The sequence below is a fragment of the Saccharomycopsis crataegensis genome, assembly GCF_037102585.1.
Source record: "Saccharomycopsis crataegensis DNA, jcf7180000000082, whole genome shotgun sequence".
Classification (NCBI taxonomy): Eukaryota; Fungi; Ascomycota; class Saccharomycetes; order Ascoideales; family Saccharomycopsidaceae; genus Saccharomycopsis; species Saccharomycopsis crataegensis.
In genome coordinates, this window is record NW_027043827.1 from 7,675 (window position 1) to 61,426 (window position 53,752).

General features: G+C 39.6%; 2 protein-coding genes across 2 annotated transcripts; both read right to left on the bottom strand. All coding sequences in view use genetic code 12, as the record gives it.

The window, feature by feature from the left end:
* Nucleotides 1-21,242: 21,242 nt before the first annotated feature.
* DASC09_028770 (C2HC-type zinc finger protein) lies at nt 21,243-23,849 on the bottom strand (the record flags this gene model as incomplete). The annotated part of the gene is made up of 1 exon (XM_064996480.1): nt 21,243-23,849. One exon carries the CDS (start codon nt 23,847-23,849, stop codon nt 21,243-21,245), a length of 2,607 nt encoding a protein of 868 aa, XP_064852552.1.
* An 18,092-nt stretch (nt 23,850-41,941) lies between these two features.
* Nucleotides 41,942-44,115, bottom strand: DASC09_028780 (uncharacterized protein; the record flags this gene model as incomplete). The annotated part of the gene is made up of 2 exons (XM_064996481.1): nt 41,942-41,955; nt 41,979-44,115. 2 exons carry the CDS (start codon nt 44,113-44,115, stop codon nt 41,942-41,944), a joined length of 2,151 nt encoding a protein of 716 aa, XP_064852553.1.
* Between the last annotated feature and the right edge of the window lie 9,637 nt (nt 44,116-53,752).

Here is a 53,752-nt window from a genome sequence, read left to right on the forward strand (position 1 = left end):
GGGATAATAAATGACATCATGATTTTTTGTTTATCTTGATGGCTCATAATAAATTTAATGTAATCCTCCTCTGCAATATTAGATTGTTTCAATCTTGAGAATTCATTAATTAAATGGGAATTTGTATAAAATTTGAAAAACTTTTCAATGGTGTAGATTTTGACAAATTCTTGATATTTCTCTTCAACATTTTCCACTTTTTGTGTGTCAAATCCGAAAAGTGATCCCCTCATGCCCTTTTCCTTAATAGCATATTCAAGGACATCTTGGTGTTCGAACTTGATTGATTTGAGATATTTAGCCCATTTAAAAACTCTTTCGAATTTGGCTAAAACATTTTGAAAAGTGGAGGTGGTGTTCATAATCAGGGTCCCCTGTTGGGATGCGCCTTTAGAGCCCGAGGCGATTTGGGCGTAGGATCTGCTGAAAGCAGCAACTGGGGCTGGGTTAGTTTTTTTTGGGGTTTTTTGGTTTTCAGAGTTTTTTTGGGTTTTGTTGTTTTCAGTAACAAAATCAATAGAAACAGAAGGTTGTGAATCTCCTTGAGATTCAATGGTGGCTTGATTTGACATATGCATGTCGACGCTAGTGTCACCTGCACTGTCAAGATTGCGATCGCAATCAACTGGAGAAACATTAATTTCCGGGGCTGGGCGGTGGGCAATATCAACATCAGAATCAGCATTAGAGGCCTCATTTATGGTATTAGATGGGGTTGCAAAGGTTTCAGCAGTACTTAAAAAAGTATTGTCATCTTCCTCAGTGATTTCTTCGTCTGAATGTGGTTCATTTCCGTGTTTGTTTACATTGTTTTGATCGGTTGCGTTGGGATTTGCATGATCTAAGTCAACGATAATATCAGAAGAAACCAGGGTTTCTTGAGAAGGAGGATCATTTGTTGGATCAGTGGAGTAGTTGGGCTTTGGAATTCTTTTGGTATTATTAATACTCATTATAGCTTTTTGCCACTTTTTTTTTTTTTAAAGACAAAATTCAATATATTAACTAATTATATAACTATATATCTCATAAACTACCTAATGTAGTTTGAAAATGAATTTTTTTTTTTTAAAGGGTGTAAATTTTTTTTTTTTTTAAAGACAAAATTCAATATATTAATTAATTATATAACTATATATCTCATAAACTACCTAATGTAATTCCCGTGACTAACTACATCTAGTCTAGTCGCATCGTAATACAACACCTTTTGTTATATTACGATGCGACTATACTAGATGTAGTTAGTCACGGGTTAGGATTGATTTAGTAATACTCTCTGAAGAACCAGAGATCATATATTGAAAACTTTTCATAATCGACGACTATAATTATATACTAATGGTTATGAGCTTATGGTTATGAGCACGTGTATCGTTGCCTATAACCAATAGCTCAAACCATACTACAACAATTCCCCCCGTCAAGATCTTCTATTCAAACTTTGAAAGGAACGACCCAACAACGGTTTTCTACAGATAGGAATACTAGAAGAACCATAGAAGTCCTTAATGGACTCATAGAGGTTCTTCTGTAAACCCAGTGGAACACTATCCACAAAAACATCAACCGGGACCGTAAAGCAATGACCAGGACGAGCCATCCGAAAGGTAACATCAAAAGACCTAGTGTCAGGATCATATCCTAAAATACCATTAACCTCAGAAGCTCTAGCTTTAAATTCATTAACAGTCCGGGGAAGATCAATAAAAGCAGCTTCAGGCACCGAATAAGGACGTAAAAACCTCGCATTAATCACCCTTGATTTAAGGTTTAATATCGGTAAATCAATTTCAAAACTATTCTTGTTAATAACCTTGACTACTTTAAAAGGACCAAAATACACATCAGTCACTTTTTTGTATCGAGTACTATTCGTGTACGCTTCGCGATGCACAAGCACGTACTGACCAACTGTATAATCATCAAAGCTTGCTCCTGCATTGGCACTTATATTCATCCGGTGCTGATACAGGGATAATTGTTCTGAAACGGCCCAATGAATTGCCCTCAATCTCTTCCCCCACTCACTAATCAGGTGATGAGCAATATCAACAACTTGAGGTTCAGACAATTGAAGCAACGGTTGGCGACCAAAAACCGCTTGGAAAGGCGAAATACCGGTAGCCGAGTGAATAGATGAATTGATAGCAGTCTGAGCCACAGCCAAATAACTCAACCAATCACCTTTATTTTCAGAAACAAAAGTACGAAGAAGCTGTACTACCTTCTTGTTAGCGGCTTCTGCCACACCATTTCCACGAGGGTTGTTAGCAGCCGTGAGATGATACTTAAATCCCATAATCTTCGAAATATCCTTGGCAATGCTATTAGCCCAACGAATATCACGATCAGAACGAATAAAACACGGAATACCATAATACGCAAATACATTATGGAACAACACCTTAGCAACACCCATTGTATCAATCTGTTTGTTGCATCCAATAAAAATAGAAAATTTCGAAAAATCATCAACAACGGTAAGGATAGCATCACATCCTCCACATTCCGGCAATCCAGTAATCATATCAATCAGAATTCTTTGGAAAGTGAATCCTGGAGGATCAACAGCCATAATAGGATGGGAATGGTGTTGGCGTATTTTTGTTCTCAAACAAGTATCACATCCACCAACTACTGCAGTGACAATCTTCATAAGATTTCGCATATAAAACTTAGAAGATAGCCCGAGGTATAATTGAGTTATCCCAGCATGCATTCTGCCATGCTCATACTCAATTAACCTACGGGCCCGCAGCGCCCCAACAACCCGGCGCCACGGAGATTGATTGGTACGTCCAAACAATTTACCATCAATCAATTTAAAATTCTTCAAAATACCCTGACTCACATCGAGTCTATCACCATTAACATCTTCTTCATCAATTCTCGTTTCTGCGACATCGCTGGCATTATCACTTGCTTTATTATCCTTGTCCTCAATTAACCTTAAACTGTTACTAATCTCCGCAAAATACTCATCCGATTCAATCGAAGCCTTGATTTCTGCTTCAGTTAAATTAACTGCAGGGATTACCGATTCCAAAGCCCCCACATAACGAGAGAGGTAATCAGCTAACTCATTTGTTGTACCCTTGACATATTCTAACACAATATCAAACTCAGCGAGTTTAGTAATCCATCTTTTAACCCTGTCATTTTCAGCTTCCTTATTTCCTTTAAGCAACACCGACAAGGATTGGTGATCAGTCTTTACCACAATTCTATGACCAAATATCAAATGGGCCGTCTTGTCTAATAAGTAGACAACAGCTAAAAGTTCTTTATCTCTAATTGGATAATTCTTTTCGTGGATTGAAAGGCTCCGCAGGTAATAACCAACAATTTGCAGCTCATCGGACCCAGGGATCAACTGTTTCAATACCCCCCCAATTGCAATTCCTGAAGCATCAGACTCAATTACAAATACAGTAGCGGGATCAGTCGAAAGTGGAACACTTAGTACCTTGGTTTCCAACAAGGCTTGCTTCAAAGAAGCGAACCTTTTGGAAACTGTCTCCATATCCCATTCGAGATTTTTGGAGACAAATTGGTAAAGTTCAACCACTAAGTCCGAATAGCTGGCAACGAAATGACGGAAATAATTAGTGAATCCAAGAGTTTTCTGCAACTCCTTGGCATTCACAGGGGTCTTCAATTTCCGAATTACTTCCCTAGTATCATCAGGGATTTCAACTCCATCCGGACCAATTTCCCAACCAAGAAAGCGAACCTTAGAGCTCATAAAACTGCATTTCAGCCTTTTCAAAAACAACTTGTTCTCCCGACACACATCAAAAAACTGCTTGAGCAAACCCAAATGCTCTTCCCTGTTTGGCGACGCCAAGAGAACATCATCAACATAATTACGGGCAGTTGAAAGGTGTGATATTTTCTTGGCTAAGTATGATTGTAGGTGTGAAGGGGCTGATGTGAGTCCGAAGGGTAATCTCAAGTACTCGTACTTGAGCCCTTCAAACTCAAAAGCCGTGAATCTACTAGAATTCTCATCGAGGGTAAGTTGATGAAAGCCTTCCGTTAAATCCACGGTTGAGAACACCTTATTGGCCAGAAAGATCTGGATCAATTCATCGTAACTGGGAAGGTTCTGATTAAACCTTTTCAATAAAAGGTTGATTTGACGAAAATCAATAACCAAACGAATCTCCCCAGTCTTCTCCTTGACAACTAGAAAAGGTGAAGAATAAGGCGAGTTAGAGGGTTGAATAAGTTTAGAATCAACCATACGCCTAATATGATTTCTAACCTCATGCAAAAGAGCAATCTTAACCTTCGGAATATACGGGGTCGTTGGAACTTCTTCCGACATCGGTTCAAGCCTGATATTATCTGCCCCCCGAGACTCAACAACTTGATTAATCCCAAGCTTCTCCGCAAAAATATCCGCATAATCAAACAACAATTTCTCTAATCTAGGATCGTCTATCTCAACAGGATCCAGGCTAAGAGTAGCCATAGCACTAATACTTTCAATGGATTTCTCATCCAAATCGTCCACCCCCACATCTCCCACAGTAAGATTAGCAAAATCAATAAGATGGGCATATTCTCTAATGAATGGAAGCCCCACAATAACAGTAGGTGAAACAATCGGGTGCACATAACAACGGATCTTCACAACAGTATGGTTAAATGTAACAGGGATAATCACATACCTATCTACCGCATCATACTGATTAGTTGCAGTCTTGATTGTTCTTGGGCTAATCCTAGTAAGATCGGCACTATCATAACCGAGCTTAGGCAAAATAGACGGATTCACAAAACTGTAACTCGCCCCAGAATCAATAAGAGCTTTGGTAACAAACCCAGCAGGTCCCATAGTAACAGGAACCTTGAAAGCAACAACATCCTCATATGGAACTGCATGGTCCTCCTCTTGGACGCAATCCATAAGGTGAGCCAAACGAGCACCAGACCCACCACCACCACGGCGAGGGCAGTCCATGCTCTGATGTCCGTGTCCTTTACACTGGAAACAATTTCCAAGAATAAGCAACAGCCTCACCTCCTCCTGGGTGAGATTAAATTTCTTGCAGAGGGCGGCAATCTTACCACTAGACTTGCGAGGATATGAGTTTCCCCGAGAACTTGGTACTGATTGCAAAGCATCCAATTCCATTGGCATCGGACCACCTCTATCCATAGGCGAAAACGTAGACGGCATAGGGATAGTCAGAGTATGGATGGTTCTTTCAGTAAGATCATTAATACTAAGTGCATGAGAAATCACATCATCTAATTTCTCATAAATGCGTCCTGCATCTGCAATGTGCTTCTGCAAACGCGGGTCCAAGGAATCGATAAAACGATTAATTTTTGAACGTTCTGACCAATCTGGAATGTACACAACATTCGCTTGAAACTCAGCAACGTGGGACAGAAGCGCTTTTCCTTTTTGCGCAATTGTCCACAATGTTCTTTCCAAAATGTCAACCATATCAACTCTAGAAAAGTGCGCAAGCACTTGAGCCTTAAAGGCTCTATAAGAGATATCTGACGGCAAGGAGTCAGAAAAAGAAGAAAAACTTCTAAAAGTATCTTGAGCCACGTTTCTCACAATAAAACTCATCTTATACTTGTCATTCCAATTAAGTGGCATCTGGTGTTCTGCATACTGGAAGAAGTCATGCAATGCCATGGGAGTGCGGGCAAGCATCCCTGTACTAAACGGCTTTCCGTTAAACTTGACCTCCATAGGGTCTAACACGCGACCGGCCTTCTCTTTACCGTGAAGCATTTCAACGAGCTCCATGAGCAACAGACGATTAGAATCGTCCAACGGTCCACCCGGCATACTCATCTCGTTTTCTTCGCCTGAATAATTATCTTCTTCGTCTGAGCTAGGGCTTAAACCAAATACAGTCATACACTAGGATAACCAAGCTATGCTATTAAACGACAACAGAAGTTTATAATCAGTGGAGTCTGTAAAACTAAAAACCTAGTGGTGCTACCAATTGTTATATTACGATGCGACTATACTAGATGTAGTTAGTCACGGGTTAGGATTGATTTAGTAATACTCTCTGAAGAACCAGAGATCATATATTGAAAACTTTTCATAATCGACGACTATAATTATATACTAATGGTTATGAGCTTATGGTTATGAGCACGTGTATCGTTGCCTATAACCAATAGCTCAAACCATACTACAACACCTTTGTCTATTCCTCATGGCCCAATGGTCAAGGCACTTGACTACGGTGTGCGTGGGAATCAAGGGATTCCAGGTTCGAGTCCTGGTGGGGAAGATTTTTTTTTCTTTCTATTTAAATCCTGACGCGGTAAGGATGACCACAGAGATGGAAAGTGGACGTCCATCGTGTGTATTAATTAATGACCGATATGCAGGTGTCGGTTATCTGGTACGGCTGTCCGGTGGAGCTAGTAGATGTAGCCAGATTCTAACATTATTCGATTCTATACTTATTCAGCGTAACCGCCAGCACAATTTCAACTATATTCTTTCCTCTCTCACCATAGGCACCTTGGTTTCCATATAAGATGTTAGAATTCTACAGGTCTAAAAAGTACTTCAATATATATAAAGACGAAACAAACGTACTCACGTATAATACCAAACACTTTAGATAATAAAGTTAAATATAAGGACAGTAGTAAATACGAACAGCACGTAACCTAGCAACCGTAAACCAATAATGGCTGTAAATATAATCTTGATAGCAACTACTATAATATTTATTAGTAAAGATCTAATGATCTGGTTCCTAGTACAGTGTTTTCATTTTTTATTCGTACCAACCACCGGAAATGTTCATACCAGTGGCAAAAAATAATTCATACCGACCGGTATTTTTCGTACCACCGCAGTGGGATTTATTCAGACCATCTAAGAAAAATAGTTCATACTATTGCACTTCAATTATTCATACCAACAGAATATAAAATTCATACTAAATGCATAAAATTCTTATGCTTTCATTAATATTTTATCTTTGATATTATTAAACATGTTATAGGGGACCCGCACACCCAATAAAGCCCCTTTGCAATACTCATTTACCATTTCAAAGGCTCATAACCAAATTTTGGAGTGGTTTCGTCCTTCCTTAAAATTTTAAATTTTCATCAATTTGTTTTTGTCTTTATGTAATTTTTTTTTTGGTTTTTACTTTTTTTTTTTTTGGTTTGTTTTCTGTATTTTGTTTTCTAATTTTTTTTCTTCATCTTTGGTATTTGTTTTCAAAAGAGCTGCTGTTGTAAACAGAGATCAATATGTCTAGAAGCATGTCTGCAGAATCCCTTGTAACTATCAAGGGAAATATTTTCTGTGGCTTCTTTCACCCTTGGAGTTAATTGCTCCTTCTTGCTCAAGTTTGATCTTTTGACTTTACTCTTACACACTGACCAGAATTCTTCTATAGCATTCAACCCTGGAGAATAAGGAGGTAAAAACACAAGTTCCAAGCCACTCAGTGCCACTAGTAACTGAAGATCACGTCGTTTATGAATGGCAGCATTATCAAGGATCAAATATTTCATACCTTTGAGCTCCTCGTTATTTTCTATTTGCTGGATCACTGACTTTACAAAACTGTAGAAGTGATTAGCTGTAGTACCTTTACTCACTTTGTCAATGGTCGTTTCTGAATCAAGTTTTCTCTTCTTATTGGATGTAGCCACTGGAGTTCTGACCTTTAATTCAATACAACCTTTGACAGAAATTGCCCCAATGAACGAAATATTAAGCCCTCTGGTTACGGGAACAGTAAGAGCTGCTTTTTCACCTACAGCAGACCATCCATACTCACGCCGCATACTGATATTGAAACCTGCTTCGTCGATGAAAATACAGTTTTGACTAAAGTCGAGCTTGTCTTTATACTTCTCTGCCCACTCGAGTCTCTGTTTCTTCAATTCCTCCAGACTTCTTCTCAAAGCCCATTTAGAAATACGTTTGAGACTTAGCTTACAGACCTTGGTTAAAAAGTTATAGATTGTTGTAGCCTTGGCTCTTACATTGGTGAAGGCTTTCTTGAGTCTCTCCAACATAAAATCGAGAGTCACTGTAGCATCTTCCTTTATCAATTTTTGAAGGAATTCCTTATGCTCACCAGTAAGAAGGGGCTTACGACCTCTTTTCTTTGTTGGCTCCGAGATACCATTTAATTCATTAACAAGTATTTTGTTCCAATTTCTTTTCCATGTGTAAGCAGTTTGCAAAGGTATATCTTCTAATTTTGCAGCCTTGTAAGCTGACACGCCTTCTTCCATGACCAATTGCCAAAATCTTTGTTTGACAGCTTGATTAAAATACCGGTACGAACCTCTATATCTTCGTTCTTTCATTTCAATTTCCATCTCGGCATCTTCTTCTTCTTCGAAAATAGGATCAATTTCCATGATATCCATGATACCTGGTTTTCCAAAATGCTTATAGTCACTGTAACTAAAGCAAGCTTCAACTGGTGCTATTTCAGACTCTAAAGTCATTTCACTGGGTTCAGCATAGAATCTATTACCTAGGCCATCAACATACCCATCAGTTAGTAGCTTGGCTTTCAAGTCCATACTTAGTTTTGATGGTAAAATCTTATGCTTTTTTTGTAAGTAATCTGGTGATCATATAAAGACCGAATTGAATGTCAAAAGTGGGAATTCATCATCTTAAATGGAGAACAGCTCCTACCATACATTCGTTCCCATTTCTTGAAAACCGTAATCACGTGATATTATTGATATTATTATAGATATCCGGTTTTATAGAAAGTAGCACAGAATTATGGAAAAAATGAGTATAATTTGATTAAACTGAGTAGCTTAGAGGCTTATAGAGCCAGTCACATAAAAAAAAGAAAGGAATTAATATGAATTTTATAAACTGTTGGTATGAATAATTGAAGTGCAATAGTATGAACTATTTTTCTTAGATGGTCTGAATAAATCCCACTGCGGTGGTACGAAAAATACCGGTCGGTATGAATTATTTTTTGCCACTGCTATGAACATTTCCGGTGGTTGGTACAAATAAAAAATGAAAACACTGTACCACATTCAAAAAAAGTTTCAACCAGTAACCTGCCCCCACCGAGGCTCGAACTCGGGACCTTTACATTGCAGATAAATATGAGTGTAACGCGACCACCAACTGCGCCATAGGGGCTTTGGTGTTTTTTGTTATATTATGGGATCATGGTTAGGTTGAGTCCTGGTTACCATCGGTATGGTACCATACGGAACCCATGATCGGCATTACCTCATCGAGGTATCACCTTATCAAGGTATCACCTTATGTTCCACCCCTTATCTGTTAGTCCTTTATTCCGGGAAGGGGTCCAACACCCCATTATTAGTTTTAATCATTTTATTTATATAAGGATTCAACATTCCTTTAGTTTAGACCTTTATTTAGTTTAGGAAGGACAAGTCTCTTTGGATATAAAATACTGCCTGTAATCTCCACTTGATTCCAGAATCTAGTGTGCCCTTGCACACTGATTGTAACATTTGGTAGCACCACTAGGTTTAAGGACACCTCATCCTTGGTGCCCCGTGAAGCCTAGTTGGTTAACTCGGGATCTTAAGTGGAGTATGGCAGAAGAGCTTCCGGTGAATTATTGAAGTCGACGTGTGCTATCACAAGTTGACATGGAGTGATTGCTACGTTCACCGTGGGGTTAGTTGCTTACTCGACCGAATAATGGAAGTTTTACGAGCTATCAATGTTGCACAAACATGCTAAACGGGACAAAGCAATACTCTTCCGAGAATAGTCGTTCTGTGAATGGTCAGAAATAATAAGGTTTATTTATGAAACGACCTGAAGAGCGAACTAGGAGAACCCTTGAGTGGGCCATCATGTTCGGAATGTCCAAGGTGTCGTGAAAGTGATGTGCTGGAATCCGTCATAAGGTTCAGGAGCTGAAAATACCAAACCAGAGACAGGCGCACGGTTGCAGTGGCATTGGTGTATAATGCTGTTCCTGGAGAAGACGTGGGTACGGTTTCGAAGAGATCAAGCTTAAGCTTGGCTGCATTATGCTAGCGAAAGTCATGGAAGCGAAGCTACGTGTCATCTCAGTGCAACTGAGTTGAACAATTTGTCACTCACCCTTTTCTCACCACGGCATAATGGATGTACCCACCGTTGTGTTATATGAAGTATCTTTCCGACCATGACTATCTTACTTCGCTAGGTCGGATGCGATAATGCGAATATGATTACAGTTACCTCATATACCTGCAGGACTCTGTCTTGGTTACTTCGTCAGAAAAGACGTCATATGTGTTTGTCTTGATTGTGTTGAAGATTTAACGCCACGCCAGGTGACGCGAATTCCCTGACTGCTTTACATCGTTATAAGTGAACGATGAAATTATTTTTGTTTGTGACTGTTGTCACCACAGGTGCTGTGGAAGCCCTGTCTGTTTTACTTCGTTATAAGAGAACGACGTAACTATCTTTGTTTTGTGACGGTTGTCACCCCAGGTGCTGTGGATGCCCTGCTACATTACATCGTTATACGAGAACGTTGTAACTTTTGTTTTTGACTTGTCACATGAGGAACTTTGGTGGCCTTGTGTATTTTAACGGGCAAAAAGAGAACCATTGTCTGCCTCCTTCGTGACTGGATTTTGTTACCTCAGGGTCACGGTGGCCCTGCGTATTTCACACCGTTGAGGAAAACGAGTGTTTGGTTTTATGATCGATTAGGATCACGTTATAGGTGTCAAAATGACCCTGCTTATGGAGTGGTTGAGATCGGAACAAATAGCCACTAACCACTCCCACAAGACGACGACGTGTTGTTTTGTTTATATTGTTTATTTTTGATGTTTATTTTTTTTTTTTTTGCTTATTGTTAAGCCACATTTCTGAGTCAGGATCAAGAGCCGACTAGTTATGTTTGGGAAGGATTTTATCTCTCCCTTATAAAATATTGGTGATTATTGAGGAGCCTAGGTCAAGAACCATATAGTTGGAAAAGGTTACGATCTCAGAATCCTTACGCCGAAGATTGGTTTGTTTGGTGGTATAGTCATTATTTGTTAATTCCGGTATTCTAGTGCTGGAACGGAATTAATATATGGGTGACAACGGAATTGGGAGATAGAAGTCCCAAAGTTGTATCGGTTACGGAAGCTGGTAACTATGGAGCGATGAGATAATGGCATCGCTTAGAGATTGTTGAATTGAAATTATAGTAGTCACTAAAAGGTGATACGAAGCGATGACGTGGAAAGTCGCTATTTGATTTTGGATCGAAGGAATGATCCTTACAGATGTATGGAAGATTGGAGAAAGGAAACTTTTACGATGACCAAGGCAACTGGTGCCGAAGCTAGAGACGTTTAATAAATTGTGTTGTTCATGTTGCAAAGGAAGGTTCTGTCATATCGACAGTCTTACTAAATGTTGTTACGAACAATTGATTGAGATTGATGCATCCGTGGAAATTAAACGAGTGATTAAAGCCTTTCCTGTGGGGATACTCGTCTGATAAGTTGGTCTCCAGTGTTCTTGTTATTTGTGCGGTAACGGAGATCATTGGTTCTGTGGGGTGACAATGATAGTAATAAAACAACGGTTTCGTTACTTCGAAAGGCCACAGTACAACATTACCTTGACACATTGGAGCATTGGAACTTTCAACACAGAGTTTACAGGAAAGAGTTAATCTGCGGTTGATAAGGGTAAGTCCACAAGTTGTGTGAACAATGCAAACCACAGAAGGATGTATCAGTGTCAACTATTCGCGAGAACAGATTAGGAGAAAGCTATGTAAATTATCGTTTCCGGCTTGGTTGGCAACCTCCCTTGGGTCATGGGTATTTCGATAATCGAAATAGAGCTCGACCATGGAGAGTCATTACTCGGGTTGCTTGGAATCTCCAAACCGAAGAATGAAGAGTCCTATTTGATTACCATGTTACGGTGAAAAAAAAAAAAGGATAGCTGGTATCGAATCGGAATGCTAATAATTCCAAAGGGGTAATTGGAATAGCTCCGGAGTTAAGCGAGGATCGCGTATAAAGTGACAAGAAGCTGATATTGGTAACAGGATTAAGGCAGTGTCATAATCGTTGTCAAAGTTGTATAAGAGGTATACAACCCTAAGGTCGAACAGGGATTGTGCGTGAGCGATGTAATATATCGTGGAATCGCATTGGAGTGAATAAGGCCAGAAGAGTATGAACTAGGGCATGCTTTTGAACATTTCGACTGAAAGGGATAAGGTTGAGCCAAGAAGCTCTATCGTTGTCAATTGACAGGATAAGGGTTTTGATGATATATCCAGTTTTGAAAATTAAAGAATTGAAGGCTGAGAAGTGTTAACCAGATGCGGTAAATGCACTAATGAAATGAACAATGTCCTAATGAAATGAACAAGGTACTTGATTAGATACATCACACTATTGAATCACTTAGAGAGGCCAAAAAATGTATTTGATCATTGACGTTACGAAAATATTGATTGTGAACTGTATCGTTAGGAGAAAGCGAGTTAATGGAATAACTAGCAGGACGATGGATTGACCGAGTACGGACTGGAAGAGGTCACTGGAGAGAATTCCCGACATCATCCATCGATCATATTAGTTCAAGTGACTTACTTCTTACAATGGCTAAGAGTGATTAGAGCTAGGAAGCTCCGTCATAACTGCTAATTCCTGAGCTTATCTTGAACTAAAGGTATGATACCCTATTCACTGGGAACGTCGATGAGTCTTAACTACTCCTCAATGAAATGACCTTTTTATGCATCTCGTGAGAATTGGATTGGAATAAATTTGGAGAAGACCAGAGAAGAAACTAAAGAAGAGAAGAATTTGGAATTCATGGTAATTGATACGTTGGCATTGTACGTCCAGGTTAGAAGTTTTTGAAAGAAGTTAGTGATTAATTGATAAAGCTACCCATTGAATTAATGCGAGAGTTTGGGAAGCTGACCGAGCTTACCGAGCCGACAGTTATTAGGTTATAAAGATCTTGGATTTTAAAGATTTTGGAACTTGTCTAGGCAGGGTTGGAAGTACTGAAGTTAACGATGATGAGAATAATTAGCATGATTTGTGATTCCTTATTCTCTTACTTCGTCCTCATCTCAGTTGTTTCTGAAATAGTATAACTTCTGACAATTTGGCCCTTAGCAGTTTTAGTCAAGGCCGCTGTTGGTTTCTTTCGACCAAATGTGCACTGTTGTTGTTGTTCAATCACAAGCTTGGAAGACCTTGAAGAATTCTTATGAGTACTGGTACCATTGGAGAGAAATGTGTTATGAATTTATGATAAAAGATAAATGAGCAGCTAATGGTTGAATCAAGTTCAACATTTGGGATTAGTGAAAGCTCGGAATGTTGGTTTGGACTAAAAAGGAAAACATATCGAAGACCCAAATGACTTTTGATCGCGAAAAGGACTACGCCCTTGTCATATACCCAGGAAAGGCAGACCCAGTACATGTTCCCCAAAACCTGAATTCGTTTAAATTCCTTATGAGAAACGGATACAACTTCACGACGAACTTGATGACTTTATGGCTAGTAATAATGATCGAGACGACTCATTCTCCGAGGGGGAATAATGTTATATTATGGGATCATGGTTAGGTTGAGTCCTGGTTACCATCGGTATGGTACCATACGGAACCCATGATCGGCATTACCTCATCGAGGTATCACCTTATGTCCCACCGCTTATCTCTTATCCTTGTCGTATCGCCTTATGTTTAGCCTTTTATTCCCAGAACGGGTCCAACACCCCATTATTAGTTTCAATCATTTTATTTATTTAAGGATTCAACATTCCTTTAGTTTTGACCTTGATTTAGTTTAGGAAAGACAAGTCTCTTTGGATATAAAATACTGCCTGTAATCTCCACTTGATTCCAGAATCTAGTGTGCCCTTGCACACTGATTGTAACATTTTTTGTTATATTATCGGATCATGGGTGAGTTGAGTCCTGGTTACCAACGGGATGGTACCATGCGAAACCATGATCTACATTACCTCATCGAAGTATTACCTTATGTTCCATCCCTTATCTGTTAGTCTTTTATTCCGAGAACGGGTCCAACACCCCATTATTAGTTTCAATCATTTTATTTATTTAAGGATTCAACATTCCTCTTATTTTCACCTTTATTTAGTTTAGAAAAAGGATCATCTTTGTGATCACCTAATTTGAATCTTCTTGGTCGAGAACAATCATCGACAAGAAGCAGAGTGTAACATTTGGTAGCACCACTAGGTTTAAAATGAATAACGCGGAACGCGAAAAGTTGTTGTTGAACAACATGCCGGTCTACGACGGATCCGACGACCTATCATTGATTCTCTCTTGGATGGATCACTTTAAGATTATTATGCCCAAACTATCCGGATCCCGAGAGGAAAAACTTCTTTTGATTTCGGTGAAACTCCGGGGGGATGCGATGACCTGGTATGCGAAGTTTTTAGCCACGGCTGATGAAAAGTCAACCGACTCCGATCTCAGTGACATGCTCACCAGTTTCAGAGCCTACTTTTTACCTGCAAACTTCCAGCAGATGCTCCTCAATCAACTCGCAGAATTGTCCCAAACCACGTCCGTCAACGCCTACAATCGGAGCTTCGACCGTTTGGTTAATCAATTAGACAACCCAAACCCCGCCCATCTCTTGGCCACCTACATACAGGGGCTCAAGAGAGACATGAGAATTCATGTTGTCGCTAAGGAGCCCCGCGGTTTTATAGAGGCTCAACGTTATGCTGACATCCTCGATATGGCTTCTTTCGGCGCGCCCTTGGCGATGAAGGTTTTTGCTGGTACTCGGACCCAACCATCATACCGATCAAGCATGAGGGAGACCCCTCCGAAGAGGACCCGTATCAACGCATTGCCTCAATCTCAAGGACCTAGGGGTCCAAGAGGCCCAAGAAGGGTTTTGCGCTGCTACTTATGTCAGGAGGAAGGACACATGGTCCATCAGTGCTCAAAACTTCGTGATGCTCAAGCCGCTATTAAATCCGCAGACTTAAGGGACGAAGAACCTTTCCAAGATATTGCCATGGTTGAAGTGTTGAAGTTTTGTAACCCTAGTTACAGTAGTCATTACCAATAACAAATACTATCAAACTATCCTTGTTATTATTCTTATTCTTCTTAACTAACTAACTATTTAAATAACAAAATATAAACTTAAACTATGGGGAGAGGCCCCATATTTATAATAAGACCAATATATATGATTTGTAATCATACATCCATCTAGAACATTCTAGATGATTAATCATATGCACAATGACTAATTATTAGGCTGAGTCATAATCACATGCAGATTATATATTGCTCAGCCATGGTAAATAAACCGTCTTATCCGAGACTCGAACCCGGGATCTATTCAACACATTGATACCCGTGTTAACCGTTGAGCCATCTGTACAAAACCCAATATATGACTTTGGATTGTCAACTCAACATGAAGGGCCAAAAAACTGGTAAGCCGACACAACCCAGAGCCCGTTGTGTTGGCTAGTATTACCACTACTGCTGACCCTCTCAACCTACCCCTCATTACTATGAATGTTAAGGTAGGTTCAATCAATGTAACCGCCCTATTAGACTGTGGCGCAACTGCTAATTACATTAAAAAGAGCACCATGGAAAAGTTAGGACTACAAGAAATTCCGTTAAAGAGAAGTCGTCGGGTGTTTGACGCCTTTGGGAAGCCACATGAACGGTTGGCTTATTGGTCCAATGTTGACATGTGTATATCACGCAATACATGTCAGATCGATTACAACTTCAGAGGGTTCGTCACCCAGAACGTAGATCAGGAAGTCATTTTAGGACTCCCTTTTTTCATACAATTTTATCAGGAATTGTTACCATTATTTCAAGAAATTAAAGAGAACAAAAATCAAACCAATAACCTGCTTACTCTAAATCTCCTATCAGCTGAGGAGACTAACCGGCTCTTAAAGAGTAAGTCAACTGAATGTTATTTGGCTTTGGTCAAAATGGTCGCGGATGACCACGTGACTACAGAACAAGAAAAAGTTCGAACTACAAAAGAAGAAGAAATTTTTAAACAATATGCAGATGTTTTCCAATTGAAGTTACCAGAAGGAGGATCTAACTTCACTGGAGTCAAACACGAGATACATGTATTGAGCGACTCCAAGGCACCATTCAAAGCTCCATACCGACTCTCACCTCAAGATCGAGCCGAGCTTAAGACGCAGATTAATGAACTACTCCGACAAAAGTTAATATTTCCGGTTGCGTCTCCTTATGGCGCCCCAGTGCTTTTTGTTAAGAAGAAGGACGGAACGAAACGGCTCTGTGTGGATTACCGAGGCTTAAATGAGATAACTATCAAGTCAAGATTCCCACTACCAAGAATAGATGACCTACTCGACCTCATCAAGAACGCCAAAATATTTTCCAAGCTTGATTTGGTTTCCGGTTATCATCAAATCGCCATCAGCCCAGCTGATCGGCACAAAACCGCCATGGTCACGCCGTTTGGCCAATACGGTTGGAATTGCATGACGTTTGGCCTCACGAATGCTCCTGCCACGTTCCAACTGGCTATTAATGAATTACTTTTACCGCTTGAAGAATTTTGCGTCGTCTACTTAGACGACGTATTGATTTTCAGCACAAGTGAGGCCGAGCATCGTAAGCATATCGACGCTGTGATATCTACCCTCCAAAAAGCTGGTTTAATTATTAGCAAACGCAAATCAGAATTCTTTTTGGCTGAAGTCTCGTTCCTTGGTTACCAGATCGATGCCGCCGGTGTTCATGTGGAGCCTGGGAAAATTGAAGCTATCCAACGATTTACGGTATCCACCCCAGAAGAAGCTCATTCTTTTATAGGATTAGCCAGTTATTACCGCCGTTTTATTGAGCACTTTGCCGAATTAGCCCGCCCTGTCCATCAATATGTCAACGGGAAGATAGAATACAGTGACGAGGTAAAGAACGCGGTTGGCGAGTTAAAGCGGAAATTGATTTCTGCTCCGGTCCTTATGAATTTCGACAGTACCAAGCCACTCCGAGTCACAACCGACGCCTCTGGTTTTACTTTAGGCGCCGTGTTGGAACATGTGGCCCCGAATGGAAAAACAGAGGGCGTGGTGGCCTACTTTTCGAAGGGCCTTATCGGGGCCCAACTTAGGTACCCAGTCAGAGAGAAGGAACTTCTAGCCATCATTGAGTCATTGAAGAAGTGGCGTCACTACCTCGTCGCTCCATTTGAAGTGGTAACTGACCATCATTCCCTCACCTACCTCAATTCCTCCAAGAATGAAGGCAATCAAAGATTGCTCAGATGGCAAGATTTCATTGCAGACTTTAACTTTACGGTGAAATACCGTCCCGGAGTTACCAATAAAGCTGCTGATGCTTTATCGCGAATGAAAATCAATGCCATGATTATTGATTCGGTTGGTGAAGACGAATACAAGGCTGATGCTTATTTTTCCGAAGTGTGGAAGGTCCTTGACGGGGAATTGGAGTGTCCGAAAGAACTAAAATCCATTATTCAACGGTATCAGTTCGCTGAGTTGGCAGGACGCCGACAAATCATTTACCAAATGACTCCGATTGACAAACCCCGGCTTTGTGTGCCTGGAGGAAAAACCAGATACTGGTTATTGCAAGGCGTCCACACGGCCGAGGCTGCGCTTCATATGGGTACGACCAAGATGCTATATCAGTTACAGGAGAGTGGGTTCTACTGGCCTAAGATGCTTAAGACTATTGCCCTGTTTGTCAAGAAGTGTGATATTTGTACGAAGGTAAAACCCACAAATAGACGCCCGGAAGGAATGCTACAAACCCCAACGATTCCTGCCCAGAGATGGTCTAACCTTACTATGGATTTTATAACAGGTTTTACTCCGAGTCGCGGATTCGATTCAATATTCGTGGTGGTGGATAGACTTACCAAAAGAGCAGTGTTCGTGCCTCATAAGAAAACCGATGATGCCGAAGCGGTTGCTAATTTATTTATGGATTATGTTGTCCGAGACCATGGCCTTCCAATGTCCATCATTTCTGATCGAGACCCACTCTTCATCAGTCACATGTGGAAGATCCTTACCAAAATGTTAGGTGTTTCCCAGGATCTTTCCACCACTGGCCACCCCGAGACAGATGGCCAGACCGAACGACTCAACAGGGTATTGGTTCAATTGATGAGAACGTTGGCTGCTTCTCACGCGACTGAATGGTCTAAGTACTTGGGCATGGCACAGTTTGCCTACAACTCTCAGTACCAACTGGCTATTAGGACAACGCCGTTTTTTGCTGATTTGGGATATCATCCAAGATATTGGCAAATCATTCATGATATTCCATTGGCCACCGCGATTGGTGATGACTCTATGATTGGGGGGTGCGACTTTGTTCATCGCCAGGAAAGGATCTTGGAATCAATTCAAGTACAATTAGCCGATACTCAAAAGGAGACAACAGCGAAGGTGAATAGAAAACGCTCCGACGTGGAGTATATGGAAGGAGAATATGTGTTATTACACCGCCACGCGTTCAGAACAGCCCGAACTAGCAAGCAAAAGTTCTTACCGCCATTCCAAGGTCCGTATAAAATCGTCAAGGTACTAAATAACACCGCCTTCCAAATCCAAGTCTCAAGCAGGAAGATAATTACTGCCAATATACAATGGGTGAGGAAATATCACGCTATCCACATGATACTACCAGAAGTGGAAAGCGACCCGTGGTACAAGGAAAACATGATCTACATTACCTCATCGAAGTATTACCTTATGTTCCATCCCTTATCTGTTAGTCCTTTATTGCGGGAATGGGTCCAACACCCCATTATTAGTTTTAACCATTTTATTTATTTAAGGATTCAACATTCCTCTTGTTTTCACCTTTATTTAGTTTAAGAAAGGATCATCTTTGTGATCACCTAATTTGAATATTCTTGGTCGAGAACAATCATCGACAAGAAGCAGATTGTAACATTTTTTGTTATATTATTGGATCATGGTTGGGTTGAGTCCTGGTTGCCAATTTAAAAAAACACAATCCCCTATAATGAGTATTAATAATACCAAAAGAATTCCAAAGCCCAACTACTCCACTGATCCAACAAATGATCCTCCTTCTCAAGAAACCCTGGTTTCTTCTGATATTATCGTTGACTTAGATCATGCAAATCCCAACGCAACCGATCAAAACAATGTAAACAAACACGGAAATGAACCACTTTCAGACGAAGAAATCACTGAGGAAGATGACAATACTTTTTTAAGTACTGCTGAAACCTTTGCAACCCCATCTAATACCATAAATGAGGCCTCTAATGCTGATTCTGATGTTGATATTGCCCACCGCCCAGCCCCGGAAATTAATGTCTCTCCAGTTGATTGCGATCGCAATCTTGATAGTGCAGGTGACACTAGCGTCGACATGCATATGTCAAATCAAGCCACCATTGAATCTCAAGGAGATTCACAACCTTCTGTTTCTATTGATTTTGTTACTGAAAACTCTGAAAACCAAAAAAAAAAATTGAAAACAACAAAACCCAAAAAAACTCTGAAAACCAAAAAACCCCAAAAAAAACTAACCCAGCCCCAGTTGCTGCTTTCAGCAGATCCTACGCCCAAATCGCCTCGGGCTCTAAAGGCGCATCCCAACAGGGGACCCTGATTATGAACACCACCTCCACTTTTCAAAATGTTTTAGCCAAATTCGAAAGAGTTTTTAAATGGGCTAAATATCTCAAATCAATCAAGTTCGTGTTGAGTTGGCAATCCAAAGTTATGTGGTTAGTCATTGTTCATGGAACCTTCTAGAACTCATGGAACCTTCTAGAACTTATGGAACCTTCTAGAACTTATGGAACCTTCTAGAACTTATGGAACCTTCTAGAACTTATGGAACATTCTAGAGCTTATGGAACCTTCTAGAATTCTATGGAACATTCTAGAGCTTATGGAACCTTCTAGAACCCATTGAGATTAATATAAATATGGGCCATGCCCCCCATAGTCTGAGTTTGTCCTTTATATAATTTAGATAGTTAACAAGTAAAACAAGTATAACAAGGGAATAAATATTATTGAATATTAGTGTTATCAATGTCTTTTGTAACTAGAGTTACAAAACTACAACAGGTTATGAGTTCAAATGCTCTCACTTCGTTCGCTGCTGATGAGAAGTTGAAGGGTTCCGGGAACTTTTATGATTGGTTTACTTTGATCAGTGTTAAGATGAAGATGAAAGGTCTTGGTTTACATGCTTACTTGATCAATGGGGAAACCGGAACTGACGGGCTGGAAACTGCTAATGAAGTTGCCCAATTGATTGCTACTATGGATGAGATTATTTCAACAGCCATTTTCAACAGCATCTCAGGCGCTGCTTTGACTAAGGCTTCCGAATTTGATGGTACTGGTAGAAACTTGTTTATGTTTCTCAAGGATGCTTATGGTACATTGACTGTTACAAATGCTGTTGGTATTATCTCAGATTTAATTGACGCTAAGTGGTTGAAATCTAGCAACGGAAACGTTGAGAATTTCATTGATGCCTTCAATCATTTCAAGAATACTGTTGGCAAATTAGACGGAAACACTGTGTTGTGTGCGTTGTTTTTTAGCTTGGGTCAGAAAGCCGGGTTTAATGCAACTCTTTCCAGGGAAGTCATGACTGCGTATGAGTCTAGAAATGGCAGGTCTATTGGAAATGTTGATATTGGGCTTGTCCAAGATTTGACAAGAGAAATCATTGGAGATAAATCGGTTGGTTCCACCAGTGTTGAGGGTTTGGAACCTGTGTTTGCTTTTAAGAAACAGTACAAGTGCTTCAATTGTGGAAAACCCGGTCATTTCAAGAAGGATTGCAAGGCTCCTAGAAAGGAGAGAATGGGTGGTGATCTGAAGAATCCATCACCATCTTGTGTTGAAGTTTTGTAACCCTAGTTACAGTAGTCATTACCAATAACAAATACTATCAAACTATCCTTGTTATTATTCTTATTCTTCTTAACTAACTAACTATTTAAATAACAAAATATAAACTCAAACTATGGGGAGAGGCCCCATATTTATAATAAGACCAATATATATGATTTGTAATCATACATCCATCTAGAACATTCTAGATGATTAATCATATGCACAATGACTAATTATTAGGCTGAGTCATAATCACATGCAGATTATATATTGCTCAGCCATGGTAAATAAACCGTCTTATCCGAGACTCGAACCCAGGATCTATTCAACACATTGATACCCGTGTTAACCGTTGAGCCATCTGTACAAAACCCAATATATGACTTTGGATTGTCAACTCAACATCGCCTGATGATTCACTTCTAGGCATTGGGTCTGGGAAGACTGGATCTGGAGAAGCTTGTTTAGCACCAACCTGTTCAGGAGTAGTTTGACCATCGGATTTTGAAGCAGTAGCATCACTCATATCAACATCAAACGGCTCAGCTTGGTCTTCTTCTTCAACAGAGGACTCATCCCCCCCTGAAAATGAACTATCTTGAGTAACATTTTCAAGGTTTTCATCAAAAGCAGCAATAGAGTCAACTGACATATCACGATCAGGAACATGTACACCTCCTGAAGCACCACTAACACCGCCAACGCGGCCACCTCCTCCGCCAACAAACATGCCACCACCACTACCACCACCGCCGAGCGCGGCCTGACCATTCTTCAAAGGATAAACTAATGGCATAAAACGGAAAGCACTGGATCTAACCACTCTACCATCTTTTAAGAGTGCAAAAACTATTTTAGTTGTTTTGCTATATCCCAAAAACACACCAGCTTCTTCTTGGATAGGATCAAACTTGCTTTGTCTGTGATAATCTTTGATAAAGACACGACATCCAAAAGGAGCTTTGACTTGGAATTCCTTTTTCTGTTCTCTGAGCAACTCATAGGGGGACCTCCCGCCATTTAATGGTAGATAATTGTGGACAAACACCGCATGGCTAAGGGCAAAGTTCCAATACGAAATGTCTACGCCCGAAGCCTTAAGGATAGAAAACATTTTTTCTTGTAAAATACCATTCAATCGCTCAGCTCCACCATTCTGATGAGACGAATGTGGGGCTGTCGGTTCGAAATCAATGAAATTTCTACCACTCGATGGGCTACCATCCAACCAGTTCTTAATTGCATTGGTATCAAACTCATTGTCTGCACGGAACATGACAATGTTTTTGTTTGAATCAGCTTGTTTAAGGAAATTATGGAACATTCCTAAACACTCAATGGTCTTGGCTGACACTTCAGCTCTTGATTTAAGCACCCTGTGAGCAACAAACTTAGAGGCCCTGTCTGACACAATAAGGGCATAAGCTTTGTTTATCGGACCTATAACATCAGCCTGAATCATCTCACCAACGTTGTACTTTCGCACAGCTGGTTTACCGCCCGGCTTGGTGACTTTGGACATACACGTTTCACAACTGGTCAAAACATACTTAATATCAGCTTCTAAAACACCACGGCCCTTCAATAACTCTTTCATGGTTCTCAACTTCGCATGATTGTTACTTTCATGCACTTCTTTGATAGCCTTTAAGCCCTCGTAACTTTCGACATTAAAGGCCATCTCTTCGGCGGAATCAGCTTTAACGCTTAATTCCCAGAACGGTCCAACTCTTGGAAAGTTCAAAACAACATTACCATTTTTACGGTTGACAATAGAACCATTATGCTTGCTAAGCAACACGTCGAATCCACTATCCACAATCTTCGGGATTGAAAGTAGATTCCGTGGCAAGCCATCCATTAACTTGATACCGTTAACGGACAATTTTTGAGACAACAAATCACCTTGTTGTTTCACGGTACTTAAACCGTTGACACCTAACACCTTGGTATCATCGCGACGGACATTGGCCAACTTTATCTTCATATTTGCAAGATGACAGGTGGACCCACTATCCAACGTAAATCTCACTGCGGCATCTGTTTTACACGCACCTACAGTAGAAAACGCTTTCTTGCGACCATAGTTAGGTTTAACACTGGATATACCAGTTCCAGGACCAGGCTTGGTTTCAACCAACCAAGCCTCCTCTGAAGAGTGGTTCTCTTCAGCATCAAACACCGTTTGCAGATAGAAAGCTCTAGCATCCGGTTTTCTCTCGTAAAACTTAGAGAGCCCTGGCTTGTGGTTAGGACAATCCCTAGCGATATGTCCCTTCTTACCACAGTTCCAGCAAGTCCAGTTCTTTCTCCCACTGGACCCACGTTGGTGCACCACATTTTGGGCGAGCTCCATCAGGTTCTCTTCTTCAATGCGACTATACTTTTGACTCATTTCTTCGAAAAATCCGGCCACTTCGTCAAAAGATAAGTTTTCAAAACCGGCTTCTAGATCATTGTATCCAGTTTTATCGAAGAACTTTTGCCTAGTACCATCATCCATGATGGCAGATGCGGCAAGCGGAATCAACTTCTTCGGGACGTCAAAGTAATACGCAAACGCGGTAGTAGCTCTCTCCATTAATTCGCTATTACCTTTGGTAAGGGCATAACCAAAGTTATGCAAGACCTGGACTTGAGACTCATAATCAATCAGCTTGTACTTCTTGGCGAAAGCATACCACGCAAGCACCCCGTTGGGTTGCTTGTGCATAACCCGTTTGAAGAGCTTTTCATCTAACTTCACCCTTAAGGCAGCTTGAATCAAGACACCCAAAAAATATGGGGCTTGATTAGAGCTATCGGCCTCAAAGAATTGGTCAGCGATAAAAGTTGGATTCTCCAAACTCAAGGTCGCAAACGCAGTTTTCATGTACTCAAGTACTAATGGAAACTCCTGTTGTAGTTTTGTAACTCTAGTTACAAAAGACATTGATAACAATAATATTCAATAATATTTATTCCCTTGTTATACTTGTTTTTCTTGTTAACTATCTAAATTATATAAAGGACAAACTCAGACTTAGGGGGGCATGGCCCATATTTATATTAATCTCAATGGGTTCTAGAAGGTTCCATAAGCTCTAGAAGGTTCCATAAGTTCTAGAAGGTTCCATAAGTTCTAGAAGGTTCCATAAGTTCTAGAAGGTTCCATAAGTTCTAGAAGGTTCCATGAACAATGACTAACCACATAACTTTGGATTGCCAACTCAACACCCTCTCTCAATTCAAAGTCTCCATACCACAGAGCCTTCTCAACTCCAAGAATTGAGGGGCAGCAAGACCTTTTGTAAACATATCAGCAATCATAACACCAGTGCTCAAGTACTCCAAATTGATAGAGCCAGATCCAATGTGGTCCCTGATAAAGTGAGTCCTGATGTCAATGTGTTTGGTGCGATGATGGAAAGCTGGATGCTTTGCCATCTCAATACACCCTTGGTTATCATCAAACATCCTCACTGGACCAGTATTGATCCCAAATTCCTTGAACACTTGCATTAGCCATAATGCTTCCTTGACTCCTTCACTTAGTGACATGTATTCAGCCTCTGCCGTAGAAAGAGCAACAGTAGCTTGCTTCTTAGATCTCCATGTGATTGCACCATTGGCATATTTGAACACAAACCCAGTAGTAGACTTTCTGTCTGACTTATCTCCAGCCCAGTCAGCATCACAGTATCCAAGAAGCTCACCGTTATCATTATTGCCAGCCTCATATCTTATTCCCAAATCTTTGGTTCCTTTCAAGTATCTTAAAACTCTCTTTGCTGCCTTATAATGCACCTCCTTTGGTTCCTTGAGGTATCTGGATAGAACACCGACGATATAGCTGATATCGCTTCTAACAGTATTAGCAGCAAACAATAATTTTCCAACCAAAGATCTGTAAGCTGTGGCATCACAATCCTCAGCACTGTTGTCCACCAAGGTGAGCTCCTGACCAGCAATAGTAGGCGTCTTATCTGGGTTGCAATTCTCCATTCCAAATTCCTTTAACATAGAGCCAATATAGTCTTTCAAGCTCATGTTAATACCTCCATTATCTTGCGAGATGTTGATACCCAAAAATTTCCTGACTATTCCCAAGTCCTTCATCTTGAAGACATTCATCAATTCACTTTTCACTTTCCTGATGGCAAAATCTGAGGTACCAGTTATCAATAAATCATCAACATAGAGAGCAACCATCACAAATGATTTTTCCGATTTCCTTGAGTACAAACAATACTCAGCACCGTTTCTAACAAAACCAAGAGACGACAATACACTGTGGATTCTCTCATTCCACACCAAGGGAGCTTGCTTCAATCCATATAAGCTTTTCTTCAATCTCAAAACCATTGTTTCTTTTCCCTTAACCACATACCCTTCCGGCTGTGTCATGTATAATTCTTCTTGAAGAGATCCGTTGAGGAATGCAGTTTTCACATCCATCTGATGAACTGCCATTCCATTCTTAGCTGCAATACTCAACATCAACCTGATAGATTCATAACGCACCACAGGTGAGAATGTCTCATTGTAGTCAATACCCTTCACCTGTGTGAAACCTCGAGCAACAAGTCTTCCCTTGAAGACTCCGTTATCTTTCTTTGCAAAGACCCAACGACATGTAATTGGCTTTCTTCCTTTCGGCAACTCGACCAATTCATAAGTGGAATTCTCCTTGTGAGCCGCAATTTCTTCGTCACAAGCGCGCTTCCATTCTGCACTTTCGTTGCTCTTCATGGCTTCCTTATAATTTCCAGGAACATCACTTCCACCAGCCAAAGCAGCAGCTTCACCAGCCATAAAACAAGAGGCAACATAATTCACAGGTTTGTACTCTAACAACTTGCCTTCGGCATCATCATTCAGTTCTGATTCCTCATCACAATCACTTGGCTGTTCAACATGTGGCTCAATTTCCGAAACCACCAAGTTGTCATTGCTACTACCATTAGGAACAAAAGAAGTAAGCTCTTTTGAGCTACTGTCGTTTCTGTATTTCTTCCTTTGTGGTTTCTCAATAGCAATTTCCCTCTCTGAATCTGAACTGAATGTATCAGATTCTTGTTCAACTTCTGCCAAGATCCCAAATGGATTTCTTTTAATCAAACCTGTACTTTTCTTGGGCCTAGAACCCGATGATCTTTTCCTTTTTGTAGCAGTAACCAACTTGAACTCTTCTGAAACCATCCTTGATGGGATTAACTCTCCAGTGGCATCCTCATCATCGTCTATGATTCTCATTTCCACGTCTTTGCTTGAGGAAACAGTGGACTCTCTTTCTGAATCATCCAAATCGGAAACCATTCGTTCATCATCAACCGAGATCTCACTTGCAACATCCTCTAAGTCTGGATCACTTATAACAGGGCCTGGTGCAACGCCACCAGCAAAACCCATACCACCAGAGCTGCTTACCTTAGCAATCTCGGTATCCACATCAGTGACTCGCTTCACATCCTGATAGTAATATCTTGACTCATCAAATCTGACCTGAGTCGCCACAATAATCTTGTTGGCAGCAGGATCAAAAATTCTGTACGCACAGTGATCTCTATCATACCCGAGCATCACTCCAACCTTGGCGGTAGCATCAAATTTTCCATTTCTCAAACTGTTTGGTATAACCACATATGCAAGGGAACCAAAGCAGCGAAGATGGTCAAGGCCCGGCTTGTATCCATACCAACGACCATATGGTGTGTGGAAATTAATAACGCGGGATGGCGTCCTGTTAATCAAATAAACAGCCGTGCGGACACCTTCAGACCAAAACTGAACCGGCATAGAAGCCCCAATAATTAAAGACCTAGTTTTGTCTTGAATTGTCCGATGCATTCTTTCAGCAACACCATTTTGATAACTATGGTGTGGCACAGTCAACTCATGGGCAATACCTTTGCTTCTCATGAAATCATGCAACTTTCCTGTAACAAATTCACCACCATTATCAGTGCGGATAGTTCCCACGGTAAACTCTTTTCCCTGAGACTTGAACATTGTTTCGGTGTATGTAATAAACTCAATAATCCTGTCAGCACACTCTGACTTGTTTTTCAAACACTTAACCTCCACAAACTTGGAATACCCGTCGACAATAGTGAGAAAATATTTGCTCGAATCAATAGACCCATAATTGATTGGGCCACACACGTCCATATGCAACAATTGTAAAGGCTGTTGTGGTTTAGCACCCTTCCCGCTCTTTGGTCTTCTGGTAACCCCTTTACTTGTCAAGCAGCTTTCACATAACTGCACAGAATCTTCACTGTAAAGTTTACCTTTCACCAAATGAAACATCAGATTGAACTTGTTCATAATATTCATACTGGGATGGCCTAATCTCTGGTGCCACAACCCGCTCTTATCAACACTGTTAAATGCCACACCATCGACACTGGTGTGCAAAGCATAAAGATCACTCATAACTGGATCTTTAACAGCAACCACTTTCTTTTCAGGGTACATTTTCACCTTGTTTCCTTCAAATAATAATCTTGCACCATTCAGAGTAGCCTTGGAAACAGAAATCAAATTGGCCTTTGACCCTGGAACATAATAAGCATCCTTGATTTCGATACTGGTGTTATCACGTAACTTAAACACCGCAGACCCGATACCTTGAACCTCGAGAGAACTGCCATCAATACCTGAGATCTCACCAGAAAAAGGACCAATGGTTTTAAACATCTTTCTGTCATTCAAAATATGTTGCGAGGCACCAGAGTCAAAGTACACTCTGGAGGCCCTACCATGCATTCCCATAAATGCATACCAAGATGGTGATGGATTCTTCAGATCACCACCCATTCTCTCCTTTCTAGGAGCCTTGCAATCCTTCTTGAAATGACCGGGTTTTCCACAATTGAAGCACTTGTACTGTTTCTTAAAAGCAAACACAGGTTCCAAACCCTCAACACTGGTGGAACCAACCGATTTATCTCCAATGATTTCTCTTGTCAAATCTTGGACAAGCCCAATATCAACATTTCCAATAGACCTGCCATTTCTAGACTCATACGCAGTCATGACTTCCCTGGAAAGAGTTGCATTAAACCCGGCTTTCTGACCCAAGCTAAAAAACAACGCACACAACACAGTGTTTCCGTCTAATTTGCCAACAGTATTCTTGAAATGATTGAAGGCATCAATGAAATTCTCAACGTTTCCGTTGCTAGATTTCAACCACTTAGCGTCAATTAAATCTGAGATAATACCAACAGCATTTGTAACAGTCAATGTACCATAAGCATCCTTGAGAAACATAAACAAGTTTCTACCAGTACCATCAAATTCGGAAGCCTTAGTCAAAGCAGCGCCTGAGATGCTGTTGAAAATGGCTGTTGAAATAATCTCATCCATAGTAGCAATCAATTGGGCAACTTCATTAGCAGTTTCCAGCCCGTCAGTTCCGGTTTCCCCATTGATCAAGTAAGCATGTAAACCAAGACCTTTCATCTTCATCTTAACACTGATCAAAGTAAACCAATCATAAAAGTTCCCGGAACCCTTCAACTTCTCATCAGCAGCGAACGAAGTGAGAGCATTTGAACTCATAACCTGTTGTAGTTTTGTAACTCTAGTTACAAAAGACATTGATAACACTAATATTCAATAATATTTATTCCCTTGTTATACTTGTTTTTACTTGTTAACTATCTAAATTATATAAAGGACAAACTCAGACTATGGGGGGCATGGCCCATATTTATATTAATCTCAATGGGTTCTAGAAGGTTCCATAAGCTCTAGAATGTTCCATAGAATTCTAGAAGGTTCCATAAGCTCTAGAATGTTCCATAAGTTCTAGAAGGTTCCATAAGTTCTAGAAGGTTCCATAAGTTCTAGAAGGTTCCATAAGTTCTAGAAGGTTCCATGAGTTCTAGAAGGTTCCATGAACAATGACTAACCACATAACTTTGGATTGCCAACTCAACAAGTTCTGTATCTTTTTCCAAGTTTATCATACCATAGAATCTATTTCTTTGGAAGGGGTCAGATGTTATGCAAGCTTGCAAATCAACAAAATTAAAGGCATCGTATGGGATCTTATGTTGTTGGAAGTGGGACTCCAATATGTCGTTTAAAGCATCTCTGTTACTAGTTTGGACTTCGATTTCAATAAAATGACGTTCAACATATTCGTCAATCACAATTTTGGGTTTATAAGTTGTGGTTTCAGTGCTTATTTGTAAAAACTCATTGATATGATTGATGAATGATATTTTTCTTTTTTTGAATTTGTCGTCTGGCAGAGGGAAATCAGGGAAAAAACTTCCAGGAATGACAATTTCATTTTCATCAGAGTTGATATAAATGACTTCCTGGGAATGTCTTAAATCATACTCCAATTTTATTCTTTGATGACGTTCAGTTTCCTCGATGCTCCCAGATTCAAGGAGCTGTTGTTGTTGATTAGCTAGGTCCATCAAAACGAATTTAATGAGAGCCAATTGGATTTCTGCGGAGCTTCCTTGCATCAATGGTTTTGGGATTTTGAAATGCAAATTACCTTGGTTCAATTTGTAAATTTGTCTGAAGAGCTGTAATTTTTCATTGGTGGTAAGACCTGCAAGACGTTTCATTTCCATGTCAATCTTTGTTCTAGATTGTTGGCTAAAGTACTCAACAATGAACAAAGTATTATGATATTCCATCATTCTGTCTGGATCATCTGGACGGATTTTATACAGTGTAGATTGATAAATATGATCATTATTGTTGTAGCATCCAATGAAGTGCTCCAATACTTCCCTGTAGTAGAACTTGAGGTCCTTGATGAGGAAAGGCCAGTAAAACGCGTTAGCGAATTTTCGGAAAAGAGGGTCATTTTCCCTGTCAATTTCTTTCCTCCCATTAAAGGGGTTGACCGTGGTCGTAGAAGAATTTTCCATTTCTTCTGGGGCAAGAGTAGAAGCGACAACGGAGGCGAAGGAACGGGCGGAGGTGGAACTAATAAAGGCGTTTTGGGTTTTTTGGGTTTTTTGTTTTTTTTCAGATTGGTTTTCAGTGGAGTTTTCTACGTTTTTTTCGGAGTTTATGGTGGATTTTTCATTTTTTTTGGTGTTTTTTTGTTCCAAGTTCGCATCCTCAACTTCTCCATGTTGAGGGGCCGTTGCGTGCTTAGGTGATTGATTACCTAATAATGCAGGATCGATTTGATTAGCAATCGAAGAATAAATTTGGGTTGCGGCGGGCAGATTTGGGTTTTCTACCGCGTTTTCCTCATCCCTTGAATCATTTGAAGAATAATCGCTTCCATAATTGGAACTTTCATCGTCAAAAGATTCATCTTCGTCATTTTCCGGTGGTTTTTCGACGCTGTTTTCATGAATTTCAGCGTTCTTGTTGTCACGACCTTGATGGTCGCCTTGAGAAGACATATCGACATTATCAGCCACGGAGGGGGATGAATCTCTAGTAAAGGACTTTGGGGGATCATTTGTAGGATCAGTTGAGTAATTAATACTTTGTTTCTTATAACTATCAGGACTTGACATGTTGGTTTTTCGTCTACCTTTTTTTTTTAAAGACAAAATTCAATATATTAATTAATTATATAACTATATATCTCATAAACTACTTAATGTAGTTTGAAAATTAAAGTGTTAAGGGAAAACCATTAATGGTGAAAAACCCTATTATTGAGAAAAAATGTTTTTATGCGTTTTTAAGGTTTTTAATTGTTGTTTTTTTTTTGATTTTATTTTTTTTTTTGATTTTATTTTCTTGTTTTTCCCCACCTATTTTTTCTTCTCCGCTTAAAAGATATTGCTTTCAAGCAAGAAGATCATTGAATCAACGGCCATATGACAATTGAAATGCCTTTTGGATTTCAATCTTGATAATTTTCGTTGGAAACCTAGATATCTATCGATCGTTCTGGTTTCGTTCATGTTGGTGGCAGGGGTAATGATTGTTTGCCAGGTTAATGGGATATTCAAGTCAATTTTTTTCCAAAGTTTCTGGGCCAATGGACATTCAATAAGATGGTGCTTCATGATTTCAAATTGGATTTCCTTTGGGGCATATTGGGGTTCATCATATCTGGTTAATTTTTTGCTGCAATAGTCACAATGATTATTTACGTAATTGTGATTTTCAATGCCCAAATGAAAGATGTGAATATTTTGATATTTCCCCGGGAAATGTTGGTTGAATTTTTTGAGGTTATGCCAAAAGTTATCAACTTGTTTCTGATTCACCCCAGTAATATCCATGAGTGTTTTTGACATCTTGTTCACATCTTGTTTTTGAGCAATTAGTGTTAATACAACTATCAAATTTGCGAAAAACTATCACTCAAATATAATTGGAGGGTTGGCCGAGCGGTCTAAGGCGATCGACTCAAGAAGTAAATGTTCTTCTTCTGCCTAAGCAGTTGAGTAATCGATTATCGTAAGATGCGCGAGTTCGAATCTCGCATCCTTCAATATTTTTTCCCCATGCACAAACCTTAATTAATTCTTCATTTTTTTTTTCCCTTCCTCTTATTTAATGAATTTGAATATTAAAAAATATTTCTACAGATACCATACTTTTTCATCCCTTTAATACTCATTTGTGTATTTTTTTAATACTGAAAAAAATACTAATATATCAGATCATTCCAGGCATCGATCACGTTGGTTTCAAATGTTCATTTTCAACGTTCAAATTTCTTGGAGGACCCGCCTATGAATTTGAAGTTCCTGATACAACGGGATCGATATTATTGCTTCCTTTGGAGTTTGCAGCACATGAATCTTTTTTTTTTTTTTTTATAAAGTCCCTATATTTAACTACTAAGAGCTATATAGGTCATCGCACTTTTTATGTACGGTTATTATGATCAATTATGCGCAGCTATGGCGACTTATTTGGTGTCCGTTTTCTCCCAATATTTTTGGTAACCCGGGAGTTTGGGTTGGAAAATGCAATGTTTTTGACTTGTAGCAACCTGTCACTATTTTTTTTTTAGCCAGGGAGGAGGAAATCTTCGAAAGACACCAGCGACGCAACCTTACCGGTAGTGTGAGATTTTTACTCACTAAAACCCCCTTGTATCTTACCTTCAGAGTGGTATTACTCCTTACTCAGTTAGCGTACTGAACGTGACCTGGTGGTTAATGCATGAATGAATTGTATATTAACGAGTCACAGAGGTTCTAAATAACATGCAAGCCGGGCATTTCATGCCGGTCTTTCTAATAGATAAGTATAATACTATAACTTTCTCACAACCTCACGCTCCTTGCTTTAAGAATTAATCACATCACCGGTAAAAAACTCAACAATCAAGATTATTAAGGAAAAAAGGTGCAATGTGAAAATATGAGATGAAGTCACTAGTGAATTACCCATCACTAGGAGCTTCATGAACTGAGGTGGAGGTCTTTGTTGAGGGGTTTTGGCACTATATCTCAAATACTAAGTATTTTCAATGTAGTGACCATCAGAATTCTGGGGGGATAATAAAGATAAAAATAATAAAAATAAAAATAATGAAAATCAATAGAATAATTGAATCCAAGTAAAAAAATAATTCAAATAATCAAATAGACCAAATAATTCAAATAAGTCAAAATAATCAAGTAAACCAAATAATTAATTAATCTTCTTGGTCAAGAAGATTCAAATTAGGTGATCACAAAGATGATCCTTTTCTTAAACTAAATAAAGGTGAAAACAAGAGGAATGTTGAATCCTTAAATAAATAAAATGGTTAAAACTAATAATGGGGTGTTGGACCCATTCCCGCGATAAAGGACTAACAGATAAGGGATGGAACATAAGGTAATACTTCGATGAGGTAATGTAGATCATGGTTTCGCATGGTACCATCCCGTTTTTTTTTTTTTTAAAGACAAAATTCAATATATTAATTAATTATATAACTATATATCTCATAAACTAGTTGGTAACCAGGACTCAACTCAACCATGATCCGATAATATAACATTTTCTGTTATATTATCGGATCATGGTTGGGTTGAGTCTTGGTTACCAACGGTATGGTACCATACGAAACCATGATCTGCATTACCTCATCGAGGTATTACCTTATGTCCCACAGCTTATCTCTTATCCTTGTCGTACCTCCTTATGTTTTAGTCTTTTATTCCGAGAACGGGTCCAACACCCCATTATTAGTTTCAATCATTTTATTTATTTAAGGATTCAACATTCCTCTTATTTTCACCTTTATTTAGTTTAGAGAAAGGATCATCTTTGTGATCACCTAATTTGAATCTTCTTGGTCGAGAACAATCATCGACAAGAAGCAGAGTGTAACATTTGGTAGCACCACTAGGTTTAAAATGAATAACGCGGAACGCGAAAAGTTGTTGTTGAACAACATGCCGGTCTACGACGGATCCGACGACCTATCGTTGATTCTCTCTTGGATGGATCACTTTAAGATTATTATGCCCAAACTATCCGGATCCCGAGAGGAAAAACTCCTTTTGATTTCGGTGAAACTCCGGGGGGATGCGATGACCTGGTATGCGAAGTTCTTAGCCACGGCTGATGAAAAGTCAACCGATTCCGATCTCAGTGACATGCTCACCAGTTTCAGAGCCTACTTTTTACCTGCAAACTTCCAGCAGATGCTTCTCAATCAACTCGCAGAATTGTCCCAAACCACGTCCGTCAACGCCTACAATCGGAGCTTCGACCGTTTGGTTAATCAATTAGACAGCCCAAACCCCGCCCATCTCTTGGCCACCTACGTACAGGGGCTCAAGAGAGACATGAGAATTCATGTTGTCGCTAAGGAGCCCCGCGGTTTTATAGAGGCTCAACGTTATGCTGACATCCTCGATATGGCTTCGTTCGGCGCGCCCTTGGCGATGAAGGTTTTTGCTGGTACTCGGACCCAACCATCATACCGATCAAGCATGAGGGAGACCCCTCCGAAGAGGACCCGTATCAACGCATTGCCTCAATCCCAAGGACCTAGGGGTCCAAGGGGCCCAAGAAGGGTTTTGCGCTGCTACTTATGTCAGGAGGAAGGACACATGGTCCATCAGTGCTCAAAACTTCGTGACGCTCAAGCCGCTATTAAATCCGCAGACTTAAGGGACGAAGAACCTTTCCAAGATATTGCCATGGTTGAAGGGCCAAAAAATTGGTAAGCCGACACAACCCAGAGCCCGTTGTGTTGGCTAGTATTACCACTACTGCTGACCCTCTCAATCTACCACTCATTACTATGAATGTTAAGGTAGGTTCAATCAATGTAACCGCCCTATTAGACTGTGGTGCAACTGCTAATTACATTAAAAAGAGCACCATGGAAAAGTTGGGACTACAAGAAATTCCGTTAAAAAGAAGTCGTCGAGTGTTTGACGCCTTTGGAAAGCCACATGAACGGTTGGCTTATTGGTCCAATGTTGACATGTGTATATCACGCAATACATGTCAGATCGATTACAACTTCAGAGGGTTCGTCACCCAGAACGTAGACCAGGAAGTCATTTTAGGACTCCCTTTTTTCATACAATTTTATCAGGAATTGTTACCATTGTTTCAAGAAATTAAAGAGAACAAAAATCAAACCAATAACCTGCTTACTCTAAATCTCCTATCAGCTGAGGAGACTAACCGGCTCTTAAAGAGTAAGTCAACTGATTGTTATTTGGCTTTGGTCAAAATGGTCGCGGATGACCACGTGACTAACGAACAAGAAAGAGTTCGAACTACAAAAGAAGAAGAGATTTTTAAACAATATGCAGATGTTTTCCAATTGAAGTTACCAGAAGGAGGATCTAACTTCACCAGAGTCAAACACGAGATACATGTATTGAGCGACTCCAAGGCACCATTCAAAGCTCCATACCGACTCTCACCTCAAGATCGAGCCGAGCTCAAGACGCAGATTAATGAACTACTCCGGCAAAAGTTAATATTTCCGGTTGCGTCTCCTTATGGCGCCCCAGTGCTTTTTGTTAAGAAGAAGGATGGAACGAAACGGCTCTGCGTGGATTACCGAGGCTTAAATGAGATAACTATCAAGTCAAGATTTCCACTACCAAGAATAGATGACCTACTCGACCTCATCAAGAACGCCAAAATATTTTCCAAGCTTGATTTGGTTTCCGGTTATCATCAAATCGCCATCAGCCCAGCTGATCGGCACAAAACCGCCATGGTCACGCCGTTTGGCCAATACGGTTGGAATTGTATGCCGTTTGGCCTCACGAATGCTCCTGCCACGTTCCAACTGGCTATGAATGAATTACTTTTACCGCTTGAAGAATTTTGCGTCGTCTACTTAGACGACGTATTGATTTTCAGCACAAGTGAGGCCGAGCATCGTAAGCATATTGATGCTGTGATATCTACCCTCCAAAAAGCTGGTTTAATTATTAGCAAACGCAAATCAGAATTCTTTTTGGCTAAAGTCTCGTTCCTTGGTTACCAGATCGATGCCGCCGGTGTTCATGTGGAGCCTGGGAAAATTGAAGCTATCCAACGATTTACGGTATCCACCCCGGAAGAAGCTCATTCTTTTATAGGATTAGCCAGTTATTACCGCCGTTTTATTGAGCACTTTGCCGAATTAGCCCGCCCTGTCCATCAATATGTCAACGGGAAGATAGAATACAGTGACGAGGTAAAGAACGCGGTTGGCGAGTTAAAGCGGAAATTGATTTCTGCTCCGGTCCTTATGAATTTCGACAGTACCAAGCCACTCCGAGTCACAACCGACGCCTCTGGTTTTACTTTAGGCGCCGTGTTGGAACATGTGGCCCCGAATGGGAAAACAGAGGGCGTGGTGGCCTACTTTTCGAAGGGCCTTATCGGGGCCCAACTTAGGTACCCAGTCAGGGAGAAGGAACTTCTAGCCATCATTGAGTCATTGAAGAAGTGGCGTCACTACCTCGTCGCTCCATTTGAAGTGGTAACTGACCATCATTCCCTCACCTACCTCAATTCCGCCAAGAATGAAGGCAATCAAAGATTGCTCAGATGGCAAGATTTCATTGCGGACTTTAACTTTACGGTGAAATACCGTCCCGGAGTTACCAATAAAGCTGCTGATGCTTTATCGCGAATGAAAATCAATGCCATGATTATTGACTCGGTTGGTGAAGACGAATATAAGGCTGATGCTTATTTTTCCGAATTGTGGAAGGTCCTTGACGGGGAATTAGAGTGTCCGAAAGAACTAAAATCCATTATTCAACGGTATCAGTTTGCTGAGTTGGCAGGACGCCGACAAATCATTTACCAAATGACTCCGATGGACAAACCCCGGCTTTGTGTGCCTGGAGGGAAAACCAGATACCGGTTATTGCAAGGCGTCCACACGGCCGAGGCTGCGCTTCATATGGGTACGACCAAGATGCTATATCAGTTACAGGAGAGTGGGTTCTACTGGCCTAAGATGCTTAAGACGATTGCCCTGTTTGTCAAGAAGTGTGATATTTGTACGAAGGTAAAACCCACGAATAGACGCCCGGAAGGAATGCTACAAACCCCAACGATTCCTGCCCAGAGATGGTCTAACCTTACTATGGATTTTATAACAGGTTTTACTCCGAGTCGCGGATTCGATTCAATATTCGTGGTGGTGGATAGACTTACCAAAAGAGCAGTGTTCGTGCCTCATAAGAAAACCGATGATGCTGAAGCGGTTGCTAATTTATTTATGGATTATGTTGTCCGAGACCATGGCCTTCCAATGTCCATCATTTCTGATCGAGACCCACTCTTCATCAGTCACATGTGGAAGACCCTTACCAAAATGTTAGGTGTTTCCCAGGATCTCTCCACCTCTGGCCACCCCGAGACAGATGGCCAGACCGAACGACTCAACAGGGTATTGGTTCAATTGATGAGAACGTTGGCTGCTTCTCACGCGACTGAATGGTCTAAGTACTTGGGCATGGCACAGTTTGCCTACAACTCTCAGTACCAACTGGCTATTAGGACAACGCCGTTTTTTGCTGATTTGGGATATCATCCAAGATATTGGCAAATCATTCATGATATTCCATTGGCCACCGCGATTGGTGATGACTCTATGATTGGGGGGTACGAATTTGTTCATCGGCAAGAAAGGATCTTGGAATCAATTCAAGTACAATTAGCCGATACTCAAAAGGAGACAACAGCGAAGGTGAATAGAAAACGCTCCGATGTGGAGTATAAGGAAGGAGAATATGTGTTATTACACCGCCACGCGTTCAGAACAGCCCGAAGTAGCAAGCAAAAGTTCTTACCGCCATTCCAAGGTCCGTATAAAATCGTCAAGGTACTAAATAACACCGCCTTCCAAATCCAAGTCTCAAGCAGGAAGATAATTACTACCAATATACAATGGGTGAGGAAATATCACGCTATCCACATGATACTACCAGAAGTGGAAAGCGACCCGTGGTACAAGGAAAACATATCGGAAATCCAAATGATTGTTGATCTCGAAAAGGACTACGCCCTTGTCATGTACCCAGGGAAGGCAGACCCAGTGCCTGTCCCCGAAACTTGGATCCGTTTAATTCCTCATGAGAAACGGATTACACTCCTCGACGAGCTTGATGACTTTTTGGCTAACAATAATGATCGAGACGACTCATTCTCCGAGGGGGGATAATGTTATATTATTGGATCATGGTTGGGTTGAGTCCTGGTTACCAACGGTATGGTACCATACGAAACCATGATCTGCATTACCTCATCGAGGTATCACTTTATGTCCCACCGCTTATCTCTTATCCTTGTCGTATCGCCTTATGTTTAGCCTTTTATTCCCAGAACGGGTCCAACACCCCATTATTAGTTTCAATCATTTTATTTATTTAAGGATTCAACATTCCTCTTGTTTTCACCTTTATTTAGTTTAAGAAAAGGATCATCTTTGTGATCACCTAATTTGAATTTTTTTTTTTCCTTCAAAGTTCGATTTATTAATAAATATATAATTATATATATCTATGTAAAATCTTATAAGCTAATGCTCATTATATATGTTAGGGAAAACCATATCATATGGTGAAAAACCCTTTAGTGATAATTATTAGTATTTAAATAAAATGTTTTTTTTGTTATTGTTTTTGTTATTTTTTTTTTTTTTTCTTTTTTTGTTTTGATCGACTATTCAGCTCCCAGTAGTAATGATATAAATCAAGTTGTTAATTGATGTGTTCCAATCAATTTGGTTATGATATCTTAGGCGTGAGAGTTTGCGTTGATAGCATAGATAGCGGTCGATCTTTTTGATTGTTGATTCTGAATGATTGGGAGCGATTAAGTTATTCCATGCTAATGGAATTGGGATTTTCAATCTTGACCATAACTCGGTTGATAATGGGCATTGAATTAGGAAATGGGTCATTTTGATCTTGACTTGGAGTTCTGGTGATTCATGTTGTTGGTCTTGAGAGACGGTTTCGAGCCCGCAATAGTGACATTTTCTATGTTGGTAAAAAAATTGTTCAGCACCTAAGTGGAATATGTGTATGTTTTCAAAGTAACCAGGGCTATTATGTTGGTATTTGTGGAGTCTCTTCCAGAAAGAGTTTTGTTTCGTTTGGGTGACTTCTTGGATATTGGTTAAAGTGGTGGATAATTTATGTTTATCAATTCTGGCTCTTTTTTTCTTGCTTCCCTGTTTGTGTTCAAACTCCATGACCAGTTTTGGGATCTCCATTTGATAGATAGTTGGTATACCGTCTTGAATGGACTTGGCAAGGTCTGAGTGTTTGATATTCATTGGGTTCAATGTTTGTTGTTGAGATATTGGTTTGGACAATAATTTATACCAAGCCACAAAAGCACATTTTTCCGCTGTGGTGAACATTGGAAGATTTATAACCTGGTTGAGTATGGACCTGCTGTCTCTCTTATTCTTGATATTGATCTGGTCACCTAATATTAACCGCCACCAGTATTGGGTTTTTATATATCCTTGTATCGACTGCTCTTCCTCGGATAGATTTTGTTTGATGATCATGTTTATTGCTAGTTGGAGCTTGAATCGGAGTAACTGGCAATATGGGTTTAAAGATTGGAGAAAGAGTTGTTGAAAGATTTTTGCCTTGCGGTAGCTCAATTGGCTTTTGATATCCACCATGCCATATCCTCCTTTCAATGGGCTTGTTTTTAAAGTGTCCATGGAGATTTTCAGTTTTTTGTTCACCTGGTTTTTGATGGATTGTTCTAGCAAATCTATTTGGTCTGGAAGCATAGGTGCATGAATCTCGTGGTAATATAGCTTAGACAAGATATATGTGTTATATCCGACTATTTGACTTGATATTGGTAGTGAACTCATGTTGGTCATGTAATATTTGGTGCTGATGTCTTTTTGGAGAGTATTAGGCCAGGTTTGACACGAGTTCCCAATTTTAACGCCTAGATATTGGATTTCATAATTATTGTCAGCAATATCTATTTGGAAGTCGGACTGGAATGGTATTTGATCGCATGGAACAATTAATCTGGATTTGCTTTTGTTTAATTTAGAACCACTGACTTGTTCGAACGCCTGAATTATCTTCATAGTGTTTTTGAAGTCATTATGATCTCTCAAGAATAAGGTAACATCATCTGCATAGGCAAGGTATTTGACTCTGGGGATGATGTTTGGTTGGATCTTATGGTTGTAACTGAATCCTTTATTTAATCTTTGGATGGCTCTTAGAAAAGGTTCAAGGGCTAACGCGAAAATTGTTGGTGAAAGTGGGTTGCCCTGAAGGGTTCCGTTTCTTAATGGGAAAGAAGGGCCTGTAATGTTAATTAGGCAAATGGTTCCGAGGGCTTTGGTAAGGATAGCGTGAATAGTTTCCGTCATTTTTCCAAAATTGAGTTTTCGAAGTAATATTTTAAGGTATAGATGGGAAATCTGGTCAAAAGCCTTTTCAAAGTCAGCAAGCATGATTCGGTGGTTAGTAGAATGATTGACATGTGGCTTGTCTTGTGGGGATATTAAGCTGGAAAGCAAGTCACCGAAAATTGTTATATTAGAGAAGGAGGATCTTTCAGGTATGAAACCAACTTGATTTGGGCCGATAATTTTTTGCAAGAACGGGAGCAAACGGGCGTTGATGATGCTGGAAAAGAGTTTCAAATTTGTGTTGATTAATGCTATGGGCCTGTAATTCTCCACTTTTTGAACATCTTTGTTTGGTTTTGGTATGAGAGTGAATTTTATGGTTCGATAGTTGAATGGAATTTCCCCTGAAGAAAGAATTTGGTTAAATTCTTTTAGAAGAATGTGTTTTATCTGAGGAAAGAGAGACTTATAAACGCCGTATGGTATACCATCTACCCCGGGGGCGGATTGAGTATTGGATTCAGTAACTGCATATTCCAATTCTGTCATGGTGATTGGTTTGTTCAAGTTGTTGGATTCAGTGTTGGTTAGTGGTAACTGATCTCCCAAGGAGGCGTTGATGAACCTTTCTATATTTTCCGAGCTCTTTGAACCACGAGATCCATCGTAGAGTTTTTGATAGTAATTGGTTACTTCTAGAAGCATGTCTTGCTGTGATGTCAATAAAGCGCCATCTGAAGCTTTGAGGGCTTTGATTGGGCGCGGTCTGGTGTGTTGGTGGAACCTAGTTCTTATGTGGTCATAATAATTTGGTTCATCAGTATTTTCTGTTATTTTCTTGTGTACCATCGTCAAAAAATTCAGCTTCAAGCGAATCTCGGAAATGAGGTCTGAAGTAGAGTTCACAGTGGGTGGAAACTTGATCTTCAGAAGCCATTGAATAATATGATTTTTAATAATATTATGTTGGGGGATGTAAGTCATTGCATGAGGTTGAGTGTTGATTTCAAGAATAATAGAATCGTGAGTTGAAGAAGACTTTAGATAGTTTTGTTGGGACATTTGAATATGAAATCTGTTTTTGTCGGAGATCGTGGACTGACTGATATAAAAACGATCTATTCTGCGACTACTTTCTTCCGTGGTGGATTGGTTAGTCCAATTCTTTTTAATCTGGTGCAATTTTGGATGTTCATAGATATCTGCTAGCTTGAAAGTTTTGATTAGCTTTTTAAGCGACTCGGACGATCTTTGTTCGCGAGAACGGAAGTTAGCAGAGTCTCTTGAATTGATGAAATTATTAAAGTCACCTCCGAGAATTATGTTGATGGTCTTATTGTTGCTTTTCGCTCTGAGAGTGGTAAGTTGGGTTTGGAGGGTGATGGAGAGTTGATTTTGAAGGAGGATTTGTTTTTGGTAATCAGCAGATGGGTTGTAGATATTGATTAACCAAAGCCAGTTATTGGCATCTTGTTCAATAATGGCATCTGTGATATAAACCTGGAGCTGGCTCAGTACTGCAATTGTTAGCAATGAATGATCAACGACCTTTATGTGGTCCTCAATTATAATAGCTGTGCGGGATGATGGAGTATTTTTATAAATTTTTTTGTTTTGGTGTTGGAAGAGGAAGTCCTCGCCAAGATTAAGTTCTTGAAACATTGAAATGTTATATTGGTTTGATAGATGGAGAATTTTGGAGTCATCCAATCTCAATCTTTGGATGTTTTGACTAATGATCGATAGTTTACTCATTTTGTGTATGAGAGGCGTTTTTTGTGACATTTGAGCCATCTGATTGAGGTGAATTTATTTCGTTGTTGTTATCCTCCAGGGGGGAAGATTGTTCTTTTGACAGAAGCTTCATTGGCCGGGGAGTAAATGATTCCAGTGGCGTGGGCATTTTGTCTAAGTTTTCCAGGATAGTTGGATGTTTTGAGAAGGGGGAAGCTGAATGAGGTGAGGTAGAATGAGGTGAGGTAGTAATAGGGGTAGGAACAGAGGTAGGGGCAGAAGCAGGGACAGAATCAGGGGCAGAAGCAGGGGCAGAAGCAGGGGCAGAAGCAGGGATAGAAGAAGTGGCCAGAGCCGAGGAAGTGACAGTATCACGGGCAGGGGTAGGTGAAGGAGGAATGTTGGCAGCAGAAGAAGTAGTATGATGTTGTGAGTTTACTTCTTGATGTCTGCGAGAAACACGGACCTGAGGGTGGGATGAAGGTGAGGCGAGGATCTTTTTGGAGACCTTGCTAATATGGGCCAGCTTGATGGCGCTAATGGCCGCGAACTTGGCGTGCTTCTTAGATTTACCTTTCTTGGACAATAATTCTATTGGTTTGGTTTGATGTCTGAGAGTAGCAGTGTGTTGGGTTGTAGAGGTTTCGAGTTCATCCATGGATTGGTCTGCATCAGTAGAGAGGCCTTCCTCTAAAGCATCTTCCTCATTGGATGGGTAGTTCTTTTCCAAAGTATCGTCATCATCAATAATTGAATCATCAACATTTTCTTCTTCATTTGCCAATAAGTCGAAAGGGTTTGAATGTGGTTTAGAATATTCTGGAGTAGCCGGTTTATTCAGTTTTATTTTTCTTTTTTCGACAGTCTGAAAACCATAGTTTAATTTGTGGTTTGGTTTGACTGCTTTTCCAGAATTTTGTTTCGGAGAGTGTTTTTCTGGAACTTCCGGATTCACAATAGGTGCTCTTTGTTGCTTTTTGAAATAACAATCTTTTGCCCTATGGGATAATTTCTTGCAAATGGCACAAGATGACGTCTTGCAGTCAAAACGAGTGTGTTCACGGGAACCACATGCAGTGCAGTGGACGCATTTCGTGATGACTCTGGAGCGGAAATTTTTGTCATTGAAGAGTGGAAGGGATTTTCCTGAGTCAATTTCAATATAACCATAAGTGACAATACTGGCAGCTTTGCTAGCTTCTTCCGTAAAGTGAACGGTGTTGATTGGAAAGAAGGATGGTGGATCAATTCCGGATTCATTGAAGACATGGTCAAGAAGTTTTTCCCGGTTAAATTCAGTAAACTCGGAATTCATTTCAATCTCAATTAAATGGGATTCCTTATTCATTGTGTTTAACAAAGACCCTGGCGTGTAGGTATAATTTCCAACTGTAACTTTAAGGTGGATGTTAAGATATTCGATTAAAAGATTTCTGTCCTTCTTGAAGATATCAGAGCCTGTATCCTGAGGGTTTGGGATGAAGTTTGAGTTAAGGCAGATCTTCTTATTAAAAATAACCAAGTGGTTGAGGGCCCCTTTTAAGTTTTCCCTGATTATGATCAAATCCTTATCTGGTTCGTTGGATGACTGTGTAATAGTATCAAGTTCTTTGGATAACTTAGTGAGTCCGTTTTTGATGGATTCCAAGTGTTTTTCAAGAGGAAACTCTGTAAAGATATCTTTTGGGATCTTAAAGTAGATTAAGATATCCTTAAGATGCTGTTGGCTCATGATAAATTCCAAGTAGTTCTCCAAGCTGATTCTAGAGTTTCTCAATCTGTTGAATTCGTTTGTCATATTAAAACTGGTGTAGTTTTGGAAGAAATCTTCAATTTCCATGATCTTGACGAGTTCCTCGCGTTTTTCTTTGGATTTAATAATAGCAGGATTGGAGGTGGAGAACAATTTTCCTGATTTGCGTTTCTCGCTTATGGCATATTCCAATACGTCGCGGTGCTTAAAGTCAAGGATTTTGATGTGACTTGCCCATTTGAAAGTTCTTTCAAATTTCATCAACACGTTTTGGAAGGATGGATCATTGGTGTTTGTAGTGGCTCGAGGTGTGCGCTTGTCTCCAGCGGTGGCTTGAGCATAGGTTTGGATTGGTCTTGTCACATTGACAGCTGGAGCCACCGGATTGGAGGCCGTAGTTGGAGAGGCGACAGTAGAAGATGAGACAGAGGGAACAGGAACAGAAGGAACAGAAACAGAAGGAACAGAAACAGAATTTTTTTTTGGGTTTTGAGAATTTTCGATTTTTTTTTGGTTTTCGGAGTTTTCATTAATAAAATCAGTAGAAATAACGGCTTGGGTTGGAATAACAGGATTATGCATGTCAATGTCAGTGTCACATGCTGCATGAGAATTGCGATCGCAATCAACTGAAGAAACATTAATTGCTGGAGAGGTAGTTGGGGTAGAAATGGCGTTGGAATCCATGTTTTGGTCCGCTTCAGGATCTTCTGAAGCAGTTAAAAAGGTTTCAACAGTACTATTAATAGTATTGTCGGCTGCATCAGTAATTTCTTCATCGGAATCTTGATCTTTAGCTTGTTTGTTTATGTTTGCTATCGGGATCGGGGTTTCAGATGTTGCGCCAACATCCAATGAAGAGCCCAAAGAAACCGGGGTTTCAATGATTGGGGGATCATTAGTAGGGTCGGTGGAGTAGTTTGGAGTAGCTTTATTACTATTTCTAGTGGTTCTCATGATAATCAACTTTTTTTTTTTTTTTTTTTTATTTTTTATTTTTTTTTTTTTTTGTTTTTTTTTTTTATGAATCTTCTTGGTCGAGAACAGTCATCGACAAGAAGCAGAGTGTAACAGAAAATCAAGTTGGTTTCGTGGTCTAGTTGGTTATGGCATCTGCTTAACACGCAGAACGTCCCCAGTTCGATCCTGGGCGAAATCAATTTTTTTAATCTCTGAAATTTGGGCTGCTGAAAAATGTATAATACAAACACGTATGTTAGAGCTATGTTGAGTTGGCAATCCAAAGTTATGTGGTTAGTCATTGTTCATGGAACATTCTAGAACTCATTGAGATTAATATAAATATGGGCCATGCCCCCATAGTCTGAGTTTGTCCTTTATATAATTTAGATAGTTAACAAGTAGAACAAGTATAACAAGTAGAACAAGTATAACAATGGAATAAATATTATTGAATATTATTGTTATCAATGTCTTTTGTAACTAGAGTTACAAAACTACAACATAGATGCAATATATGTGTTGAATGCTTCTATTTTTGATTGAATCAGCAAGCTGGTCATGTTTGATAACTTGTACTTGATATAGAGGTCACGCTGCAATGTTTCCGGCCAAAATGTCACTGATGGCCCAATAGTTATCCCCAAATATGTCAATTGAAAATTTTTATCAGCAATCTCAAATGGGAATGGTGACAAAAATGGATAAGTATCAGTTGGTATGATTAGTTGGGATTTCTTTTCATTGAGTTTGCTGCCACTGAATTTTTCAAATAGTCTAATACATTTCATTGTTTTGGAATAATCTCTTTTATCTTTGAGGAAAACTTTGATATCATCAGCAAAAGCAAGATAATGTTGACTGCTATATGCTTCAGGTATCAAATCTCCTTTGTAACTATGGCCTCTGGTATTCTGTTTGATAGATCGTAGTAAAGGTTCTACTGCTAATGCAAATAATGAAGGGGAAAACGGATTACCTTGGAGGGCACCATTTTTCAAATTGAATAATGGGCCGGTCATGTTGTTGATGTATAAGGATCCCGTTGTCTGCTTGAGGTGTTGAAATGTAGCTCTAAGTACAGTGCAAGCTCCAATAGTTTGATTTTGTCTATCACTTAACTTAAGGGTACTTTATGTGATTTTGTGCACTATGGTGGAGCAATGTTTTTCCGACAAGAAAAACGCCGGACACCTATGTACAATAATTACCGCTTCTGGTGAAAGTGCGCTCTGGTGACACTTTTCCGAGATCCTACAATCAAGGGGTCTGTAGGTCATATACTAGGAACCAGATCATTAGATCTCTACTAATAAATATTATAGTCGTTGCTATCAAGATTATATTTACAGCCATTATTGGTTTAAGGTTGCTAGGTGTCGTGCTGTTTGTCCTTACTACTGTCCTTACTACTGTCCTTGCTACTGTCCTTATATTTAACTTTATTATCTAAAGTGTTTGTCATTATACGTGAGTGCGTTTGTTTCGTCTTTATCTATTAAAGTACTTTGTAGACCTGTAGAATTCTAACACAATAGAATAATTAAATCCAAGTAAAAAAATAATTCAAATAATCAAATAAACCAAATGAACCAAATAAATCAAATAAATCAAATAAATCAAATAAATCAAATAAATTAAATAAATCAAATAAATTAAATAAATTAAATAAATCAAATAAACCAAATAAATCAAATAAGAACCAGTACCATGGGTCTGTCTTAAGTGTCACCACACACTTTTTAAGTCCAGACACATATCCTGATTCCATAAATCAATGTACCAACTGAACACTTTAACTGACATTCCATTTCTTTGCCTCAATTATTAGTGAGAGATAATAATGTGAAGCCTTTGTGGAATGTTGTCAAGATCAAAATCAAAATCAAAATCGACAAAATCAAGTAGACCAGTGCTATGGTTTTATCTCAGATGGCACCACACATCTTTGATTTCCATAACACAAGCCCATGAATCAAATGAGCACGTGTATCGTTGCCTATAACCAATAGCTCATAACCATTAGTATATAATTATAGTCGTCGATTATGAAAAGTTTTCAATATATATGATCTCTGGTTCTTCAGAGAGTAATACTAAATCAATCCTAACCCGTGACTAACTACATCTAGTATAGTCGCATCGTAATATAACATAAGCAAATAAGGTTGTATAGTGTAGTGGTTATCACTTTCGGTTTTGATCCGAACAACCCCGGTTCGAATCCGGGTACGACCTTACTTGGAGGGTTGGCCGAGCGGTCTAAGGCGATCGACTCAAGAATTAAATGTTCTTCTTCTGTGTTGGCACAGTTGAGCAATCGATTATCGTAAGATGCGCGAGTTCGAATCTCGCATCCTTCAATTATTTTTTATACTTATACAGTGTTTTCATTTTTTATTCGTACCAACCACCGGAAATGTTCATACCAGTGGCAAAAAATAATTCATACCGACCCCCGGTATTTTTCGTACCACCGCAGCGGGATTTATTCAGACCATCTAAGAAAAATAGTTCATACCAATGCAACTTTAACTGTTCATACCAATGCAACTTTAACTATTCATACCAACAGAATACAAAATTTATACTAAATGCATAAAATTCTTGTGCTTTCATCAATATTTTATCTTTGATATTATTAAACATGTTATAGGGGACCCGCAAACCCAATAAAGCCCCTTTGCAATACTCATTTACCATTACAAAGGCTCATAACCAAATTTTGGAGTGGTTTCGTCCTTCCTTAAAATTTTAAATTTTCATCAATTTGTTTTTGAGCTTTGTTGTGTCTTTATGTAATTTTTTTTATAGTTTTTACTTTTTTTTTTTTGGTTTGTTTTCTGTATTTTGTTTTCTAATTTTTTTTCTTCATCTTTGGTATTTGTTTTCAAAAGAGCTGCTGTTGTAAACAGAGATCAATATGTCTAGAAGCATGTCTGCAGAATCCCTTGTAACTATCAAGGGAAATATTTTCTGTGGCTTCTTTCGCCCTTGGAGTTAATTGCTCCTTCTTGCTCAAGTTTGATCTTTTGACTTTACTCTTACATACTGACCAGAATTCTTCTATAGCATTCAACCCTGGAGAATAAGGAGGTAAAAACACAAGTTCCAACACACTCAGTGCCACTAGTAACTGAAGATCACGTCGTTTATGAATGGCAGCATTATCAAGGATCAAATATTTCATACCTTTGAGCTCCTCGTTATTTTCTATTTTCTGGATCACTGGCTTTACAAAACTGTAGAAGTGATTAGCTGTAGTACTTTTACTCACTTTGTCAATGGTCGTTTCTGAATCAAGTTTTCTCTTCTTATTGGATGTAGCCACTGGAGTTCTGACCTTTAATTCAATACAACCTTTGACAGAAATTGTCCCAATGAACGAAATATTAAGCCCTCTAGTTACGGGAACAGTAAGAACTGCTTTTTCACCTACATCAGACCATCCATACTCACGCCGCATACTGATGTTGAAACCTGCTTCGTCGATGAAAATACAGTTTTAACCAAAGTCGAGCTTGTCTTTATACTCCTCTGCCCACTCGAGTCTCTCCAACATAAAATCGAGAGTCACTGTAGCATCTTCCTTTATCAATTTTTGAAGGAATTCCTTATGCTCACCAGTAAGAAGGGGCTTACGACCTCTTTTCTTTGTTGGCTCCGAGATACCATTTAATTCATTAACAAGTATTTTGTTCCAATTTCTTTTCCATGTGTAAGCAGTTTGCAAAGGTATATCTTCTAATTTTGCAGCCTTGTAAGCTGACACGCCTTCTTCCATGACCAATTGCCAAAATCTTTGTTTGACAGCTTGATTAAAATACCGGTACGAACCTCTATATCTTCGTTCTTTCATTTCAATTTCCATCTCGGCATCTTCTTCTTCTTCGAAAATAGGATCAATTTCCATGATATCCATGATACCTGGTTTTTCAAAATGCTTATAGTCACTGTAACTAAAGCCCAAGCTTCAATTGGTGCTATTTCAGACTCCAAAGTCATTTCACTGGGTTTAGTATAGAATCTATTACCTAGGCCATCAACATACCCATCAGTTAGTAGCTTGGCTTTCAAGTCCATACTTAGTTTTGATGGTAAAATCTTATGCTTCTTTTTTGTAAGTAATCTGGTGATCATATAAAGACCGAATTGAATGTCAAAAGTGGGAATTCATCATCTTAAATGGAGAACAGCTCCTACCATACATTCGTTCCCATTTCTTGAAAACCGTAATCACGTGATATTATTGATATTATTATAGATATCCGGTTTTATAGAAAGTAGCACAGAATTATGGAAAAAATGAGTATAATTTGATTAAACTGAGTAGCTTAGAGGCTTATAGAGCCAGTCACATAAAAAAAAGAAAGGAATTAATATGAATTTTATATTCTGTTTGTATGAATAATTAAAGTGCAATAGTATGAACTATTTTTCTTAGATGGTCTGAATAAATCCCGCTGCGGTGGTACGAAAAATACCGGGGGTCGGTATGAATTATTTTTTGCCACTGGTATGAACATTTCCGGTGGTTGGTACGAATAAAAAATGAAATCACTGTATAAGTATAAAAAATAATTGAAGGATGCGAGATTCGAACTCGCGCATCTTACGATAATCGATTGCTCAACTGTGCCAACACAGAAGAAGAACATTTAATTCTTGAGTCGATCGCCTTAGACCGCTCGGCCAACCCTCCAAGTAAGGTCGTACCCGGATTCGAACCGGGGTTGTTCGGATCAAAACCGAAAGTGATAACCACTACACTATACAACCTTATTTGATTAATTGTTATATTATGGGATCATGCCTAGGTTGAGTCCTGGTTACCATCGAATTTTCACAAACAAAAAAAAAAACATGTCAAGTCCTGATAGTTATAAGAAACAAAGTATTAATTACTCAACTGATCCTACAAATGATCCCCCAAAGTCCTTTACTAGAGATTCATCCCCCTCCGTGGCTGATAATGTCGATATGTCTTCTCAAGGCGACCATCAAGGTCGTGACAACAAGAACGCTGAAATTCATGAAAACAGCGTCGAAAAACCACCGGAAAATGACGAAGATGAATCTTTTGACGATGAAAGTTCCAATTATGGAAGCGATTATTCTTCAAATGATTCAAGGGATGAGGAAAACGCGGTAGAAAACCCAAATCTGCCCGCCGCAACCCAAATTTATTCTTCGATTGCTAATCAAATCGATCCTGCATTATTAGGTAATCAATCACCTAAGCACGCAACGGCCCCTCAACATGGAGAAGTTGAGGATGCGAACTTGGAACAAAAAAACACCAAAAAAAATGAAAAATCCTCCATAAACTCCGAAAAAAACGTAGAAAACTCCACTGAAAACCAATCTGAAAAAAACAAAAAACCCAAAAAACCCAAAACGCCTTTATTAGTTCCACCTCCGCCCGTTCCTTCGCCTCCGTTGTCGCTTCTACTCTTGCCCCAGAAGAAATGGAAAATTCTTCTACGACCACGGTCAACCCCTTTAATGGGAGGAAAGAAATCGACAGGGAAAATGACCCTCTTTTCCGAAAATTCGCTAACGCGTTTTACTGGCCTTTCCTCATCAAGGACCTCAAGTTCTACTACAGGGAAGTGTTGGAGCACTTCATTGAATGCTACAACAATAATGATCATATTTATCAATCTACACTGTATAAAATCCGTCCAGATGATCCAGACAGAATGATGGAATATCATAATACTTTGTTCATTGTTGAGTACTTTAGCCAACAATCTAGAACAAAGATTGACATGGAAATGAAACGTCTTGCAGGTCTTACCACCAATGAAAAATTACAGCTCTTCAGACAAATTTACAAATTGAACCAAGGTAATTTGCATTTCAAAATCCCAAAACCATTGATGCAAGGAAGCTCCGCAGAAATCCAATTGGCTCTCATTAAATTCGCTTTGATGGACCTAGCTAATCAACAACAACAGCTCCTTGAATCTGGGAACATCGAGGAAACTGAACGTCATCAAAGAACAAAATTGGAGTATGATTTAAGACATTCCCAGGAAGTCATTTATATCAACTCTGATGAAAATGAAATTGTCATTCCTGGAAGTTTTTTCCCTGATTTCCCTCTGCCAGACGACAAATTCAAAAAAAGAAAAATATCATTCATCAATCATATCAATGAGTTTTTACAAATAAGCACTGAAACCACAACTTATAAACCCAAAATTGTGATTGACGAATATGTTGAACGTCATTTTATTGAAATCGAAGTCCAAACTAGTAACAGAGATGCTTTAAACGACATATTGGAGTCCCACTTCCAACAACATAAGATCCCATACGATGCCTTTAATTTTGTTGATTTGCAAGCCTGCATAACATCTGACCCCTTCCAAAGAAATAGATTCTATGGTATGATAAACTTGGAAAAAGATACAGAACTACCAATTATCTCATCCAAGATTTTGAAAATCAAACTCTTGACCCATTGTTTCCACTGTACTAGCTGTGGTTCCAGGAAGCATACCAAGTTCTCTTGTCCTGAGCGGAACTGTATCATCTGTAAAAAACCAGGCCACATTGGACCAGAATGCCCAATTAAACGTCATTCTAAGAAAACCAAGATCACCCCACAAAAAGAATCCCTGAATCAAAATGTTGCACATGAAGCAAATAGCTCCTTCAAAGTTGTTACTGGAAAGAAGAGAACCATTTTGAAAAGAGACTCAAAACTACAACCAAACAGAAAGGACCGTTCCCAAAGACAAGTTCCAGATAAGCAGGTTGGACAAAACCCATTCAATGTCTTAGCTGGAGATACTTCGGAATTGGATATTACGGAACCCGGCGTGGAAGCTGAAGGGAACAACACCAACCAGCCATCTCAAAAGACTGAGAAACCCCAAAAATCATCCACAAATACATCCCCATCATTTACCAGTTCCAATCCTACCCAACCAAGACATTCATCCCCAAAACCATTATCCCCAGTCTCATCCCCTTCAACCACAAAATCCAACACCATCTATTCTCAACATGACACCTCCCCAATTCTCGCGCCAAAAACTCCAGCCAAGGAACCCTCCTCCACTCCTAACAAGAGTTCTCATAACCTGAGTTCTAAAACCCGGAGGACATCTCAAAATACAACTGTTCACCAGAGCAACCAAGACCTGGAACGGCTGACTAAGGGAAGCCTGAAAGCCGACAAACATGATGGAGAACCGGTAAATTTACTGGCTTTCCTCGATGAACACTATTCAAGCAATGACGATGATGACTCAGATTATGAACCAGATAATCACCAGAGTGATCACATTGAAATTGACTCCCTGGATAATCCGAATGATGATGATGATAATGACGATGATGAGCTGATATCAGATATCAGCATAAATGAATCCAATTAATCATGACTACCCATAAGAAATCCTTCAATCTAATATCTCAAAATATTCAGAGATATCATTTCACCTCCCAACATCACCTCTCCAAATACAACAAACAGCACATCCTTTTCTTTCAAGAACTTCCGAAAGACTGTGAGGCTTTGATCCGAAACTTCCATCAACATTCCTTTCATGTAAATAATTCCCCTTACCCTCGAGCGGCTATACTATTGAGAAATATCCCCTCCATGGGCACGGTAATACTAAAAAATTTCATTTCCGATAAACTTGAGTCACATCTAACCGGATACCTTACTGATCTAGTAATATCTTGGAATGATGGCAAAACTCTATTATTATTGATAAACCTATACAACCCAACTGGACAACAAAAAGCCCAATTGACTATTCATTCCCAGTTGCACCAGCTACTCGGTGAGTTGTTGGGCCATTTGGCTATCAAATACCCAAACTCACACATCGAAATAGTGGTTGGAGGAGATTTCAACAATATCTTAGAAATTCCAAAATCAAAAAAAAATAAAAAAATTCTGAAACATCTAAAAAAACTAAACGATTTCATTGAATGCTTCAATCTCAAAGACGCTTTCTACCTCCTGCTGTCCAAAGGTCTCCCTTCCACTAACCGAGCCTCAAACGGTAAAAATCGTCGCTTAGATCGATTTTATATTTCTGAGGGTTTGTTGGAGAATACTGCTCTTAGCCAGACAAATACCCTTGGTACTATTTCCACACATGACGAAATTAGCATCAAATTTGCCCTCTCCTTTAATTTAGTGCAACTAGGACCAAAGCGTTTCAAATTGCACAACCAACTAATACCATTTATTGCTAACTCCAAGAAGTTATCACAATTGCCATCCATATCCCATTTGATTGCAGAGATCCGACTGTTAGCACCACTAACAAAAACGGCATTGAACTCTCTCCAACGCAGTGACCCATCTATTTTACCTGACCCTTATGAAAGATTGAACTCTGTTTTTAAACAGAACCCAAACACAAATCCAATTGATGCTTTTGTCATTGCTGGAGATAGGAAACTCACCGATATTCAAGATTTATTGGCCCATGCCACGTCCTATTACAAGGACATTTTTTCTGCTAAAGACTACCATGATCCGAATGCCATTCGCCAATACCTCCTAACGACGATCTCTTCCAGGAAACTAATGGCCCACGAAGCTATAAAGTTAGATAACCCAATTATCGAACTGGAGATCAAGGACGCAATATGGCAGGCAAACTCAAAGAGTGAGCCTGGTCCTGATGGAATCCCTTATACATTCTATAAGAAAGCCTGGGAAAACATTAAGCATATCCTCCTCCAAGAATTCAACACTATCCTTTCCGCTGGGTCAATCCCTATTGACTATAGTCTGGTTTTGATTACATTAATCCTCAAACCCAGGAAAAATAAAGAGTTTTTACCCAATTATAGGCCAATCTCATTAATTAACACAAATATGCGCATCCTCGCTATAGTGTTAAACAACCGATTACTCAAATTCATCCCTCAGCTTGTGGGTTCCGAACAAACTGGTTTCGTCCCAGGACGTACGTCCTTCGAGCAAATTGCTGCTTTCAAAGAAGTCTTCCACTCAATGAGACCAGAATCCAACCTTTTTCAATTGCTGCGCACCTCCAAAATCCTTGTGGCTGACTTTCAAAAGGCTTTTGATAGTATCTCGCATGCATACCTAGACCACCTCTTCCAAATTCTAAACCTTGGTACAAATTTTCGCCGATTACTAATAAACATCTTGAAATCAGCAACTGCTTCCATAATGATCAACAACTTTCATGGTCCGCTATTTAAGTTAGCCTCGGGCACCTTACAGGGCAATCCAATAAGCCCCAGTATCTTTCTCTTGGCCATACAACCTTTATTAGAAAATATTCAAACAAAAAATCATGGCATAAAATTAGAAGTCCGGAATGAATTGACCATTTCCATGCAACCACTGGGTAAAGACTTTGCCATCCAGAATCCCATGAACCCCGATATCCTGATAAAGGTCACAGCATTTGCTGATGATGTCACCATATTTGTAAAAGATGACACTGAATTATTCACCACCCTCCAATACATCAAGGACTTTGAAAAATATTCAGGCAGTACCCTTAGCACCGATAAATCCAAGCTATACCATACAGCCGAATATCATCGCACCTTTGGACCCTTGACAAAACTACCCTATGAACAGGTCCCTGTCTTTACCTCCACTCCCTCAATAGTGTAC